Source organism: Papaver somniferum, chromosome 5, assembly GCF_003573695.1.
Source record: "Papaver somniferum cultivar HN1 chromosome 5, ASM357369v1, whole genome shotgun sequence".
Taxonomy (NCBI): Eukaryota; Viridiplantae; Streptophyta; class Magnoliopsida; order Ranunculales; family Papaveraceae; genus Papaver; species Papaver somniferum.
Window position 1 is genome coordinate 163,003,528 of NC_039362.1, and position 72,089 is coordinate 163,075,616.

At 35.5% G+C, this 72,089-nt stretch overlaps 3 protein-coding genes across 4 annotated transcripts; 2 read left to right on the plus strand and 1 right to left on the minus strand.

The window, feature by feature from the left end:
- Positions 1-3,768: 3,768 nt before the first annotated feature.
- LOC113283474 (casein kinase II subunit alpha-like) lies at positions 3,769-11,111 on the plus strand. Its single transcript, XM_026532744.1, has 10 exons — positions 3,769-4,195; positions 4,282-4,411; positions 5,362-5,556; positions 5,770-5,927; positions 6,340-6,430; positions 6,828-6,893; positions 9,822-9,904; positions 9,988-10,051; positions 10,138-10,206; positions 10,739-11,111. Exons 1-10 carry the CDS (start codon positions 3,843-3,845, stop codon positions 10,793-10,795), a joined length of 1,266 nt encoding a protein of 421 aa, XP_026388529.1. The 5' UTR covers positions 3,769-3,842; the 3' UTR covers positions 10,796-11,111.
- A 26,506-nt stretch (positions 11,112-37,617) lies between these two features.
- On the plus strand, positions 37,618-40,239 carry LOC113283475 (probable N-acetyltransferase HLS1). The gene is made up of 3 exons (XM_026532745.1): positions 37,618-38,433; positions 38,591-38,808; positions 39,130-40,239. The coding sequence occupies exons 1-3, from the start codon at positions 38,185-38,187 to the stop codon at positions 39,992-39,994; spliced, it is 1,332 nt and encodes a 443-aa protein (XP_026388530.1). The 5' UTR covers positions 37,618-38,184; the 3' UTR covers positions 39,995-40,239.
- Positions 40,240-53,116: 12,877 nt separating this feature from the next.
- LOC113283476 (BTB/POZ domain-containing protein NPY4-like) lies at positions 53,117-58,163 on the minus strand. Of its 2 annotated transcripts, none has more exons than XM_026532746.1 (5): positions 58,010-58,163; positions 56,828-57,563; positions 55,486-55,555; positions 54,132-55,313; positions 53,117-53,938 (listed from the first exon to the last, which is right to left on the minus strand). In XM_026532746.1, the coding sequence occupies exons 2-5, from the start codon at positions 56,887-56,889 to the stop codon at positions 53,360-53,362; spliced, it is 1,893 nt and encodes a 630-aa protein (XP_026388531.1). In that variant the 5' UTR covers positions 56,890-57,563; positions 58,010-58,163; the 3' UTR covers positions 53,117-53,359. The 2 variants fall into 2 exon arrangements, with proteins under 2 accessions (XP_026388531.1, XP_026388532.1); XM_026532747.1 differs by lacking the exon at positions 58,010-58,163 and adding an exon at positions 57,830-57,960.
- Between the last annotated feature and the right edge of the window lie 13,926 nt (positions 58,164-72,089).

A 72,089-nucleotide genomic window follows, 5' to 3' on the forward strand; every position in this document is an offset into this window, starting at 1 on the left:
GAAGAGGGTGGACGAGAACGATATTCATTGGAAAAAAACAAGATTTTGGTATAAACTTTATCTTTTTCCAATACATTACTTTGTATTTGGACGAAATTTTTTTCCACTAGCTAATTAATATTTAAGACTATACATGAATTAAGTAGTACATGTCTTGATAAAATTACTGGGGTTGACGCTATTTTAGTAAAAAATAATAAAAAGAAATTAAAACGGATGGATTGTGCTTTTCTTAATTCTGACCATGTATAATGTCTGACAAAAATACGAAGACCTGGATGTTGTTTTTGTGATACTAATGTAAAGTCTTTTTTTATAAGAAGTAAAAAGTAACATGTTAACATTCATTAATTCTGACTAGCTGTTCCTAAGTGTTTTTTTTTTTTCATTTTTCATAAGTATGTCTCACATCGATTGTTATTAAGAAATATTTCACATTAAGAAATTTTTTGTATCTACAGTTCAATATGTTCCTTAAGAAAATTTTTGTATCTACAATCCAATGTGTACCTTTAACGTTGATTCAATCACCTAAGATTTGAGAATATTTGTTCAAGAACCCGATAAACTCTTTACTCAAGGACATTCATCAAACAGATGAGTAATGTCATTATGCAGATCCATCAACTCAAACACTAATGTAGTGGCCTTTTTGTTGTTTCACATACCATCTTTTCACCCGAGGACAAAATATTTTTGGAGCAATTCTGTCACAAACATTTAAAGTAAAGTGAAGTCTCTTTTGGCCATTTTGGAGATGGACCGCAAAAGTATTCCTTTTTTGGTCGACTGCAAAAGTTTTACATTTTTGGTATTAGTAATACCAATTTCATTTTAATTTTAACGGATGAGGTGATTGACGATTTTCATGAAAGTGCGTACCCAGTATATAATTGTCATGTGTTTGTTACCATCTAAGGTATTTGCCTTTGTGGGTGTTTTTGGTATATGAGTTTCGGATGCAAATCAAGATGCTATGTGCAGTTTTTTGGAAAATAAATTGGATTCAACCGGTAAGAAATAAAAATTTAAACTATATTTGTAGTGGACAGTAGACTCCGTCTCTAACGTTATGATTCTTCCTCTCTCATGTCAAGCCATGAAACTTAAACCGGAAAATGGGTCATTTGTCCAAATATTTTTAAAACATGGTTCTAATGGACGAATAAAAATTAGTATGGGTGTAATGGACACAAAAAGAATTAGCAAGGATGAAACTGGATTCATCATAGCTCAAACTTAAAAAATAGCGAGGATGAAACTGGATGCATCCCGTGTAAATTAAAAATAAGAAAAAGTATTTGAAAATGGGCAGGATGAAACTGTTTACATCCTGACTATTTTTACATTTTTGTCCATTTAAACAATATTAAAATCTAATGTCTTTTTCACCAAGAAATTATTGATTTTGGTCTTTTTAACCAATTTTGTGAAACTTAAATTTTTTCACTTTTCGTCAAACTTAAGCAGAAGGAAATTAGGATGGTCAGATTACTTCACAAACTAATTTTACTGAAAGTCAACTTATTGACTAGGTTTTCGTACATTTTATTCAAATATATGATATTGTGATTAGGGTGCAAATAAGAGTGAATTACAAATGAGAATCTGTATTAGATCGCAATATAGGAATATTCTAGAGTATTACTGGGAAAACAAAACACTGGAAAAAAATAAAATATCGAATGAGTTAGTATGTTCTCATTAAGCAACAAAACCACAACTTGAAACCCAGGCCATTACGGCACGGGTCATATCCTAGTAATTTTGATTACGAAAAATAAAATTCATCAAGTATGAACAAATGTTCATCAAGCTTAGTCATATATTTCGAGAACTAATCACCAAGATAAACTTGAATCGAAATTCTTGATATGCTTACGATAGTCTAATTAGTTATGCGACATCGTCTAATAGATAGAAAGATGAATATAACTTGAGATACAAATAGTTCAGTCTTCACTTACCTTTTGTAGAAGAAGTTCTCCAAAATCTTCGGTTGATATTTTCCTTCAAACGGTAGAACGCAGTGATGACTGCCGTGATGTCCGTTTCTCAACTACATCTTTTATCATAATCCGAGACTTAACTAACTATAGACTAGAAATCAAGATATAGTTTTGCCAACTAAATTTGACAACAAGCTTGAGATAGAAACACTTGTGAGTTCGACCGAGCAATGCTCTAACAATCCCCCCCTTTGAAAACAAATATTCTCAACTCCTTGAATCCATCATGCATGGTTTCCTTGGTTTCTTCAACTCCTTGAATTCTTCGTTACTTCAAGTTGCAATGATTCTGAACGTGTTCAACTCAGCCTCGTTATTGTTGAAGATTTGTATCTATATCGATAATAACTATTGAAAACAAATATTCTCAATCCAAGTTATACAGAAACATAGTATTATTATATTCTACAAAGTTCAATTGTATCATAACTTTCAAGTAATACTACGGTGATCATATGTTTCTCCCCCTTAATCAATACTTACATCTTTTGCATAATAGGTGAAACATATAGATTATTGATTCCCCCCCCCCCCTTACATAATGATTCGTAAACCGTATGTATGTAGTGCTAAACTACTAATTATTCTCCCTCTTTTTTTCAATAAAAATTGGCAAAGGTACGAAAATCATGGGATCGTAATGAATTCAACCAAAAGATATTTCAAAATTTAAGGAAGTTAGAGATAATACATAATAACATAGTTAATATGTAACTCCTCATATCAACTTTATCTAAATGATATCACATAATAAAAAATACTTAGTGCTCATCTAGGAGATTTAAGATACAAGTATCCCATGTAAACTCCACAGCCACACACCCTACAAATATAAAACAATAAAGCACCAGTTCATTTAAAAACTGATAATCTACTCGACAAAGCTCAGACATAGTCTTTATCATCAGATGCCGAGGCATGCAAAATTGATATTGGAAATCTTTATCAGAATGCACACAATTGGGAAGAAAATAATCGTGCATTATCTTCTGGTGGTAAAATTCCCTCCCTCGATATGTATATCTTCTTGAGAATACTTCTCGAGCCTCTGGAACTCTAGGTATTTGACCCGAATGTATGAGCATTTGTGTATTCATTAGTTCTTTATCTCCTTCTTCCTCATCCCCAAGTTGTTGCATACTCCGTTGATGCATTTGTTGTTGAGATTTAAACATATTGATATGAATATCCCCCTCTTCATCAGAACTCACCATTAATGATTATAAAATTCAAATTCGAAAATACAGATAAATAAATTGATAAAATGTGTGTAGAAGTACGTGCGAGTCATTCAACGAAGTAAAAGAGCGTATATATAAAGTGCAGCAGGGGGAAATAACTGTTATAAATACGATGGTTAACAATAGAGTAATGGGCGAGGGTTATTGTGAATATCACCAATGATGATATTAATATCTCTAGCTTTATTCACAAAAACGGTCGCTAGTTACTCGACCACTTAACAATTTTGCCATAGTAGCACCTCTATTTTGCCATGCTACCTGCTATGCCAAATCAGATTTTTAGTGCATAAGAATAGGCCTAAGAAATTGCCATCTCCCATTGGATGGGCCTCACCTCCCTAAAATTAGCATTTATGGTTTTGGGTTGTAATAGAAACGGGTACTGTGTTGGCCATATCCGGGAGGTAAGCATCGTCGACTCTCCGACGTCCGACACATCTCGAGGATCCGATTGAAATCTAAATATCAGCCGTCCTCCTAGGGCGTACAGCAATCTTCTTTTTTTTTCTCAGAAAGCAAAATAAAAAGAAATGGAAAGACCAAATTCTGCTTTTTTCTTCTTCCTTTTCTTCGACTCTTCTTTTGTTTCATGGCCGTTAGGCCATTTCAATTCTTCATCTCTCACCAGCAACTAGCATTTCTTTGTGGTTCTTCTAATCATCTACTCCACCCCAATCTCATATCTATCGTAAAAACAAGATCAAAAGAATTACCGTCCTTAGGGTTTCGAAGGATTTTTTGTGGTGTGCCACTCGATCATACAGGCCCGCAAAACCAAGCGAATCTTCGCCACCCTTCATCACTACAAGAAAATCTGGCTCAGCGAATTGGTAAAGCCACTAGAGCTCCTGGAGCTGCATCCAATGCTAGGGTTCATGCTGATGCGAATGTCATTCGTCCTAAAGATTATTGGGATTACGAATCTCTTACTGTTCAATGGGGGTAATTTTAACTAATCCAATTAAAAATCTCCTTGTTTTATGGATTCTTATGTATAGTTTTTGATACTGCTGTTATTTTATTTTCAGAGAACAAGATGAATATGAGGTTGTTAGGAAGGTAGGGAGGGGGAAATATAGTGAGGTTTTTGAAGGTGTGCATTCTACAGACAATGAGCGTTGCATTATTAAGATTCTTAAGCCCGTTAAGAAGAAGAAGGTGAATATTTTCTTATAAAAATTTTATGCTTTTTTCCTGGATGTCTGAGGTTATTAGTTATTATACATAAAATCATTGCAATCATGAGCTTAATTTTTGATCTTTTGAATCCTGTTAAACTTAGTGTACCCATTAGGAAAGAACAGAACATAATCAAGAAAGTGTATGTTTGTAATGGGTGTATAAATAGCCTACAAATATGTGCGAAAAATGCATATTTTTTGTCCTGAATTGGAATTAAAAGGCACCTATGCTATATTAGCTTGCTCGAAAAATATCATCCACTATGTTTGCAATACAGTATAGTTTTATACGAACTCTCATGCAAAAGTCTTATTGTGTGGTATTTGTACGGCAAAGATGTAGTCTTTCTTTTGAATATCAAACTGCTGTTTAGGTTAATTAGACCTCAACTGGTTGCACTAATGATAGTTCACATAATGAATATTTATACAGCTGCCCAAGGCAGATTTTGTTGGTTTGTACAGAGAAGCTACACCACATTGTACATGACAACTAGGTGTTACCAGTGGCATTAGGCATATGCTCACCATCCACTTTAGTCGGCTAGATGGTTGAACAGAAAGTTGTTAGCCTTAATCTTATGGTAAACACACATAATTGTCATACTTATTGTGCATATGTTTAGCTATGCTTATTTTCAAAGCAATTTAGATGCTTAAATTGGGTAGCATAAGCCAACCTTTTTCATCCAAAACACCCATTGGATAAGTCAGACTCCCTTCTTAGTCATGTTGGTGTTTCTAGGAAATTCTTGTTATTGCTGCTTCTATTTTATATTTCTACCGAGTATTTTTGATCTTATCTATTATTTTGAACACCGTATAACCAATTTGCATTATTAGCACTTATATTATGATTATTTGTGTCATTTTTCATCTTTTAATAATGCTTTGCTTGAACTTCCTTCTTATTTTATGGACATGCAGATAAAGAGGGAGATAAAAATACTCCAAAACCTTTGTGGTGGACCAAACATTGTGAAGTTGCTAGATATCGTTAGAGATCAGCAGTCGAAGACTCCTAGTCTTGTGTTTGAATATGTGAATAACACTGATTTCAAAGTTCTTTATCCAAAATTGACGGACTTTGATACCAGATATTATATCCATGAATTGTTGAAGGCAAGTTTTTGAAGTTTCGCGCAAGTAGTTCTCCTTGAAAAGATAATGATGTTGTATCTTGTTCATACAGTTAAATGTTGGCAAGTTACCCCTTGATGTTCTTTTTGTACTATTTAAGCTTTCACTTTCAAGTAGCAGGAAGCTTCTTAAATTTCTCTTGCAAAAGGGCGAACAAAAAACATTTGCTTATCTTGGCCCTCATATCGTATGTAGGCATTAGAATTTTGTCATTCACAAGGTATAATGCACCGAGATGTGAAGCCTCACAATGTGATGATTGACCATGAGCAGCGAAAGCTTCGACTTATAGACTGGGGTCTCGCGGAGTTCTATCATCCAGGAAAAGAATATAATGTTCGTGTTGCTTCTAGGTATGCTTGATTTCTGCATTTGGTCTTTACAAACTGTTCACTACTCTTTCTTTGACATGTCAAATTTTCTCCCTCTAAGAAGCATATATACACATGACCTACTCTTATGGTAGCGTGTCACCTCGGTCTTCTGGTGGATTATAGAGATTTCTTTGACCATGTCAAATTTTCTCCCTCTGAGAAGCATTTATACACATGACCTACACTTATGGTTGCATGTCACCTCGGTCTTTGGTGGATTGTAGAGATTTCTGCACGGTTATATTGTGGCATTATTACTGAATCTTACCTAATTTTCTGCAATAATAACAATAATCATCTCATTTGAGACAATTGTTGATTCTCTTGGTTTGCATCTTGGCATGCTGCTATTTGCAGTAATTTGTTTCACTGACTTACGCTCTTTTGACAGATATTTTAAAGGCCCAGAACTTCTTGTGGATTTGCAAGATTATGATTACTCTTTAGACTTGTGGAGCCTTGGTTGTATGTTTGCTGGGATGGTGAGTACTCCTAATTTATTGTTGACATCAGTGCACATACTGTGGCACAGTATTAAATATCAACCTCGTTCCTCTTATCTTTCATTTCAAGGAGTTCCTAGACCCAGATCCTAGAATCTGTTGGTCTACTATCAACAATTGTTTACCACCCCAGAATGGAGTTCATTCTGTTTACAACCCCGGAATGGAGTTTTTTTTCTTTAATATATATTTGAATGTAAAATGTTAAGATCTTTTGGCAAAGGTGCACATATTAGCAGTATTCAACTTATTTCAATTTTGCACCCATAGACAAGTAGACATTATCTGGTGAGGGGGTACATCATTCGATTCGGTGTTAAGTTATGTGAATCCACATTTTATTATTACTCAATAATTTGGCTACTTTTCTGTGCAGATATTTCGTAAGGAGCCATTTTTCTATGGGCATGATAATTATGACCAACTTGTCAAGATTGCCAAGGTATGTGGTAACTTCAGAAGCTTACATTATATTGAAAGTACCTTTTCTTTTGATATTTCATGCACAGGTTAGATCTTTTGCTGCATATGTAGTTTGGTCAGTTATACATCAAATATGTACATTCTTAAATACTTGTCAATTCAAGCCCCCGAGGTTTGGGTACTTCTATACATCTGGGAACTAGTGAGACTGAGAGGCAAGAATTACTTTTTAGTTATTCCACGGGTTTGGCTTTCAAGGAGAGTAGAAGGATCCATGGGCTTTACAATGGTGGTATTTAGGCAGTTGTATAGTGATGGTTGGGTTTGTTATTAGGTGTAGGTGTCTTGTGTCCAGTACGCTACTATGACACGCCAACTTGAATATCTTATCACAGTAAGCACAATATTGATAACTAGTTTAACTTAGATTGTGAACTTAACAAAATACATACGCATGATTGATACATATATAAGATAGCAAACTTAGCAAAATACATACATACATACATATATGTATGTATGATTAGTACAAAAAGGCATTACATTGATGGAACTGTCCAATTATCTTCTTGGTCACATAGAGATGTAGCTATGGTTGTAGGCCTGTAGCTCAACTGTCCACTGAATCACCACATAGTGGTAGAGTGTGTAACTTGGTACATTAAGGCTAGAATTTGCTAATTCTTGTTCAGTTGGTGCTCTCGAACTAGAACTATATCTTCTGTAGCTTTCTTTTCCTACTCATAGCTTCTTTTTGAGATAAGAATGGTGTGGAAAATAAGTCTGGGATAGAATGATTTTGAGAGGAAAAGTCTGAGAAAGAATAGAGAAAATTTAGGAAAGATCAGTGGAAGTTAAGTTTCTGTACTGTATAAAATATCTTCTTTCCTAATAATAAAATATGTTTAGTAGCTGGTTGTTAACCCTTTCTTAGTCAGACTTTCCTACTTAAATGATAAGAATAATGAGCAAAATAATATACTCCCTCCGTTTCAAAAAGATAGGCTTGTTTCATATACTAACTACTCATGGAACAAGCCTATCTTTTTGAAGTGGAGGGAACATTATATTTCCTTTTCTGGTAACACAGCCGTGTCTGGCCGTATTGAGACGCATGTCCGTGTCCGTACTGACACGACTCAATTTTTTTTTTTGCCGTGTCGTTGTAGGACAGGTATTCAGGCAGTTGGTATCTTCACATAGATTACTTAGTTTTAAGTAACTATGGTCGAGATTATCTGTGTGAGCAGATCTCAATCGTAGTTACCTAGACAGAAGTAATCTGTGTGAAATATGTCAGCAATAAATGTAGTATTATATGCATCTTCTCCAACTGTTGACATGAAATAAAATTTGTGACCTTGATAAATATCACAGATTGGTGGAGAATCCCAATCTATAGAAACCTGATATGTATATATATATATATAGATGCATACATGCACGAAATACTTATCCTCTTGAAAACCAATGAATCTGTTGCTCATGGTCTTCGAGCAATTAACAACGTATCTTCAGTGATATGCACATATCCCTATCTTAGCCAACTCTCTTAGATATTCTTAGGTAGTTTCCCCACCCTTTGTGAATGACTGGGGTTTGAGATAGTCTTCCTTCTCACTCGAATTTATGAAGTCATAAGTAGAAATTGTTCGGAAACTAGTATAAATTCAAGTAGAACTTTGAAATATGGGTTCTAGTCTGTGTTACAACGGCACGGCAACATTTTTTTTTTGGGCTGTGTTCGTACTTATGGACACGGACACTCGTAATAATACAGCCGGACACGGTTGTGTTACCCAAAAATGATACAGTATATAATATATCATTTTACTCGTTATTTTAATTTTTGAAGTAGGAAAATTTGACTAAGAAAGGGTTACCAACCAGCTGTGCATATAAATATATCTTGTTATTAAGAATGAAGATATTTTACTGTGAGAAACTTTACTTTCATCGATCTTCTTCCTTCTCTATTCTTTTCTCAGATTTTTTCTCTCAAATTCATTCTAGCTTAGACTTATCCTCCACCCCATTCTTATCTTAAAACCATTCTATCTTATATATGTATGAATCATGCATAAAAGACATCACATAACAAGAAAGGTGTAGGAAACTTATATGTAATTTGTTTTGAGATTGGCTGAAATGTTGCTGTTAGTTGATGCAGAACAACTTGTCCTTAAATTGGCTGGCAGGAGTACGTTATAGGTTGCTGTGTAGTTTGTCATTAGGTGGTCGTTAGGCAGCCAAGTCGAACTAGTGCCTAAAGGACTAGGGGGGTATCATGTATGTATTTAGTTCTTCAGGCTAGCCTTTACTTGTTAACTTCCAAAAAAATAAGTTCTGGACTAGGCCCCAGGAAGAGCCTAGACATTTTTTGCTTAATCAGCTTCTGGGTAATGCTTAGTCGCTAGGTGCCCAGAAATTTTGGCTTTTTACTACATACTCGGCGAATTGAGGTATAATGGGCATTTTATAGAATAATTAGCTGATATACTGTAATCTGTCTCATCCACATTCTGTGTTTATAGTACGTATTCTAGGAAGCTTCTACATTTTGCTTTTGAGAAGGATATCCCAATATATATCACCTAACCACATAGAACAACTCAAGGCAGAGACAAGACACTATATAAATTACTAGACTGGACACTTCATTTTAAAAATATCACTAAAAAGACTATACATTACAAAATTACTGTAGCTAAGGAGAAGAAAATTGGCCCGCTCTTGCAAAAACATGTGGAACGACTCTTCAGTTAACTGTTGGTGCTTCCAGATGAAGTTTGGAACCTTAGAGATTATCCTCTTATATAATTTGTCAAACCTTGGACAAATATCAGATACGTTAAACTAGTGGGTAAACTGCATGTTCTGTTCATATATATATTATATATATATTTAAAAAATCTACTCACAGAGCTCATATGTTCTGTTCCCTCAGGTGCTTGGTACAGATGACTTAAATGCATATCTAAGCAAATACCGCCTGCAGTTGGACCCACACCTGGAAGCTATGGTTGGGAGGTTGCTAATTAACTTATTTTCTCTGCATTTTATGTTATAGCATGTCCAAGGAATATTTGTTAGAAGATCCTCTCTTTTTGCAGGCATAGCAGGAAGCCGTGGACGAAGTTTGTGAATGCTGATAACCAGCATTTAGCAGTTCCAGAGGTAGTGTGTTTACCATCTAAATACTAGCTCGAGAACTACTTGGTTTCCTTTACTAAATCTGCCTACTTTTTTCATTTCTTTTGCAGGCTATAGATTTTCTGGACAAGTTGCTGCGTTACGATCACCAGGAAAGACCCACCGCTAAAGAAGCAATGGTAATTTCACTCAGTATGGTTCTTTAATCCTTGAAAGCATGTATATGGACCTCGCTGATGCATTAGTGATTAGTCGACTAGTGGGGTGTATGGTTCCCCGGTAACAAACATAACTGGAGCTGATTTGGTGTCCATTACAGTTCCATTTCAAGTGACTAACTCCTAACCGGACCTGAGCCCTGACCCGCAACCTGACTTATCTTGTAAGATCAGGTTTCCGGTAACAAACATAACTGGAGCTGATTTGGTGTCCATTACAGTTCCATTTCAAGTGGCTAACTCCTAACCGGACCTGAGCCCTGACCCGCAACCCGACTTATCTTGTAAGATCAGGTTTCCGGTAACTTGACAAGTGAACTAAACCTAAATTAGGACGCCTCTTCCAGCCGTTAGTTCAGGATTAGGTGCTGTAGTTTTTTCTCAACACATTGAAAATATAGCAGCCATGTAGGTTGAAGAGTTGTTAGACAATTTTAGAATTATTGAATTTTCAGCTTGTGTACCATACTGTTGATGATTGTTTTACATGCAGGCCCATCCTTATTTCCATCCCGTGAGAAGTTCCGGAGGCAGTAGAACGTCTTCGTAATAGCTTCACATTCCACACCATGCTTATCTAATTCTTTCTTGGTATTCCTATTTAACTGTTGGGTTCTCTTTTTCGACCAAGAATCCGTCAAATTTATGTGTTTATTTTTTTTAATAATATTTTTTTTGCTTTTCTCTTTCCTTCTTTGTGATCTCATAAAGCCATTGATTACACTGTTTGATGGTTGGGTTCCATAAATGTTCATTTTTAGGCCGAGTTAGTTTCAAAACTGTATACACCAGGAAGTTTGTAATGGTATTTGATGCAAAGCGTCAGTTTTTTTTTTTTTTTGGAAAGTTAATTAAAAGCAAATTACGGGAACAAAGGAATGTCCAAAGTGTTGGTTTATCTCATTACAGTGGTATGAGATACTGGTATCGACCGACTAGAAATTTGAAAAACAGATTGAACAGAAAGTTGACAGTCTAAAGTGCAGATGTGATGTAATCAGGCATGATTATTCATTGTTGTTTGTGGATTCCTCTTTTGCGTGCTTCCTTTGCTGTATTTTCACAAGATAATAGAATCTTCATAGCTTCTGAAACTATAGCTTGGTTCCTGCAGAAAAATGTTACTTGCTTCATCTTGCACAAACAGGATTAGCCTTTGGCAATCACCTTCCACCCCAAAAGTTGTTTTGGTCCATATTTTTTGCGCAAGTAGTAGCGCAAACGGGATTAGCCTTTGGCAATCACCTTCCACCCAAAAGTTGCTTTGGTCCATACTTTTTGCGCAAGTAGTAGCTTCCAGGAGATCGGGGCTTCTGCTTCTTCTGCAGAGGAAGCATTGAAGGTTCCAGCTTTAGCCTGGACAGCGGTTCCTGTATCAGAACGTAAGATTAGACCCAAACCCGCAGGAGAAGAAGAGTCAATCCAGGATGCATCAAAATTTACTTTGGATTGAGTAGATAGGGGTTTAGTCCAAGCTCGGTTGCGCAGTTCGAAGTGACATTAACATTTGATGTCCTGTGATATGAAGTTTCATTTTTATTTGCATTCAGTGGGGACCAAAAATTCATGTGTCTCTGGACTGCTAAAGCTAATTGTAACGTTGTGGTAGATTTGGACTGAATATTTTCAAACATCTTTCCTTCCAAATCAGCCAGCATTTTGTAGCCATTATTTCTATGTCACAATTACTACAGTTCCTGCAATCCAATCTGAGTACATAGCAGAAAAGGACAGAGCATTATGATCTCTATGGTTCGAATGCACTAGTGGACACTCCAAAAATAAATGTTTTAAGGATTCAAATTCATGTTCACAAAAGATGCATTTCAAATCTATGTCTTTCATGTGGAGACCCAACTTTTTCCAAACAGGGAGAGCATTATGTATACATTTCCACAAAAAGACCTTAATTCTTTGTGAGATATTGAGTTTCCAGAAAGATATATTTGCTAGCCTACTTTGATCATCGATGGGTTTTTAAGTTTTTGATACATTGATTTCATAGTAAATATCCCATTTTGAGTGAGTAGTCATCTTAAGTTATCCTGTTTCGTTCTACCTTTCCTATTTGTAAATATTCAGATACTTTGAATTTTTCTAGAGTAACATTTGATATCCTATGATATGAAATTTCATTTTTATTTGCATTCAGTGAGGACCAAAAATTCATGTGTCTCTGGACTGCTAAAGCTAATTGTAACGTTGTGGTAGATTTGGACAGAAATATTTTCAAACATCTTTCCTTCCAAATCAGCCAGCATTTTGTAGCCATTATTTCTATGTCACAATTACTACAGTTCCCTGCAATCCAATCTGAATACATAGCAGAAAAGGACGGAGCATTATGATCTCTATGGTTCGAATGCACTAGTGGACACTCCAAAAATAGATGTTTTAAGGATTCACATTCATGTTCACAAAAGATGCATTTCAAATCTATGTCTTTCATGTACTGACCCAACTTTTCCCAAACAGGGAGAGCATTATGTATACATTTCCACAAAAAAGCATTAATTCTCTGTGAGATATTGAGTTTCCAGAAAGATACATTTGCTAGCCTACTTTGATCATCGATGGGTTTTTAAGTTTTTGATACATTGATTTCACAGTAAATATCCCATTTTGAGTGAGTAGTCATCTTAAGTTATCCTGTTTCGTTCTACCTTTCCTATTTGTAAATATTCGGATACTTTGAATTTTTTCAGAGTAACATTTGTTATCCTATGATATGAAATTTCATTTTTATTTGCATTCAGTGGGGACCAAAAATTCATGTGTCTCTGGACTGCTAAAGCTAATTGTAATGTTGTGGTAGATTTGGACTGAAATATTTTCAAACATCTTTCCTTCCAGATCAACCAGCATTTTGTAGCCATTATTTCTATGTCACAATTACTACAGTTCCCTGCAATCCAATCTTAATACGTAGCAGAAAAGGACAGAGCATTATGATCTCTATGGTTCGAATGCACTAGTGGACACTACAAAAATAGATGTTTTAAGGATTCACATTCATGTTCACAAAAGATGCATTTCAAATCTATGTCTTTCATGTACTGACCCAACTTTTTCCAAACAGGGAAAGCATTACGTATACATTTCCACAAAAAGGCATTAATTCTCTGTGAGATATTGAGTTTCCAGAAAGATACATTTGCTAGCCTACTTTGATCATCGATGGGTTTTTAAGTTTTTGATACATTGATTTCACAGTAAATATCCCATTTTGAGTGAGTAGTCATCTTAAGTTATCCTGTTTCGTTCTACCTTTCCTATTTGTAAATATTCGGATACTTTGAATTTTTTCAGAGTAACATTTGTTATCCTATGATATGAAATTTCACAGTAAAATTCATGTGTCTCTGGACTGCTAAAGCTAATTGTAATGTTGTGGTAGATTTGGACTGAAATATTTTCAAACATCTTTCCTTCAAAATCAGCCAGCATTTTGTAACCATTATTTCTATGTCACAATTACTACAGTTCCCTGCAATCCAATCTGAGTACATAACAGAAAAGGACAGAGCATTATGATCTCTATGGTTCGAGTGCACCAGTGGACGCTCCAAAAATAAATGTTTTAAGGATTCACATTCATGATCACAAAAGATGCGTTGTAAATCTATGTCTTTCATGTAATGACCCAACTTTTTCCAAACATGGAGATCATTAAGTATACATTTCCACAAAAAGATCTTAATTCTTTGTGAGATATTGAGTTTCCAGAAAGATATATTTTCCATCCTAGTTTGATCATCGATAGGTTTTTAAGTTTTTGATACATTGATTTCACAGTAACTATCCCACTTTGAGTGAATAGTCATCTTAAGTTATCCTGCTTCGTTCTACTTTCAGAAATGTCAGTCGGGAAGTTATTTCTAACTTCCTTTTCATTCCACTTCTTCGTATTTGAGTCGAATAACTCAGATACAAGTGTTAAAGAGTTCAGTTGATTACCACAGTAAGATAAGAGATTTTGTTCCGTACCTGGTATCCATTTGTCTGTCCATACATGAATTAACTTACCATCACCTATCTCCCAGCAGTTGAACTGATGAATTAGTGAAACATCCTGCAGAATACATCTCCATATCCAAGAAGCATTGTAATGTTTCTTGGCATGGAAAACAATTGTATCTCTAAAGTATTTATCCTTTAACACAAAGCTACATAGAGTATTCTGTTTGGTTGCTAATCTCCAAGCAAGCTTAGTAATCATTACCTTCTTCATTTTTTTTAGTTTATTTAAAACCTAATCCTCCTAGTTCTATGAGTTCACAAAGGAAGTCCCAACTAATTGGGTAGAAACTCTTAGAGTTACTTTGTTTTCCCCACCAAAAGCCTCGTTGAATGACGTCAATTTTATAAGTTCTTTTTACTGGCAAAGAGAAATTTCCATTGGGTATATAGGCAGACTGGACATAAACGATTTATTGAGTATCATCTTACTCACCCGAACCATTGTTTTAGCATTCCAACTTTTATCTCTCGTCTCCATATTTTGCACAATTTTGTCAAAAGTTTTTATTTCTGATCTATCTATGAACAAAGGTGCTCTTAGGTAAGGGTATGTGATGCTTATTTTTTTTTTAATAGCCTAATCATTATTCTCTTATGTTTATAATGATTTTTTTTGCTGAAAAATTTTTATGACTTTGAAAAGTTTATAAGTTACCCTGACGCATTACTATACTGACTAATGATATTTTAAATATTTTTACAACTTACAAGATTTGCTTTGGAAAACAACAGACAGTCGTCTGCAAAAATTAAATGAGAAATAGGCTGGCTATGTATGGAAATTTTGATTCCAGTGATATGTTTGGTTTGTTCCTTAGCAATTAAAAGCCTTGATAAAACCTCCATACATGTTAGGAAGAGATAAGGAGATAGTGGATCTCCTTGTCTCAGTTCTCTTGTATGAGTGAAAAATCACCTGGTGTACCATTGTGTAAGATTGCTATGGAAGCAGTGGAAACACATTGGTGGATCATACTACACCAGTCTTTGCTGAAACCAAAAGAAGAAAGTGTTTGTATCAAGAAATCCCAATTGACCATGTTAAAAGCCTTTGACATGCCAATTTTAACCCCTATACCCCCATTCTTGGTTTTCACTTTCTTTAGTGAGTGAATAACCTCATGCGAAACTATGATGTTGTCTTCTATTTGTCTTGAAGATAAAAAAGCCAACTAATTTGGAGATATCATTATCTGTAAGAAGACCTTAAACCTATTTGTAAGAAATTAAACTCATATTTTAACCCCTATAACCTATTACTTAGGCCCATAGGTCTAAAATCATTAGGTGTTTTTGGATTTTTTATTTTAGGGATTAAGAACACAAAGGTATCATTAGTTTGGGGTTTAGTTTTTTTTGTTTTGAAAACCACTTGTATAATTGTAACTATTTGATTTCCTAATAATTCCCAATTATGTTTGAAAAAGCTCAATGGGAAACTGTCTGGTCCCGGTGACTTGTTTGGTTTCATCGCCTTTACTACCTTCAAAACTTCCTCAGCAGTTGGAGTTGATAACAACATAACATTATCCTGATCAGATATCACTTTTGGGATTAAACCCACGAGCCCCTGATCTGGATCAATTGGAGATGACGTGAAAAGGTTTTTAAATGTAGTTTTAATTCCTCATCAATAAGGGAGTTCTTATGCAGAACATCCCCATTTTGACTAAGCAAGCAGTCTATCATATTCCTTATTCTTCTTTTCAGAGTTTTAATGTGAAAGTACTTAGTGTTCCTTTCACCTAAATTCACTGAATTATCTCTTGAAATTTGTTTGGCTATTGCCTCTTGAGTATTGTAGAGCGTTTCTAGTTTAAAAAAATTTCATTCAAAAGAAATTGTTTTCTATGGAAATGGTCAGAAACCTTCAGGTGATCAATTTCTTTTAAAAGTTTTAGTTTTTTTTTAATCACGGACTCCAAAAACGTTTTCCTCCATATGGTGAGATTTTCTCCTAGGCTTTTTAAATAATAAAGAACTACTTCAATTGGTTCTGTCAAGGAAGTATCCCCCAAGTATTATATATTAGTTGGATGCAAGATTTATCATGTAACCAAGTGTCAAATAACTTAAAGGGAATTTTTTTGTTGAAATCCAAATTGGGAGTTACATCCAACCTAATTGCGCTATGGTCAAAGCCAATGTGAGGGAGATGTGTTATTGAAGATATAAGATAAAGGTTTATCCATCAGTCATTGATGAAAGCTTTCTCCAACCTTTCTTGAATGTTTTTACAACCCTCCCTTTGATTATCCCAAGTGAAATTATTTCCTGAAAAACCTAAGTCAGCCAGACCAGCTCTTTGAAGAAGTCTAATGAAAGGGCCAACTTCCATGATATTGAAAGGCAAGCCGCCTTGCTTTTCAGAGGGATCGAGCACTTGGGTGTAGTCACCTACTACAATCCATTCCATTCAGAATATGCTAATCTAGATGAAATTTCCTTAGGAATTTCCGAGATTCTAACTTATTTGGTTTATAGGGAGAGCCAACCCAGGTCGAAACGTCAGTTACTACGGGGCATTTAGGTTCAAAAATGTTGCACCAGTGCAGGTTTTACAAAGTTTCACGTATACAATCTCTCTAATCTAGAATGATGAATCCACTAAAGTTCCATATTTTTCCATTAAATCTTTTTTTTTTCTTTCATTTCCTTACAATTAAAGTTACAGAAAGCAGATTTGTTAATAAAAGACTATTGGCGTCACAAGAACCACTACTGCTGGGTGCAGGTAACCAGAATACAAATTTTTTCTCCATAAACGTGTAAGACCCTAAATATCGCTCTCCAAAATGATGAGTTGAACATACCTAGCAGTGAAATATAACAATCATGAAATAGATTTTAAATGAATGAAAACTTACGGTTTTCCATCTAATCTTGTGATCTAAAATTGTTGGTATAAATACAATTAATAAACGGAAACTTACTACGGATTTGAAATGTGTTTCTAGATGATGGAACACAGAAGGAAAAACTTACTCCATAAGAGATTGATATGGAAGATGGAGACTCTTTGTTTTTCCTCCTTTTTTTTTTTATCTTTGTTTTGTACTGTGTTTGCTGATAAACTTTTTTTTATCCTTCCTAATTTGAGCCCTAGGCATTTTTATTTGAGGCCTGCCACTACGAGACAAAAACAGACATTTAAAATAAAATGGCTAGTTTACTCATGATTAATAAGTGTTAATTCGGGTGATTAATTGATGTTTAATCATGTTAATCTAGAAATCAGTTAATCTTGAATCATCATCAAAACATGATTTATTTATTATTATTATTATTATTTTTTAAATCTCAACCTAGAATCGGTATACGTTCATGCACTTGAAAGCCGATTCTAGGAATCAGTTTATAAGATTTAGAACATAGACCGATTGTAAAATTCAAGAGTTTTTCTGCGATTTTTTGTTGTTGCTAGAATCAATTTACATAAATGCCCACGTAAACCGATTGTAAATCTGGGTATTTCTTCGACTGTTTTGATCATAGCTTCTTCGTCCGTTGTCGGAATGATCTCATTCTTTTTGTGTTCAATACCTATTTTCATGTTGTATAATATAAAGATAAAATATTCAGGGTTTGTGCAAAAAATTCAAACATGGTTAATAAATCGGTTGATATATGCATTAACATATACTGATTATGGTTGATGTTCATCACATCAACCCAAAATCTGTTTATATCGGTGTACTATATCTACCGATTTTTGGGAACATAAACAACTATCGATTTATGTTAATGTTTATATCAACCGATTCTGGTTGAGTTTAAGAAAAATTTGAGGAGAAATTTTAGAGATTCATAGTTAAATCATTTATGAATCCCTCTTAAAAGGAACATATTAAAAGGATTTAACTTAATCACTCGAATTGTTGTCGCCGATAAATATTTTTTGAAAACCCAAAAAAATGGAGAATTGAATTGTTTTATGATTATGTTTTAGTTTTGATTATCATGGAAACTGAAAAAAAAAGGTTTTGATTAAACATTGTTAGTAGAAATGATTTATGTTTTTTATTTGGTTTAGATGATTAGAACTATTAAGTTTGTGTAAAGGGTAATTTAGTATTTTAACACACTTAAGACACCCATTATCCTTCTTTATTGGGTAAATGAAGAAATCTGTAGGCCTCAAACTAGGAAGTTTTTCTATATCTTTCTTTTAATAAAAAAAGTGCTTATAACTATTTATTTATTAAAAAAGCAGGGACATTTTTTTTATACAACTTTCAATTTTCTTTCGTTAATAGCAATCAAATATTATAGACAACATCAGTATATCAAGAAACATAGCGAGTAACTATATATTGTAATTGTTAAAGCACTGCTCGGTTGAACCCATAAGTATTGGTATGTCAAGCTTGTTGTTAATGTTAGTTGACGACCAAAAATATTTTTTGATTCATTGTTTACCAAAGTCAGTCACGAACTAAAATTAAATGTAGGTAGTTGAGTATCCAAATCATTGAATACCATTTAATATTGAAAACATAAGATCACGAAGGCATCGACGAGAACTTCATCGACAAGGTATGTGATGACTAACTATCCCATTTACTCATTGTTTCTACCATTCTATCTTATGGGATAATGTTGCATGGCTTTAGTATATAATGACATACAAAAAAAAATTGATTTTAAGATTGTATTTGACTAATCTCTAGACTCGAACTCAAGTAATGGATGTCCAAGGACTTATCGATTCGTTTTTTTAATAAACTATGTTTACGCAAGAAGTTCCTTAAAAGCGCCAAATTACCATTGAAATCTGAAACCATCTTTTCTAGCGCGAAATGTGCAATTTGAAGATTTAGTTGTTGCAAATTTACTTAGAGTTCGCGAACTAACTTTTTGAGTTCACGAATTAGGCAATTTGAAATGTTTTCTGTTGACATCTAAATTTGCATAGAGTTCGTGAACTATGTAATCTAAGGAAAGGTTCTGAGATGTATTTAAGTTCGCGAACCTTGTTTTCCTGTTCGTGAACTGTGAGGAACTCGGTAATTACTGAACTACAATTTGCTTGATGGTTCACGGACCGGTCGAACTCACAAGCGTTGCTATCTCAAGCTTGTTTGTCAAGTTTAGTTGTCAAAACTATAAGTCTTGATTTCTAGTCCACTTATAGCTAAGTCTCGGATTATGATAGAAAGTGTAGTTGAGCATTAGACTTCACAACGTTCAGCGATTGAAGACGAAAAACTACTAAGAGGAGCTTGTGGAACTTCATCAACAAAAGGTATGTGGAGACTTGAACTCATTTATCACTCAAAATTAAGTATATCTACTCTATCTCCTGTTTGAGACAAAAGTCGTATAACTATATAGACTTCGATTATACACATTTGATATTTCGAGCTGAGATTAACTCGCTTACATATTTCTCGAAACATGTGTTGGAAAGCTTTCGATTTAAACAAGTTCATCTAATATTCTTGATGAAAGTCAAAAGATAACCATGTGAAAATCGCCTTGTAACATCTTATATGATTTGTGTGAGACAATCATTTGATGTAGACTCAGAATGTTTCGTATTAATAATTCGATCACTTGAAAATTGCTTTTAAGCTAATAGTTTGTGTGAGACTGCTATTGTCGTCTTCTAAGAATGTTTCAATAATTGAAATGGGAGTTTAGAACAAATAACCATGATTGGATATATCACAGTATGCATACTTGTATGCTAACTGTTGCAAGTTATTCCAAGTCCGGGCACCATAGTATGCATATCCGTATGCGTACTGGTTGGTTAATAAAAGCCCGGGAACTTAGTATGCATACCGGTATGCGTACTGGCGCGAGGTTCAAGTTCCGGAAATTCAACTGAGTTTGGAAGGTATGCATACCCGTTCGCATACTGGCGAACCCAAACTAAGTCCGGCTACTTAGGTATGTGTACCCGTTTGCATACTTGAGTAGGTTATGTTCTAAAATCAGTTTGTTCATGAACTAATACATTTATATATTAAGCAATGCAATCTTTTGCAAACCATGGCTATAATGTTCATGAATTGATTCGAGTGAATCAAAATCGATTTTGCTTCAACTGTGTCTTGTATACTTCTATGAGAATATATACAATTGAACAACTCTAGAACTAGTTATGGTTAAGATGAATAAGGTTGATATGAAAGTGTTCATATGGCTAACCTCGGTTAACTATTGTTGAGCCAACAAGGTGTACACATTTAGGTACGGTTACTCATATCTAAATGAAGTAATTTTTCATTTGTGTGTAACAAGCTAAGTTCGGTCTAACGGTTGAAATATATTAGATCTTACTGTTTTCTATGTAGTTGCTTGTTAAATGAAGCCAGACCCAACTGTTTCTATGTAGTTGCTTGTTATGATCTTGCTGTTTTCTATCGTGATTGAGTACTATCTTCTCTATGATTTTCTCGAGATTTAATCTCCGATAGGTAAGATAAAAAGTAGTTACAAACATCTTCGTCTCATCATTTGTGATTCCAAAACATATTGTTTCTCTACCATACGATTAAGATTATTGTGAGGTGATTGATATTACTAGGCTGTTTTTCGGGAATAGAAGTCCGGTGTATCAATTGTCTCTTGTTCACCTTGATTTATCAAAAGACGGAAACAAAACTCATAAGTATATCTGTGGGAGACAGATTTATCTATTCAATAGACTTTTCTGTGTGAGACAAATTGGTTTATCAAGTCTTCGACTTTGGGTTGTAGAAACTCTTAGTTGTGGGTGAGATCATCTAAGGGAAATCAAGTGCACAAAACCCGACGTGGTTCTAGAGGCGTAAGGAACGCGAGTGTACCTTTATCAGTGTGAGATTGGTTAGGGCTCAACTACCTTCCAGTCAGAAGTTAACTTGGAGTAGCCTAGTGTCTGTAGTGGATTAATACAGTGTAGTGTTCAAATCTGGACTAGGTCCCGGTTTTTTTTTGCATTTACGGTTTCCTCGTTAACAAAATTTTGTTGTCTGTGTTATTTCTTTTCTGCATTATATTTGTTTATATAAATGAAATATCACAGGTTGTCCATAAGTTTAATCAATTGTAAAATCCAACCTTTGGTTGTTGATTAAATTGATTTACACTTGGGTATTGGTTTTTGATACCGTTCAAGTTATTTCTTATATTCAATCGGGCTTGCAAATTCCTATTTGTTTGATTGCGGATTGAATTGATAAAGAGAGATATAACTCTTGGATATACTTTTCTTAAGATTGAGTCTGACTGTCTAGTTGATTTTCTTGAAAGTATATTGGAGTTAGTCCATACAGATTGCTAAGCGAAATATTAGGTGTGGTTGTTAGACCCCCGATTTTTCACATGCCGTAGTGAGCAAGTTAATTTTTTTCCTAATTGTGTAGAAGTTAAACTTTAGAAGCACATTTCTTTAGAAAATAATTGGTTTCCATTCATATGGATTCTATCAATGGAAAAACTTTATTGCTAGAGTATTCTAACTAAGGAAACATGTTCATCAGTTATTTTGTTTCAAGTTGATCATTTAGAAATTCCCCAAGCAATGATATTCTTTATCCATGACCATAACGATTGAGAAATTTTCAAATTCCTTAAGGAGAGTTTTCAAAACTACTGAGATTCTAGACACATGGTAGGTACGCATACCTAGTACGCGTACCCTAGACATATGAGTTCTAGAACATGGGAGGCATGCATACCTAGTACGTATACCCTAAGGTTATGAGTTCGTGAATGGAGGGGAGGTACGCATACCCAGTAGGCGTACCCCAAGAGTCCGAGTTCGTGAATGACTAATGGAACACATAACCAGTAAAGATACCCCAATATCCTGAGTTCATTGACTGGCCTATACGTATGCATACCCCTATTAATACCTATCTAGTATCAGACTAAGTAGATGCTCACAAGCTATTTCACAAGTACTTTTGTCACTGCTGCAGCTTTCATAAACACTTTTAAGTTAACTTTGTTCAATAAACCACTTCGTGTTTGTGAATCATGGTTTAAGCCTTGAGTGTCAATGAATATATTATGTTTATAAGTTCATAAGGCATATTTTTCATGAACTATCATTGTACAGGGTTCCGGAATCCTAGACCAAAGTATATATCCTTCTGTGTAATTTCAAGGCGAGCTTCTCACATGCTTACATGAATTCCTATTAAGAATTTCATCCAAACTCAGAAAGTGGTTGCTTGAATCTCAAGTTATCTTAGATTGAATTCAAAGCTACCTAGAGCTTTAAAAATCTATAAATAGAGATGCTCTTGAAACTGGAATTCTTAATCCGTGACGCTTCTATGTCCTAGTTGTTTGCTAGAGTCATCCTCTATTAAACTAGGTTCCCTATGAGAAAAATAATTAGGTTCACGACTTTAAGACTTTACTTAGGAATTCGTGAAGCCAAGTCCGACTATCTTTTACCTGATAGTTCGTGTATCCAGATCTTGTTCTTATTGATCGTTGAGGTTTTCGTCAATCTCTTATCAGGAACGAGATAGATAGAAATCACGAAGTTCTATTCGTCTCAGACTTTGTGATTCCTCAAGATAGATATCTACAACTCTTCTTCATTGATTTATTTAGATTATTCTTCAGAAGTGGTTGGTAACCAAGGCTTCACAGTTAACTAGAGTATAAGTATACCGGATTCGTGAGGTTTTCTAGCTTTTTCAATTGCCAACAGATTTCAAAGCCTTGATCTAAAAGATATAAAGGGAAATCAAATAGGATTACATGCTAGAGGCAAATTGGTATCAGAAGTCTTCACTCAGGTTGAAGCAACTTTTAGGCTGTAAAAGACGCAAGTTAAGGGAATCAATTGCGTTGAACCTTGCGAGGTTCAAGAGACATAAGGATCACAACTACAGCTGAATTTCTAGGAGGGTCAATTCGGTCTCAACTACATTTTACTCTGAAGTTTGATAATAAGCTAGTGTTTATAAGGGGTTAATACAGTTTGGTGTTCAAAGTTAGACGAGGTCCTAGGGTTTTTTTGCAGGTATAGTTTTTGTCGTTAACAAAAATTCTGGTGTCTTTCCTTTTTCACATTATATTGTTTTATTTTTAGAATATGAATAAAAAAATTAGTATGTATTCAATCTAGGTAGTTTAAGTCCTTGTTAATTGTGATCAACAACAAGAATTATTCTTGTTGAATTCGAATCTTGAAATATAAATTACAACTTCTATAATTGGCAGTATTCAGATCCTCTTGATTTGGTTACGACTAGATTGATCTTGGATATTTATCTGTGAGATCATTCCAGAACTCTTCTATATAATTAGGTTAACGACTTTATAAGTCTAGACATATTGATTCTGGAATAGAAAGAGAAAAACTTTATATACATATTGTTCAAGGATTTTAATTCAGTTCTAATTGCAATTCTATTAGATTTTGTGCATATAGGTTGCCGAACGAAAAAGTTGGTTGTGTACTTGATACCCTCTTCTTTTCACTTGGTACCCTCTCTTTTCCAGATATGTCCTAAGGTCAGTTCATACTTCCACGATAAAACCTAAATCCTTTTCGATCAGGGAACAAATTTTTAAAGTCAACTACTACAATATATCATCTCTAAAATTGCTTTAACATATTTATTAAAGTAAGGATATACCCGTAAGTTCAACATACTAAATAATAAAAAGTTACCAATTAGTGCAATGTCGAAAACACGAATTCCATTGAAACTATAATCTGTAACTCCATATAATTAAGTTGACGAAATAACTATTATATACCATTCATTTTTTGATACTTTGGTTATAATATAACGACTAGGTTACCAATACTAAAGTAATTGTAATAAACTTAACTTCGCATGTTATGTTTTTAATGAAATTAGACTTGTAAGAACAAAGATAGAACTGGAACAAGTTAAGTCTTTAGTTACTAACCTCGAACTGAAAGATGACGTCTTCATTGTCTTCAATACGTTTTCAGGTCTTCATGAGTAACTAGAACAAGTATCAAAATTTCTATGTTGCTAATCGAACATACCAAAGTTGACTTTAGTAATCTACTCAAGCGACTCAAGTTTTGGAACTAAACTTGATAACCGAACTTGACATACCAACGCTTGGTGGGTCCAACCGAGCACTTCTCTAACACATGACAAAATATAGCTTAAAGTATATTGTTATATTTTCTTATTCTAAAAATTTCCATGGGTTCCAAAAGTGATTTTAGCCTATAATATTAATCAGCTAATTTCTTAGGTGTTTATCTAATTTCAAAAAGGAATAAGAAGCGGCCCATGACCCCACATGCCCTCAATTCGATCTTTTCTTGGTAAAACATCATAATATCTTCTACTTTCATTATTATGTAGGAAATTTATGTCCAAGTAGGACGATATGATAAAATTATGGAAATTTACATATGGATTCAAAGACACTTTAAAATAATAATTTGACTCTTTCGAATTCAGTTCGTGAGTATAACAGAGTTATTGATTTCATGATATGATGAAGTCTTCTAATAATGTTATCGAATGAAAAGTTTTCTACTGTCTTAATTATATTAACAATATACTAAAAGATTTATTGTGATACCAAGAGAGAAGAAATTAAGATAAGAGAAAGTAGCGGAGAAACTTCTAATTAACCCTCTATTTTTAAAAACATAAAATATAAATAGAAACTTATAAGTTCAATAGTTGAATGACTTCCAGTGTTCCCAAATTTTAATTTGACTCTTTTGAATTCATTATGTGAGGACAAGTAAGTTATTGACTTCATCCTACATATAACAACGTTGTCGAATCCAAAATCTGTACTTTCTTGATTCGACTGACGTGCACTAAAAGTTTCTGGTGATACCAATATATAAGAAATTTACCCCGAGGAAGCAGCAGAAAAACTTCGAATCCTCTCCTTATTTTCAAAAATATAAAACAACAAAAATTACTTGAAATGGCGAGGGTGCCAAATATACCACAATCTTTTCGATATCAACCTATTTATCTGATACCTTGCATGTTCTAATATAGAAAAAGAGTGTCAAGAAGATAGAAAACCACAAGGTATAAACTTGGTATATAGTACAAGTCCGAAATCGAACCTTAACTATAGGGATCAACCTAAGTTTTTGGTTTAACATACAAGTGCAATTACTTTAATTATAACTTAACAATTATAATGCGGAGAGTAAAGTAAAAGCATACAACAATATTTTGTTAACAAGGAAACCATAAATGCAGAAAACCTCCGGACCTAGTCCAGTTTTGAGTACTTTCATAATTAAACCGCTATGTAAAGAACACTACCAACTTCGTATAGGTGAGACTAAGTAAAGTACCCATAGTTACCTAGTTTTCTCACAATCCCTGCGCCTATAACTAATCTGGCCAATGCACGTGAATCTTAATATAGAGTCCATTATTTTAAGTTGCTTCAGCCGTTTGTTAAGATTTCATGTACTCAACTCATTTTGTTCGTCTTCCAAACTGTAAAGGATTATTCTGTTTGGTAACCACTCTTCTTATCTCAAGAAGTTAATCAAATATATTCTAGTTGAGTTCACAAAGGCTCTTCCGTTTAAACTAATAAACTCTTTTGTCAGGTAAGATCTACCAATATTAGATCAACAAGTTAATCAAATCTAGGTATAAAAACTATCTGATTCGTATACTAAAGAATTCCACCAAATAATAGTTTGTCGATATAATACGATTAACAATAACAAGTCTATCAAAGATAAAACAGATCTATTCGAATCCCAATCGATCAAGTTTGTGCATGAACAAAATCACAAAGATGCGAAACCAATAAGAAATCTTATTGTCTTCAAATCTTCTTTTGTACCTGCGCAACTAAACTTGATTCCAACTTATGATCAATCACGCACAAAACAGAGTCTGTTAATAAAGGATAATCACAATTCAATGTCAGATCTACAAACAGATCTGAACTACCGGTAAAATCTTGATAGTTTGAGTGACCTTATGTTAGAATAGTAATCTCTGAAGAATAATCAAACCAGGTACAATCAAGAGTTAACAACTGCTGGTCAATCAAATCAATAATCGAAAACTAAAATAACAATGCAATTCTAGTTTCCCAATAAAGGTACTAGTATTCTTGATCCAAATGAAGTCTTTAAACTAGCGGAAGGAAAAGATTTCACCTAATTAGGTTACTCTCCTCTCCAAGAAAATATTACGAATAATACTATTAGTCAGCTACATCAGTGACTACAAAGATGAAGTGCCTGCCCCAGGATAAGTTTGTAATAAGAACAAACTTCACTATTTATAGACCAAGGTAGTTTGGATACCAATGCATTTCCATAACCGAAAATATTCTCAAGATGTACAATAAAACACCTAAATTCGATTTTGTCTAATATCCAACTATGTAACCGAAATTCCTCTTGGACAACCGAATATTAACTAACACTTAACTAATATATCTTTCCAGAGATATGTTTTGCTTGCTGGTAAAACAAAGCATATACATTCGAAAATCTCAAAAAGATTCTCAAACATTTCGGTTTTGGGATCTCACCTTGGTATCAAGCAATATCTTTGAACAATGAATAGATTAGATTTTAGCTCATGTACAAATTACTCATTATGTCGACATTTCGAACTTTCCTATTTTGCAAAAAAAATCACGCAAACCAGTGTACTTGACTAGAGAAGTCGGTTTTGCATATTGGGATCGGTTCAACCATGAATCCTAGTATAGGTAGCGATTGGTTTTTTATAGACTCAAAACATAAGTAATGATCGGTTCTACCTTGATTCCCTTTATAGGTTAGGATTGGTCCAACCTTAGATCTTCAATGAAAACCGGACCATCAATCCTATTGATTTCTTTTAACTACGAAACAAGTTCGTAAGTCTAGTTCCTTAAACTCATGTAGTTAATTATAGTTTTCCAGGTATGAAATAAATCCTAAGTTATTTATACAATCTAGTAACAAGTCACAAAGATTATGTCGATGTCGCAATTACAAAGTTCAAAAGATAAGCATTATAACTTCGTAGTAGTATACCAATATAAAACATTCATAACTATTGGTATAATCCTTGACATTTTGAGCATAACAAGATGATCAAGTCTGTAATACTAAAGTTTCATGTATATAACTTCGCATTTCATGTTTTCAATCAAAACGACTTGAAATTAACGATGTATAATTGGAAACAAGTCAAGTCTTGTATTAGTAACCTTGAGTAGAAGGATGATGTCTTTGCTGATGTCGATACATCTTCAGGTCTTCAGAGTAATACTTGTATGCTCAAAATTCCTAGACTTCCTAGTCTAACCTAACGAAGTTGACTCTAGTAGTTCTATTCAAGCGACTCTTGAGTTTTGATACTAAAATATGACAACCAACCTTGACATACCAACGTTTGGCGGGTTCAACCGAGAAATGCTCTAACATTACTTATAAGTTGAGTGGCTGAGTCACTCAAACGATTGCTGATGTTCCCGAGTCTTAATTTGATTCTTCCAACATCAGTCTGTGGATATAAGTGAGCTATTGATTTCATATTATGAGGAAGTCCTGTAACAACGTTATCGGATCAACAGTTTGTACTATGATTCGAATTAGAGTACACTAAAAGGTTTATGATGATACTACGAAAGAAGAAAATGAGATAAGAGAAAATGGCGGAAAAAAACTAATGCTACCTACATTTCCAACAACAGAAAACAAAAATTAAAACTTGTATGTAGAATGGTTGAACACTCAAACGACTTCTGGTGTACCCAAGTGGAACGAAGAAAACACGGTGCAACAAAAATATGATAAATATCATCCTAAGGATCAAAAATTACATAAGTCGATTTTATACCTCCGGCAGGTGTTATTGGTGTCAACTCAACGATGGATGCTGGAGTTTAAAAATTTAAACAAAATTAGGATTTCAATATAATGTCAGGCTTTTAAAACGACGTTATTGAACTTAAGGCGCAAAATTACGTAGATGATTCCCCTGATTAAGAATTACATGGCTTTCAGACACTAATAATTTGTATATACTATTCCTTTTTATCGATAAAGAATTTGGCGCTTACGAGTTTCGAACACAGGTCACTGGTTGGTTTTTTCCCGAGTTGGATATATTATTTATGTTCGAGTAACATTAGTTCATGTTTAGCTTATGTTTGCACATCCAGGTAAACACTATGTTCAATCTTCGAAAGTGTCCAATATTTATAGGCTAATATTCCAAATGTATTTGTCCTAACCGCCAGTCTTAATAAATAAAAATAAAATAATCAATGGATAAAAAATTTAGTAACGAAGAGTTCGAATTCAAATTACTGGTATCATCCACAACTTTACGATAATAATATAATAACATATTCAATTTTATAAACCATATATTGTTGCGCCAAAGCCTGTGGAAGCGTTAGGTTTGCACTACTACGAGGTATCTCAATATCGCCAAGAACACAATCACACACACAAGAAGAACAAGTATTTAACGAGGTTGAATCCTCGTGAAGGAATAAGCAATTTTATATATCACCGTACAGGTTGGAATATACAAAGCCTTAGACGAGAAGAAGAGAACTCTTACTTAGTTCTGATGTGTTTTCTCTAGTTCTCTCTATGGCTATTTATACGTATCAATAAGGATGGACACATTCCTTAATAAGGATTACTTTTTTACAAGTATAGGGTTTCCTAACCTAACTCTAAGAGACAAACCTCTTAAGTTGATATACTTAGGACACTAGTAATTGGTTTCCCAAACCAACTAGATTTCCTAATCTAGTCCTTGACCATCCTACCAGGAAATCTAGTCCTTGACCATCCTACCAACATATATTACACGAAATACTGATTATACTCCCTTCGTCCCTCTATACAAAGGCGGAGTTTTCAGTTTTTATAATCCCATTAGATAGGCGAGACTCCAATTTCAAGATGATTTTTTTTCTTCTAATATATGTCATTCTTCCTTGTAATATAGATAATCATGTTAAGAATGAGACAAATTAAGGGTTAAATAAAAACAAAATAAAAAAAGATATCCAGGAAATCAAAATAGCTTTTAATCTAAAAGATTTCCTAAATTCTTCCTTTACATAGGAACGAAGGAGATATGTTTTTCTTTTCTTAATAAAATTTAAACGATAGCGTACTTGGAACTAATATTTTGGGGATATATTCGTATTACAAAGCTCTACATACTCACAAAAACTAAACGCATTTCAAAACGTACGACTTCACCATCTACTAAGTTAAAAATTAACCGTCGAAAATCAATCAATTTTCAACTGTTAAAATTAACTTTAGTAGATGACGAGGTTTGATATTTTGGAATAGAGCTTATTATTTGAGCATATACAGGTTTCTTAATAAGCAGATCATATTAGAGTGTGAGGGAATATTAAGTGTGACGAAATCCTCTCTCCTTATATCTACTCTTTTTGGAGACACAGCGACTGTATAGAGTTTTATATTTGATGTGTTCTTAAAACTCAAAATAACTTAAAATGTAATTTTTATTCGATCAAAAAGGTTAAGAAAAGTTAAAACCGAAACTTAGGTCTCGATATAGAGGTAGAAATGGGAACTTCCGAGCATGGTCCTCTAACCAAAGCATGTAATTGGCCACGTGGGACTTCTGGTTCCCCAAACCGTTCCAAAACAATATGCTTACTGTAATAATTCGGTAGCCCATCTTAAACCAACAATAATTGGTGTGTAGTAGTAACTGATAATAGGATCGCAAACCCCAACATCAAATTGTAGAGGAAAGATTAAAGGTTTGTTAGCGGTGCCATGCATAGTGTTGAAAAGTGAAGGTTTGTTCATCGACTTAAGAATCAGGGACGTCCGCAATCTTTTAGTTCAAATAGTAGATATTAACACAGAGTAATTTTGGCATAATTCGAAATGAATCTAGTCTTTTTCTGATGCCAAATTTAGTTTCAAACAAAATGTGCATGCTACTTATATATAAAGATTAAACAATGACATGAACCTAGCTTAGCTAGGTTATTAATGCAGAGAATGAGAGTCAACTTGTGCTACTACTGAAACTCGTTATTTAGTACTTAGTCTCTCCCTAAGCTGACAATTTCCTGTTATTAACTGTTAATTAGTATTAACATGTTTACCGATGATAAATGTCGGATTATTCTCGCCAGACCACGTGACATCCAAATTTCTTATGAATTTCCTAATCTTTGGAAGTATTGTATCATCCCCTTTAAAATGTTCATACTCCGTGTGGATTAAATCCTAGACAAAAAAATACTAAGTGTTGAAATTAGAGGGTAAGGAGATTGCGAACAAGGGGACATAATCGTTTCTATTATCACACCGAGGTTATTGTCTTTGTTTTTGTTTCTCATTGTTTGTTTTGCTACGTGTCGAATGTCGCTAGATCTGGTTTTCGTTTTTACGAGTAGATTATCTTAATCATGATACCAGTGATATCCAACTAATAATACGTTAATCGATTTAGGTTTCTTTAAAACAACATGGTGTGTGTGTGGTCCTGTCTTTCTGATTTCCAGTTCAGTGACTTCATTTCGAGCATTTTAATATAAGTATTGTACGAAGAACCTTAGTGTTAATTGGCTGCTTCGGAATGGTGGGAGCTGAATATTAGGGTTCTTGAGCTATCATCACGATATTATTCTTTCTCTATAGAGAATAACGAGATTTCTTGCTGCGCAAGGAAAATGGATTCTTGATTGAATCCAAGGACCACATAAGAACCAGCTGTCAGCAATTTATTAGTTGTGGTAGTTGACATTTGGCAAATCAAATGTCAGCAATTTCTCTTTCGGTGGTTTCGTACTATACAATCAAATTTAGTCCGCCAAATTAAAAAAGAGAGAAAAGAAAAAAACGAAATGAATCTCCATTTTTCTCCCTCCTTTGTACATTTTCTTCTTTTCGTGGTTTATTTAATACAAGTTCTCTCTTATTGATCTGTATAATATTTTCTTTACTGGTAGCTGGTAGGGGAAAAGAAACCCTATAAACACCTTCTAAATGAAACGATCAGGCATTTGGCATTGCAGAATGCGGATACAAAAAATGCAAGCAGGTAGTGCCTTTGCTTTTGCAATTAGGCATTTGGCATTGCGGACACAAGATCTGCTATCAGATCGGAAAGGATCTCTATAACTTTATCTAGAATGGGCGGTTCTTTGTCTACAACAAATCACAAACTTTCGATCAACATGAATTAAACAATTCCTAGGGCTCATAAACTGCATACATCCACCGGGCATGGAGGTGATTAGAATCTAGCCCCTAATTTGTTTCATTCATTGAAAACTACTCCATGATCACTTTTCTAACTTGTAGTAAATATTATTGGCTTTGTTTTGAACTTTTGGTTGTTTTCTTAATGAACTACTTACTAGCTAGGGTCAAAGTCTCAAAGAGTTAGGTATTTCCTGTAAAAGTTAGCAGTCGAAATCACTTACTAATTTCGTGTAAGTTTAACGCTAACCAAGACACATTATTTATAATGCTCATTGCTCATCTACCAAACGGAATACATGATTTAAGTTTAATTAAAATGAAAAAACAAAACAAAAAACAAAAGTTAGTTTGGAAAATTGGAAGTACTTAAATCTTTGAAAACAAAACGGAAAGACTTGAAAAACCTTAATGACATTGTCAAACTAATATCAGAACAAGAAATAATTTGGATTCTTAATGAGTTATGATTTTTGTAAAGGGATATTCTTCTCCTGTCTAAGCTATTTAAATTCACACCAAATCAATATAATATGGATTATAGAAGATGATGATGAAATCAACGACTTGGAACCAATTTTTAAAAATCCGATGTGGTCGTTTTCCCAAGTAAGAAAGAGACAATAAACATCAACGACCCACATACACTCACCTCGCTTACTTTATAACCAAACTTTGTCCGTAACGTGTCCACTTCCCACTTAATCTTTGCTTTCTCCCTAAAACACTTTCGACTAATCTTGTTCACACTAATAAACACTAAATATCAAATAATTTTAAGAGCAAAGTCCTAGTTTGGCTGAATCGAGATCGTTAATCATCTTCACTAATCACATTACATAACTTAAACAGTGGTTCTAGATTGACCCCCAAAAAAACCGAAAAAAAATCCCGTGAGGGGATCAGACAAACGAGGATAATGCCCTCCAGCATTGGAATTATAAGGGAAGGAACGGGTTCCGTGGCTGTGAGTTACGGTAGAAATTTCGGGATTTTCTCACGGTATATAAAGCATTTTCGTAACTTAAAAGGAAAATTCGGGTTTCACGCCTTGAATTGATTCGGTCATGTAAGGAATCATGACGGGTTCTCTGACGATCCGATACGGTTTGGATACTTGGATTCTATGTCTAAGTCTACTATATATAGGGGTTTTGGTTGTCGTTTTTGTGGGTTTGGCCTTTTAAAAAAAAAAACAAATTGTTATCTTCGTCGTATTTGTTTTCATAGTTTTAGCTTTCCGGAGGCGTTCGTCGGGTGTTATATGTCGGCTTTCTCTATTTTTTTGTGTTAAAATAAATAATTATCCCCCACTATATCTCATATGTTGTTTGCAGATGATTGTTTCATCCTTTGTAAGGTTATTATTTTTGAAGTCAAAAATATTTCATGGTTATTACATATGTTTTGTGATGCTTCTGACCAGTGTGTAAATTTCGAGAAGTCAGGAATTTATTTTAATAAAAAAATGCAGGGTAAGCATTGTAAAATCTTAGCTAAGATCTTGAAAGTTAAACACATTCCAAAGAATGAAAAATACTTAGGTTCTCTTTATGTTCGGGGCTCTAAACTTCGAACCATTATTAGAAAAAGCCTATAACTTTTAAGTGGGTGGAGATCCAAGATACTTGCGCAACCGGGAAGAACTTTTCTCATTAACTATAGTCATTCAGTTTACCTTTAATTTGTCATGCCGAATAAATTTTTGGACAAGGTTGATAAAACTCAGCAGGATTTTTGGTGGACCAAAAAAGATCCCAAAAAAGCAGTTTACTCCAACGCCTGAGAATCTATATGTTTAGCAAAATCTCAAGGCGGTTTAGGTTGCAATAGTGAAGTCAGAATTTTCGAACATAGATGATTACTGGATGTAAGTATAGTTATCTGAGAACGTTCTAACCCTCCAAGGCTAGTGAAAGAAACTACTAAAGATAATTTCTCTTGGGATTTTCATAAATTACATAATTATTTTAAGCAAAAAATGGTCAATAAGATTAGCTCAGCTTATATTAAAAATGATGGTAAGATATTTTCCACTGACAAGGAACTAAAAAGGGTTGCTCACCCGCAAATCTGCCTATTCTCTTATATCAGTTGCTGTCAGTAGACATAGCACTTGTTGTTGGAAGATGTTATGGAGATTCAAATATCTCATTATTTGTTTGGAAAATTTTGTTGATGGTTTATCTTTGAATGCAAAAATAACATGTTTTTCAAGAGAGTCCAGTATGCAATATGTGCTATGTAATTCAGGAGCAGCTGAATCCAGTAGTCATTTATTTATAAATTTCCATTTGGTTAGAGATGTTTGGTTCACTTTAAATATCCCATTATAATGGGAATTTTCTTGAATGAGGTTATGAATGTGGGTTAAGGATGATTTGAAATATTGGGTACAAATACCAGTATCTCAACATGGTGCATACGAAAATATAGAAATTTTGTCATGTCTGAAAATATAAAATCAGATCACTTATCCCTGCGAATCAAGTGAAGAGACAACCCACACAATGAAATATCTCATTTCCAAATACTATTGCACAATAGAGAGTTAATCCAGTTACTCTCAAAATTCAAAATTTGAATTCAATCACTCATACTGGAAATATTTATTATCAAGTTGATGCGTCCTTTAAGAAAAAAAAAATAGGGAAATTTGGGATTGGGGTTGTACAATTTAGAAATGAAGTAATTAATGATACACATTTGATTCAGGTTGGACCACATGACCAGATGCAGCAGAACCACCAACAATTCAATTAACGGTGACTTAAGCAAGAGATTTACATGAGAAAAAATCATAGCTTTTTTGTGACTACAACAATGGGGTGTTTTTCATCAATAATATGCCTAACTTTTGTTTTTGACTAGCTACTAATATTTTGATAGACATTCGGAAAATTTTTGTGTTTTTTGAGTCTATCAAAATGTCTTTTGTTAATAAAAATGTAAATAGGTGTGCAGGTAATTAGTGACAAAATATGCTAGAAAGTATAAAGATAGATGTACACATATACATCGCTATTCGAGGAGTAATAAAAAGCAGATTATAGACTGCTTGAAAATAAAAGTATAATATCTCATTTATCAAAAAAAAAGTATCAGTGAAATTTTCGAGTTGCTACATTAGGAGTTGAAGTATAGGCTAATTTACATATAAAGATTATCCCGAGTAAGGTTTTAATTTGGTAATTCACATGACATGACAAGAACATTTTCGCAAGAATGAGCCCATGCTATTTCTAAACTAGTTCAGGTGGTGGTTAGATATAACTGATTTACCAAGCACAAAGCCTTTTAGTCCCAAAAAAATTAGGGTAGGATAGACGTGAAAGCCAAGATATTAACCAAGAGAACGACTCGCCTCACTTTTCTCAGCATGGCTATCGCAAATAAGGTAACTCCTCAACGTTATATCTTTTATTTTTCATCTCATGAGAGATGATGATATGGATGAATTTTACATCAGCTCGCTAAGCCAGTCACTGCCTTCTCCTTTTATCCTGGCTGGGGACAGGCTGTGCAGGAAAAAGATACACATACGAAGTTGATCCTTGGAGCTTTTTGCGCCAGGGGTTCACTTTTTTCGGCATAGGGTAAGGGTGTTAGCCATCTCCCCATCTAGCATGAGTTTAGGTGTTCGCAGGTTAAGGCCATCTCACAAAGGGGTACTCACGCCAATACATATTGTCCCAACAAGCAACAACGTCTCAAGTAGAACCAACAATTCAAGCCCTAAAATCAGCAATTCAAGCCAATCACGGCAAGAGAAGCACGAGCACCAGTGAAAAATTATTCCAAATGGATACATTATACGTGCAACTAATAGAACTCACCATGGTATAATATATGAACTGGAGAATATCTTACATATGAAAGGACATATTATTTCTGGATATACATAAATATAGTAATGGTTGAAACTTCACATCATAATTCTTCGTAACATCATAGAATGTTGTATCTTAATATAATATAAGGTTTATAATAATAACTATTGAAATAGAATGATATAAACGAAATTATGATTTTTGGTATATATGATGTTTTTAGAATCCTTCAAAACGGTCGAACCATATAACCAATTAACAAGTCACATTTTCGGTGTTATTCGACACTGATTAAATTATTGACTTGGTAAATTTTCTTTGAGGTTGTTCTAATTTTTGTACCTATGGGCTAGATTTGGCTTCTATATTAGACAAAAAGAGTTGTCTATTCCTCTTTTCTATTTCCCTTTCCAGATATATTTTGAATGCCAACTAATAGCGAGATAGTTTCGCTGAATGGTTACGCGTAAAAAAGATCACCTTTTCGACGTTTAGTTCAGCGCCGAGTGGAATATTCTACGATATCTGCGCTGTTCCAATCAGTGGAAGGTAAAAAAAAATATTTATTCAGCATAGCCTTGCTGTTTGGTTCTGCAACTAGTACGGTAGAATAGAATTGCCATAACACTTAGAAAGTTATTCTAGCTGACGTGAACTTCCAAGCTAGACGTTAGATTGGAAAGCCACAAAACTAAGCATAAGAGTAAAATTGTCATTCCCTGATATCGAATCCCTACCATGAATTTGCCGGTGAAAGAATGATATTGACTCCCACCACATAACATTTGAAGTTGATCACGAAAAACGAATCTGGAGGATAAAGATAACTCAACCCGTTAGTTAGGTATATTCGTCTATAATTAATTTTAGATTAACAGCTAGCTATCAATACGCCGCTTACGAAAACTTTTCCAGTAAATGAGGGCGTAAGCCGCCTTTGCAGGTCAACAACTCGAAAGTACAGATCAGTAAGCTATCAGAGTACCAGCTGGTTGGATTGACAGATGGATCTGTCAGGAAGAAGTTTCAGTCAAAAAGGTCAGAGTGTTATCCATACGGAATATCTCGTATGTTGCGTGCATACACCCCATTAAGTGTGCATGCAAAATATGTTTAAACTACACAGTCTAGTTATGTACTAGTGTGCACAGTCAATATACCATGCATGCCGTACCCAAAAAATGACCATATATTTTTCATCGGTCAAAATCGAATAATTTGGTATGGGGATGATCCGTCCAGTTTGTTTTTAAACACTGTTTCACAAACAATTAAGGCTCGTTCGACTAGTCTGGTCACTGGTGCAAAAAATTGTAGTCTAGCTTTGGTATAAGTAAAAGGTAAGAACGAACAATTTAGAAGCACTACAACTACCAAATTGTTCAATTTGAGAAGAACTGAACTAAAATATCCACCATTTTTTGTTTTGGATATCCATTTCATTAGCAACACCTAGACTAAAAATACCTTTTTCTATAGATTTCTATATCACCGAACTGATAGAAAAAAGCTTTAAATTTAAGAATGGAAAGCTACCGAAGCAGACCCATTTGATCTTTTAATAGTAAAACCCTAATTTCAGATATAGTTAATACACATGAATAGTGAGTACTGGCCACTGGGGGTGGGTGTAGCAACTAGCAACTACGATGGTGATTGATGATGATCGGATGATAATTAACTGTTGATGGGCATGACATGGATAGATGAACAGGATGTGGATGGATGTAGATATCCTATTTGAGAAATGGGACCCAGTATGCAATGATTATTGAAGTGGGTCAATGAAAATGAATAAAATCAAAACGGCTAAAAAACTTAAAACAGAAAAGAAGATGATCGTGAAGAGACTGCGCGCAGTTATAGCCGCCATTTTTCTTTTTCTTTACCTCTTTCTTTTCGTGATCATTAATACGAGTACGATTAAAACATTTAATCTTATTATTAATTTCTTAGAGAGAGAGATAAAGTGACGAATGATGGTTTTAAAGTAATAGCCGTAAAGAAAATAGTGAGAAATATCAATCATCTTCTTAAAGATGATAATAAACTAGAGTGTCGTAATTTGAATGATTAGTTATAACAAATAAATATATTATTAGTCATGGAAGTGATTAGTAGTAGTAGTGGATTGAGTTAGTGGAGTGTGTTTTCTAATGATTTTAATTTCTTCTTTAGCTTACGATTGTTGGTTTACCTATAATTAATTAATTAAGCATTATGCAACTTCTCTGAAACAAACATAAAAAAGAAAGAAAAAAGATAAAGGACACTTCATTTGCTAGCTATAGTGTGGGAGATATCTATAAATCTAAGCACATTCTTAAGACGTTCTTAAGAAGAGAATTACAGTCATACAATTATTAGAGTCATCTAGATTTTATCAGATTTTAAAGGGTGTTTATATATATTTTGTTAAGTGTTTTGTCAAAATTTTCTGCTATAGTTTAATCTCGCCTGTAGACTATAGACTCTATAGACTGTGATCTCTCTTTCTTTCTAGACTCCAAGCTTTCTCTCTCTTTCTCTATTAAGTCTACTACTCTTCTAAAACTAATCTAATCTCTATAGGGGGTTTGAGTAGGTGTTGCTTTCTCTACACGTGATTCAAATTAAGTGTTTAAACTTCAAACTAAGTTTCTCTTGGAATGGCTGCACCATCATCATCTTAATTCATCAGTTTAATCCACCCCACCCCACAGCTCAATAACCCCACCCTTCATCTCTCCTGGATAATCTTCTATTTAAGTTCAAGACTCTCACTCACACTTTTCACAGTCCACATGGATCAACTTAACAAACTATAAGGAGGAGTCAAAGAGATACAAAGAGCGAGAGAAAATTTATACACTTAGAAATTCAGTTTTAAGTTCATTAGTTTCTGTCGGCTGCAGCTAGTGTAGGTTATATTACATCTAATTGATGGGTGAAATGATAAAAATCTTAGGTTGGGATGATTTGATGATGATGAAGAAGATGGTGAGAGATGTTAGTAAACAAGAAAGAGTTATAATTATTAGAGAGTATGATGAAGAAAAAGATAAGTTAAATGTACAAGAAATGGAAAGAAAATGTGAAGTTGGTCCTACCAACGGTGAAACTTCTCTCTACACAGATGATTTAGGTGACCCTATTTCTCGTATTCGCCATTCTCCTAATTTCCTCATGCTGGTAAGGATAACTATAACCCTTTCTTTAAGTTCCATCATTTTCTTTTTAATCTTTTTGTCCCTGTTTTTTTTTTCTCAATGCGGGAGTGGGTTCTTCTTGAGTACATGTATTTTGCTGTTAACTAGTTTCTTTCTTTCTTTCTTTTTTACTATATCAGGTAGCTGAAATGGAGACTGAGAATGATCAAAAAGAGATAGTGGGTCTAATTAGAGGCTGCATCAAAACTGTTACATGCGGTAAAAAACTCTCTAGGAATGGTAAAAATGGTAACGGAAATGATATCATCATCAACAGCAATATTCAAGGCAATAAGTTCATTCCTGTTTATACTAAACTCGCATATATCTTGGGATTGCGCGTTTCTTCTTCTCACAGGTACTACTTTTTGTTCCAATCTTAAACCCTTCTTTCAATAAAACTCACATTTCTTATAAACAATCCTCTTTTACTTACACATCGTTTACACGTGCGGACGCAAACAAAGATAATCTAAACCAGGGTTAGTTTTTGATCAGCATCTGAATCAGGAATATCCTTCGGTTGACATGTTTTTAATACTGAAAAAAACAATGATTTCTTGATCATCATAATATGGGCCATAGAATCTGATGTAACGAGTGTAAGAAGAAGTGTACTACTCATAGCTGTTGCCTGTTTATTTATCAAGCGTTTTCTTTTTTTTTTTCCGGGTTTCAGGCGAATGGGTATCGGGTTGAAGCTGGTCACCCGACTAGAGAACTGGTTCGCTGAAAACGGGGCAGAATATTCTTACATGGCCACCGAGAAAGACAATGAAGCTTCAGTTAAGCTCTTTACAGAACGATGTGGGTATTCAAAGTTTCGGGTACCATCCGTATTAGTCCAACCCGTATTTGCTCATCGTATCCGGATCTTAAAAAGAATCCAAATCTTTCGTTTACCAACATCTGAAGCCGAGAAGCTATACCGTGCTCGGTTCTCCACAACTGAGTTTTTTCCTCGTGACATAGATTCAATTCTCAACAATACACTTAACCTAGGAACATACTTGGCCGTTCCACACGGTACGTTTCCGTCTTCATCATGGCCTGGAACTGATAAATTCTTACGTAACCCACCGAAATCATGGTCTATATTGAGCATATGGAATACGAAAGAAGTATTCATGTTAGAAGTTCGGGGAGCATCGCGAACAAGACGTGCTTTAGCAAAGACGACAAGAATTATGGACAAGGCTTTGCCCTGGTTGGGTATACCATCCGTGCCACAATTGTTTAGGCCGTTTGGATCTCACTTTTTGTATGGTTTAGGCGGAGAAGGGCCTTCATCAGTGAACTTGATGAAAGGATTATGCGGGTTCGCACATAACTTGGCCAAAGAAAGTGGGTGTAGCGTAGTAGCAACAGAAGTATCAAGTTGTGACCCATTGAGATTAGGGATTCCAAACTGGAAGAGGTTGTCATTAGAAGAAGATCTTTGGTGTATCAAGAGATTGGGTGAAGATTATAGTGACGGGTCTATTGGAGATTGGACAAAATCACCACCTGGAATTTCTATATTTGTTGATCCTCGACAAGTTTAGTGACTTAAAAAGCATAGAGGACAAGAAAAGTTGAACGAAAAAGAGTTTCTTTTTCCTTTTCTTTTCCTTTTGGAGAGTTTTAGTTTGTCTCTTTTGAAACTCTCTTCTTTTTTCTTTTTTGTTATTAGTGTTATAGTGAAGCTTCTAGTGCTGATTTCAGTGTAACCGTTGTAATGATGATATATATGGATAGATATAAAGCACAAGTAACAGTGGAGGAATTAGGAATTTAGCATCCTTCTTAATATTATGCGGTGCCCATTTTGGCTTACTGTGTTGTTTTTATCTTCAAAGAAATGCAATTTCACACTTAAGCAACTGGCATGGGCACTCAAATGAGCAAGCCATTGATATGCAGCTGCACCAATTGACACAATCAGCTTAAACGAACGCTTCATCGTTCATCCTCTCAAAGGCACTGCATACGCTGAAAGGCTGTGTATCCCATCATGTCTAGGCTAGTCAAAGTGTAGTATCGTTTGTATGAAATCAAAATTTTGACCTAGGTTTTGAGGTTAAAAGATCGAAATCCTATAACACCAAACTACTGAAACAGGAGAGAACTTGAGGAAAGAGCGTGTCTGCAACATCATCCTGACGTGCGTGTTTTAGTTCTTCCCTGAATGTGTCAAACAATTTCTTTCCTGAGAACCCAAAGCCCTAATCCCTTTCACTCAATCATTACTTGTGTTTTCATTACTAGCATTCTCTGCATTTACAAGTTCATATGCAACATTTGTAACCTCATAATCTCAAAAAACATCACCAAGAAAAATTTTCCGACTAGAACCAAGTTGTTTCATTCCATCTTCTCGTAACTAAACAAAATCAGCACTGCTGAAGTTCATTACAACCCCATCAATACCAAGTTGAACAACTTACATACCCATTCAAATCGTTACACATTCAAAGTTCAAAATAACCAAAATAACCAATCCAAACATTACAACTTTGAATTAACAAAAAGACACACCAAACTGAATTCTTCATACTTGTGTACTGCTTGTCACTACCAATTGCACTAAATTCACAACCATTCTTACAAGCTTCAGAAACCTAGAACCTACCAGGAAAATACCTTTGATACTTCTTCATATTCACAGTGACCGCATTCTCAAAGGAAAGCAAACAACACCCGAAAGAAAGAAAAACCACTTTACAAACTACTACCACCACCTGCAGGAAGATTAAGAGGAATATGAGAGATTATTGGAATTACCATTGTGCAAAAAACTTGTTGACCATCTTCAAGATCTGCTCAAATTCTGAAGATTCGGCTAATTCCAATACCCATGAAGAGATGACTAATAGCCATCTTCGTCAGAGTCCCAATCCTCCTCTTCTCGGAACCACTCATCAGCACTTTCAGAAGATGTAGGAGATGTGTTATCAGATGATGGAGTACTCTCAACATCATCATCATCACTTCCATATTGATATTCATCGGATTCATCTTCCAGGGTCTCTTCACTGTCAATGCTACTCTCCCCTTCTCGCATGGTTCTGGCATAAATTTTGGGATTGGATAGTTCGAAATAAAATCTGCTTCTTAACCTCCTTCCATGATACTCATCCATCATTGCCTTATCCGCTGCAACATCTGAATCCAGATCACTGGTATTCACCTCCTCCACTTCATATTCCATATCATCTCCTGAAGCTTCAGAATCCTCATATGTTGCACTCCCATACCTTTTGCACTCCGAATGCTTCTCCTCCCACTCTTCCCCCTTCCTTTGATCATAAGACAGGAATTTTGGCTTCCATGCAGCAAATTTGCATTCATATTTCTCCTCCTCCATCCGACGCCTCTGTTCTTCCTCTTCTCATTGACGGGCTAATTCTCGACTGCGATGATCTATCTACGCTTGAATGTGATCTATCAAACTCTGAAGATCACTGGTACCCATTGTTGAAACAAGATTCTTCGCTTGTTCAAAAGTGTTTGAAGAATGGGGATTTTCAGGATTATTGGCAGCACCATTGTTTTGAACATTTTCATTACCTTGATCATCCATCTCTTAAACCTATTATATTTTTCCTAACTCTTTCCTCTTCTGATATAAACAACAAATTTTTTTGCTCTGAATATACTAATTCTTCCCACAAAACCCCTTTTAAAGAACCCATAATGCATATTCATTGCCATTTATGACACTTGGTTAAGCGTCATGTCGCTTTGTTTACCACGCCTATTCAAGGCCATGCGTATGGTTTAATCCCTACAGACCATAATTACCTTATAAAACCCTATTTTCAACATCTAATTCCATCCTGTATCACTAATTCTTATGGAACTGCTATTAAGGGAGTATCTGGTTGGTCATCTAACATTGATATGCATATTTGGGGTCTAATTAAGACTTTATGTTTTATGCAGATTAGAAGAATGTAGTATCAGTTGAGAGGCACCATTGCGGTCTGGGGCATGTCTGCCAGATGGGTTACTAGTCCTAAAACCAATTCTATGCCATCTATTGAACCACAACAAACCCTTCAGATCCATCAACTTCAACCTAAATTCCACCCCCCATTCCCATCTTTACTATCCATTTTACTTCCCCACTTCCATTATTACCTTTGGAAGTTTGTACTACCATACCTATGTCCATCTAATAAAAGACAAACCCATTAATTATCCACCTACCACATACTACATTGGACCTCACCACCCTTCTCTACCCCAGGAAATCCAACAATGTATTATTGGGTTTGTCATCACTTGGATTTCTTATCATCGAACTCACGTGAACATCTCAAATCTGTTGGCGTCCAAAAATCAGGGATATGAAAGTGACATCCCTTATGATAAACCTCCACTCCAACATAGTCTTTGCAGTGCACCAACAACTACCTTACACCAATTTTCTTCTGAAACCTTACCAGATAATGGTCAACAGTCTTCTCATTACCTTTTTAAGGTTCAAATACATAAACAAATAAACACCTTATGCCTTTCCTTTACTCATGTTATCTGTGATCAATATCAGTACAGTAGCAACAAGAGATTCTTTTCTCTACAACTGTATTTTATAATTGTTACTTAGAACACTGATCTCAATCAAACTATATTCATATATATCCATATCTCTTACCTGATGGAAACCCCAAACTCAACAAAAAACACTCAAAACTTGGACCAAGATATTCAAACCCTTTCTGCTCAAATGGTTGAGAATTAACTTTACCATCTACACTTGCTAAACCAGTTTTCATTGACAAAAAAGTTGTTCTAGCTGAAGCTGATAGTAACTGGAAATGGTGTATGGCGGGATATGTATGCTGTGAAACTTTGATTCCAACTTCTTCAATCCGTTTTTACATATGCAATAATTGGCCTTTAGCTCAACATCCTACTATCACCACCTTTAATGGTCAGCGAAACATAGTTCTTATTCATTACCTATCAGAAGAGGACTTCAACAGAATCAATTCCCAGAAACCTTGGTTCGTTTGTGGCTACCTAATGATGTTAAAAGTGGTACCGGTTCAAGGATGGCCTGCTAACCATCAACTCTTGTTTGATGAAGAAATTTTCTGGTTCATTTTGTGCAACATCCCAAACGAATGCACAGAGTTTGAGGATCTTTAGAAACTTACTCTCAGTATGGGGGAGCTCTCAAAATCCTTTTCGGAAACACCCTATAATGAAGAATGTTAAAGTGTGCATCAGAATCCCAGTATAGAAATCTTTACCAACAGGTATCCCTCTCTTTACAAGTGGTAGAACTCAACCATTCCTGATTGAATGTAGACACATCATAGTTCCAAGATATTTCTGCACCTCTTGTCGCATCCTTGATCATAAAGATCAAAATTTTCCTGCTTGGAAATTAAAGCAGAAAAAAATCAAAGAACTTGATGCTTCTAGCAGCAAGTATGTTCTCCCAGCTTTCTCAAGGCTAATGATGCCTCCTACAACGGTAACTAAGCAAATAGACACTTCCTCTGCTGCCATTACAAATACCATCATGCAACAAACTGAGACGGTACCAGAAACACAAATTGAATCTCCTACTCTTGAAATGGGCAACAAAGTAAAACCAAAGGATACTGATCAGAGAATGGAAAATACTTTTCAGAAGGGCTTATCAAACACTTTTCAGATAGGTCCTTTTGTAAACAGATCCACTACTCTGAAGATCTTTGATGTTGGTCCTGTTCAGCAACATTCGACTCAACTGTAGAATGGCTTACCAATCATTCTCAAACAGGTTACCACTCAAAATGTTACTGTTGAAGCTCCCATTTATGGTTCCGAGCCAACCCCTAGTTGTCCGATTCGTACTACCAACTCATCAAGAAGGTTCAAGACTGCTTCTGTCCCAAATACCAACCCAATCATCGCTAGAGGAGCCTTTAACCTAACTGAACATGATGCTCTAGCAAATCTCAAAAGAAAAATGAACCCCGGGGATGATTTGAGAAAACGTACAAGAGATAATTCTATTTTGGCAAGCATAGTGGTTATCCCTGAAGAACATGTCACTACTGAACCTGATTATGATCAATTGTGTCCTCCAATTACCAAATTGGGGGATTTACCAGCCATTGACCTATCTACCTGTTCTCTTAATACCCAACCAGTGTTTAATTCCTTTGGGAGCTATAATGTACCTGCCGACAGTTCCCCAAACAACAATGGTGTCCACAATAATTCTCTTCTCAATGCTGCTACTTCTAGTATCGATTCCTCCCAAAATGCTTCTCAAAGTGGTGATGATACCAGTGCTTCTCTTGGTGGTGGATCTGACTCTACCACTCAGGTAAATCAACCTCAACCAACCCGTTTAATTGACACTGCAAAAAATACTACAAACCCTTTCCCTGTTAATAACATCAACCTGATTGCTTGGAACATTAGAGGTTTTGGAAAGAAATCTGCTAATACGGAACTTAGTCTATTGTATAGGAATGTCAACCCAGAAATTATTTTTCTCTCTGAAACAGAAATGAACAAAGATATGGCAGCCAGAAAAATTAAAAATATGGGTTACCCATGTACCTTTAACATCCCTAGTGTTGGTAGAAGTGGTGGTCTTGCTCTTGCTTGGAAGAAGAAAGTTCATCTCAACATTGTTTCATCCAGTATGAGGGGTATCTATGTTACATCTACTGACATCATTCACTCTAAGACCTTTCATATTCATTTCATGTATGGTGAACATAATAGTAGTTTTAGACAAGCCTTTTGGTAACAACAATGTCAGCAACCTAATGCTCCCTTAGATGAACCTGTTTTCTTCATAGGAAACTTTAATGCCCTCTTAGGTACTGAAGATAAAATGGTGGCCTAGAAGTTGATGATCCTGATTTTGAAAACCTTATAAATTTCTGTTCTGTATTTAACTTACATGATCCTGGTTTCTCTGGACCTAAGTTTACTTGGTCCAATATGCAACAAGGTCCTGATTTAATTCTTGAAAGATTAGATAGATGTTTAATAAACCAAACTGCTGAAGATCTTTGTCCTAAACTTTGTGCCAACAACCTCCCTAAGGACTCTTCTGATCATTGCCGCATATAGGTTTAATTATGAGGACGTTTGTATGCCTAGACCTTTTCATTTTATGGCTATGTGGATTGAGGATCCTACTTGCAGAGATATTATTGCTAACTCTTGGTCTGTCAATGTGGTAGGCTCCCCTGCCTATAAGCTCAAAGCTAAACTGTTGAGTACTAAGAAAGGTTTAAGATATTGGAATAAGTCCTCTTTTGGTAATATTCAAACCAATATATCTACCATTAGAAAAGACTTAGCTGATCTCCAACTCTCTAACCCAACTGATACCAATAATACTGCTAGACTCAAATCTAGACTTGAGTACCTTTATAATTTAGAAGAGTTATATTGGAAAGATAAATCTAGGGAGGTCTGGCTCATGGAAGGTGACAGAAATTCACCCTATTTCCATAGAGTAACTCTCATTAGGAGAAAAAGAAATGCCATCAGTTGGATTAAGAACTCCTTGAATACTATTCTAACTGATAGAGATAATACTGGAAATTCTTTCATAGACTATTGCAAAGGCCTTTATTCTTCCCACCCTCAACAGTTTCAGGATGAAATCCTTGCTGACCTTCCTATTAAATTTTCTTCTAAGGATAATGCATTGTTAAATATGCCTCTTACTCCAGAGGAAATTAAGAATGTTGTTTTCCAAATAGGGGAAAAAAAAGGCTTCTGGACCAGATGGTTTTACTGGTCTTTTTTTATCAAAAACATTGGGATATTTTGGGAGATGCTGTCATTGATATGACACAAACCTTCTTCAGAACATGGCATATATCTAAGATATTTAACCATACCAATATTTCCCTCATTTCTAAAGTCCCTCTTGCTGAATTGGTTACTCAATACAGACCAATAGGGCTCTGTAATTTTATCTATTAAATTCTCTCAAAGACTCTGGCTAATAGACTCAAACCTTTTATGAACAATATAACTTCCCAAAATCAAAGTGCCTTTATTCCTAAGGGAAGTATTTATGATAATATTTAGCTTGCCAATGAGACCATATATGCTGTCAACCATAATGATAAAGTTGAAGGCATAGCTGCTATCAAACTTGATATGTCTAAAGCTTATGATAAGCTTGAATGAGATTTTCTAGAAAAGGTTTTAACTAAAATGGGTATGTCTAACCACTAGGTCAAACTCATAAACCAGTGTGTGTCTACTGTCTCCTACTCTGTCCTTCTTAATGGGAGCCCAACTGGTTTTTCCCAGCCTGAAATAGGTCTTAGATAGGGAGACCCCCTATCTCCTTATCTTTATATCATTTTCTCTGATGCTCTATCCTCCTACATTGATAGTCTTCAAAAAAAGGGTATTGTAGAAGGCATCAAAGTTTGTAAAGATGCCCATGAAATGACTCATCTTTTGTTTGCTGATGATTCTCTCTTATTTTCTAAAGCTACTACTCAGAATTTTCAAGCCATTAAAGACTATCTTCAAAAGTACTGTCTAGCCTCTGGACAAGAAATAAATTTTGAAAATATGACATTTGTTTAGCAGGAAGAATCCTGAACATAGGAAAGCTCTTTTAGCCAATATACTAGAAATTTCCAGCAGAGATTTAGGAGAAAAATATCTTGGCACTCCTACTGTGTTTCAAGCTTCTAAAATCCAAACTCACATGGGTATTCTCCAAGCTATTGATGCCAGAATATCTATCTGGCTTCATAAGCTCCTATCCCAAGCTGTTAGGACTACTATTATTAAGCACATTGGCCAGGGGCTATCCACCTTTTTGAAATGGTATCTTTTCTTATTCCTAAGCATCTTTATAAACAAATGGACTCTCACCTCTGCAAATTCTTGTGGGGGGAAACCTTAGACCCAAAAGATAAAAAAGCTGCATCTGATTGGTTGAGACATTTTATGCTCCCCTAAAACTGAAGGTGGTTTTGGTTTTAGGAAAGCTGAATTAAATAATCTGGATATGCTGGCTAGAAATGCCTGGAGAATCCTGGAAAATCTTAATTGCTTATTGGCCACTGTTCTTAAGGCTAGATACTTCCCAAGAACTGATTTCTTGAATGCCAAGTGTACTGGTAAGTGTTCTTGGACTTGGAAGTGTCTTCATGCCATAAAGGAACTAATCAAGCCTTTCATCTCTTGGATTGTTTGGGATGGTCAATTTATTGACCCATGGTGTGATAAATGAATACCTACTTTGGGTTCTGCTACACCCAACCCTCTAGTTCCTCTTGATCCTAGTATTAAAGTGTCTTATTTTATTGATCCTCAATCTAGAAGTTGGGATGTGTCTAGACTTAACACCCACTTTGATAATGCTTATGTCCAGAACATTATCTCTATTCCCTTAAGCCAGCTTTGCACTCCTGATAGGAGGGCTTGGGATCTTTCAAAGAATGGAAAATTTTCTTCTAAATCTGCCTACTTGGGTCTCAGAGGCCATAAGCCTTCCCCTTGTAAAAATCTTTGGAAGCGTATTTGGAAAGTTTGAGTTCCTTACAGAATTCAAGTTTTTTTATGGAGAGCAGCCAGAAATGCTTTGCCCTTCAGAACTATCCTTCATACTAGAATGCCTATGCATAGTGTGGATTGTCCTAGGTGTTCTGATCCTCATGAAACTATTATGTATGATCTGATCACTTGTCCCTTTGCTAGCAGAGTCTGGTTCATCTCTGATTTCAACATAAACACTCAATTTTTTCAAAATAAGTCTTTAATTGATTGGCTTCTTTTCTGGTTAATTGATCCTCAATCTAAACTCCCGGAGGATGATCAATGTCTTTTTGTGGCTATTTTATGGTCTCTTTGGACTAGTAGAAACAGTTTCATCTTCCAAAACATTAAGGAAAACCATATTACTGTCCTTGCTAGAGCCAGAGCTATGCTCCTCACTAGGAAGACTAGTTTTCCTGTCTATACTACTATCTCTGTCAGTATTTGTGATAAATGGATGCCTCCCTCTATTGGTTGGATTAAATGCAATACTGATGGTGCCTTTGATATTATCTTTGGAGCAAATGGTGCAGGGTATGTGATGCAAGATTTCTCAAAAAAAGCAACCTTTTGTGCGTCCTTAGTCTTTGAAGTTTTTTCTACTGAAGAAGCTGAAGCAAGAGCTATCTGGGCAGTACTGAAGAAAGCTTTGGAGCAACAGTTCACTCACATCATCATAGAGAGTGATGCGAAATCCCTTATCGACCAATTTTCAGCAGGAAATTTTGAAGGGAATTCACATACTGATGCTATATTTAAGGACATCCAGCTCTTCTCGTCTAAATTAGTTGCATGTATATTTAGTTTTCAACCTCATTATTGTAACTCTGTAGCTCACGAGCTTGCTCAGTGGGCAAAAAACAACAATTCTATGATGTACTGGTCTACCCCTCCTGTTTGGCTCTTACCAACAGTCGAGGAGGACCATTAGCCTTTTTGAAGGCTTTCGTCTAAAAAAAAATAATAAAAAATCAAAATCCTAACAAACATCTGCAATTATAGATTGTCATGAAGCATGTGTTCTGGACTAGATGTTCATCAGCAAAACTACACTTTGACTAGACTATATTGATATATCTGAGACTGGTCCATATAGTAGAAGTCTAGAAGGGGAAGCCTCTGTGGTGGGTTGTCCTTAAGATTCAAAAATAGGTTAGTTGTTCTTCACATTCACAATAGCGTTGAAGGCTATGATTTTGCTACCCACATTTCTTCAAACCTGTAGAAGAAACCAAAACAAGAGAACTTTGACTTGACTGTGTAAGATTTTGTACCTTTTCTCCATGTACCTAAACCGCATGTGAGCGGAAATAAATTTTGGAAGTTATTACGTGTGCAGTGAAATTTTTTCCGATGAATGAATCAATGAACATCTCTTTTGACTTGACCGAGTAGGAGTCCAGAAGCACCTGTAAGCGAGTAGCGCATTGGTTTAGTAAGGAATGATTTTACGTGTGCGATGACAATGAACCAGAGAACATCTCTGTTGACTTCACCGGGTAGGATCACGTCATTTTCCTAAATACTTAAGTCGCCCATGAGAAAAATAAATGGAGAACAATCATATTAGCATGCCTAAGCTGTGACATCGATCTTCTTCTTGTTGGAAAAGTTGTAGTAAAAAATTGGTTTGGTAAGTTAAGCTCTTACTTATGTCATCTTCAACGCCAATAATACCAGTGAAAACAACAATATGCAAATGAAAATTCATAAACTATAAAAAGAAAGCCACCACCAAACAAAGCAACTCTGGTCTGGTACTAGTCACCTGAAAGAACAGGGGGCCTAGATTGGGCACAATATTGGGGACAAGAGGGTCATCAACATTTCAACATATAAACATGAACAAACATTCACCCTCACCTTTTGAACTATGATTTTAGGCATACCAAAAACTTTCAAGGCATACAAAATAGTTTTCTCATCCTAGGTGACCTTATAAGGGGTGTCTATTGAGTAGTTCAATTACCTATATACCCTTGAACCTAAAATCAAAAAATAAACTATCCTAAACATCTCTTCTTCTTCCTCCAGCTAAACCACCTTCCTTTTCTCTCGGATTATTTTTTTTCATCACTGTAATTAATTATCGATTCGTGAAATTTCGATCATCGGTTAAATTGAACTATATAATAGATCGTACAAAGAAAAAAGCAAACGTCAGGTGTTCTAAATCCTCTTCCAATCCATGAATTAAAGAAGAAGAATCAATTGAAGATGAAGGTATAAAAACTATAATTGAACCAGAAATTGAATCGGAAATTCAACCATTTGAAGCTCCAAATACTGAAATGAGGATAAGAAGGTATTCCCTACAAACCCAATCTTTTATTTGTTGTTTTTCATGGATTTAATGGGTTAAATTGCTAAAAACTTAGGGTTTTTGACGATTACAGTAGCGGGTTCGGCTGATAATTGAGCTGAGTTTTGAGCCGAACTGTTCTTGAAATTTTACCCTGAAAGTGTCTATGAACAGTTCGGCTAATCCGTAAATTTCAATTTTTAGCCGAACCCCAAAATGTGTATTGAATACTTCCCAGAACAGTGTCAGGTTCGGCTAATACCTTGCAAACCTTCCCGGCCGAACCTGAGAAGTGAAATTTACCCCAGGTAGTTATCAGGTTCGGCTGACTCGATTAGATCACTTTGAAGCCGAACCTCTCTCCGTAAACACTTCGAAAATATTGATTTGCAGGCTCTAGGTTCGGCTAGCTCGTGTTGTTGAGTTATCATCCGAACCTTCTCTTTGCACACTCAAGTTTTTCGATCTTGTTTTGGCCATAACTTTTTCGTCCGATGTCGGAATGACCTCATTCTTTTTGCGTTGTGTTTTTATTTTCATTCTCTTGAAGTTGAAGATAAGATCTAATTGATTTTAATGAGTTTAATATGGACCTTGGTATCCAATATTCTTATCCAACGTTGAAGATAAGATCTAATTCATTATCCAATATTGATCTTCTTTGTTCATGGACTTATTCTTGAGGTTGAAAACGATCTTGAAAGGGAAATTTCTTTTCTTCTTCTTCGTCCTATTCTTTCTCCCGGTCTTCCCAACGTATACAGTACCCTTTTTAACCTTGCTAGCGCCGGTTCCACTACACTCACAAATCATTTCAAACCGATCCCATCGGCTTTGTTGTCCTTTAACTAGTACACAATTTATCTTCATAGCGTGTTCCTCAAGCCAATCCAGAACTTCTGGTTTAGTTTTCCATATCTACGTTCATTCCAAAACAAGTAATTTGTAAGAAAAACTTTGGAATATTCCGACAACATTAAGGTAAACAAAAGGTTCTTACATACCAAATCATTTTGGAAGTGATCCTTTGGTATCCTCGTGAATTATGTCTACTGGATGAGGTTGATTTTCCATGGGTCCAAGCACGATCTACAAAGAATATCACAAGGTTAAACACTAGAAAGGGAATATAATAACAAGGTTCGGCGCGTTCGATAATCACATTATGTGCCGAACTATAAACATTTACAGGTTTCGGCTTATACGATATCCTCAATATGTGTCGAACCACGAACAAATATTTTAACCCAAAAATTAACAAATTCATATTCGGCTCAGACGATAATCATATTATGTGCCAAACCTTGAACATAAGAGGTTTCGGCTGATACGATATTCTCCATATGTGCCAAACTAGTAACAATATTTCAACCCAGAAATTAAAAAATTATGTTCGGCACATACAATTTTGGATATATAAGCCGAATTAGTAATGATTCTATTCCGGGCTATTCAGGATGTTGTTCGGCTTACTATGAAACTTTCATATAAGCCGAACTAGTGTCTAGAAAAAGGGTTGGAATTGGAAATTATAGGTTCGGTGCATGCAGTAAACAGATTCAGTAAGCCGAACCGTTCATCAATTGGTAGATTCGGCTCATAGATGTGAGCCGAACCTCAACCTGTTTTGCCGAACCATGATTCAAAAAACCTAACTTTTGATAATTGAGAGCTATAGTAGTGAGATTAAGTATAGGATATAAGTGTACCTGTGTATTAGAAGCATTGGGTTCCTCATCAATGTCTTCATCATCATGATTTGGCTCATAAAAATCATCATCTTGAGTTTGTGTTTGAGTTTGAGCTTGAGTTTGAGTGGGTGTAAAATCATTCTCATAATCTAAGAAATCAGCCATTTCTGGATCATTGTTGTAGTTGATATGTATTTTCCTAGGTTTTTTAGATGAATGATGACCCTCCTCATCCTCCATTGAATCAAGAATTAGAATTTTCTCACTTTCTCCTTCTCTTTCTCTCCTTCTTAACCAAACCAAAACTTTGATTTTTTTTCCCTCAAATTTTTCATCTAAACAACTCTTATAAATCTGAAAATTATTTTAAGCACAAAACAAAATATTTAATCACTAATCAAGATTATTAACACTAATACGTAAAGGGCAGATTTGCCATTAAAAATTTTTTGGATTAAGGGGTTATCTGATTTTGCTATTTCACAATATTTTTTGTCTTCATTCAGTATGCCTTGGAAGATTTTGGTATGCCCAATATTATGGTTCCACCTTTTAGCGGAAATGCACTTTGTGGGCTTTTTTTTTAATAATTTTTTTCTTTTTTGTCTGTGGCTGAAGTTGGCTTTTCCTGTCTCTTATGATGCATTTGGAGTTTGGACATCATCACAAGTTGCCAAGTTACATAAATAAAGCCTCTTCTTTTTTGTTTTCCGGCCTTTACTTTTCGCTTAATCTGGAGAGCAGTTGTGGTTTTAGAATCATATTATTGTGGATGTATGAATTATGTCTCATATACATACTTTTTGCCCGTTAATGCTCATTTCTTAATTGCAAACAGAGAGAAAGTTTTGGTCCTTGGACGAGGTCGGTATAAAGCAAAGCACATAAAACCAACACACAAGAAATAACGTGATTCTGTGTGCTACACCAACATCCACGGAAGGATTTTAGTTTATTTCATACTCCATGAGTTCGAACAGTTACAATTATAAGATCTCATGACCATTTATTTTATGTGACAAGCCAACAAAGATTCTCGATCTCCTTGCATGAATTCCCACATGGTGAGTGCTCATGAAAACACCCCACACCTAGAAAAGTAAAATATAATTTTGCAAAACAAAGGAATGACAAGGAACACAGAATCACTTCACTTTTAGTTAGAGAACTTAACTTGATTGCTAGATAAATTTACTTGAAAACCATACACATTTTGCCGTTTCTTTCCTAAGAGCAAGTAATAGTAGTAGTACTCCACATTAGAAATTTCTTCCATTACATTTTTTTAACTGGAAGAAATTGTCAGTAATTCTAAAAGTCCTAATATGTCAAGGAGATTGAGAGGCAAAATGGGAGAAAGAAGCTCATCAATCACACACACTTCTCTTATCTCTTAACTAAGAAACTGAATACCTTCTGTTCCTTGAAGGTGTTGATTTTACTTCTTCTTTGTTGGTAGACCCAGGGCTCCCAGATGTGTCATCAGTACTACTATCGTCTTGCCCACCTTTGCTGGACCATAACTTTGCAAATACTTTCTTCGTCGCAAGTGTTCCCTGTACCTTAGCAGTAGCAGCCGTTTCATGACTATTTCTACTTTTCTCATCAGTTTTCAGACTTCTTCTACTTCCCAATTTAAGGGAAGCTAGCTCCCCTTTCAGAACCTTGAGCTCCTCAACTGTTGGAACTGAATCCCAATCTTCTTCTGTGTTGGTTGTTGCAGTTCTAGAGCTTCCGTGTGAACCCCCATTTTCTCTCGGAAGTAAAGACCGCAAATTCCCAGGGAGATCTGGTTTTACTGCAGTATTAGGAGCTTTTGAAGCTCTAATCTGTTCAAAGAAAAGGACCTGTACAACTACTCGCAATGGAAGCCGTTCATTTTGTACAGCATGCATAGATGCATCTACGGAGAGCTTCTTGCAGTTCATCAGTCTACAGATTTTTTTCCTCTCGCTCTTGCTTAACGCAGGGTGCTCCTGGAGGATTGATTTAAGCATTATTAGCAATAGTTACGGAATAACAAGTTGTCATACAAAATATAATGACGGCAAAAATAACATAAAGACCCAGATTTCTGTTATCATTATATTGATTGATATAAATCAATGACGGCCGAGAATGTATATGATTTACTTGAGATGAAATAACATAACAAAGTTGGAAACTTACTTTGAGATATGTGTCTATAGCACGGTAAAGTCGGTCATGAACTGGCCTTGGAAACCTTGAAACAGATTCTGCCAGTGCAACAAATTTTGACAAAGGAAGATTTCGGTCCTTTGAGATTTCAGTAAGGTACCCATCAACTAGTTTTGCTACAGCTTGTTTCGATGTATCTGAGATAAATGTTGGGCTTCTGATTTCTTGCAATTCTTCTTCAGACATTGGTTTATCACTGGTTATTCCTTGTTCTTGCATCACAAACTCCTCCACTATACTCTGTATCACATCAACATCGTATAGAATTATTTCTCCAGCTGGAGCTGGAATAAGAAGGTCAGCTACTATAGCCTCCTCCAACTGTCGGCCGATCCTTCTAACCAACCGTTTCTTCCCGATTTCTCCACAATCAAGCAGGATAGCAGCTTTTAGCAGTTTCAATAAAAAAGTACATGGGACACTGCCACTTTCTATAGGCAACAATAATACAATGGTGTCCACCAATGATTTGTATTTCAGAAGATCATTAGCCTGGACCAAACCCTTGCTGAAACTTGGTAACTTCTTCAGTGCGTAAGACTTTAGGGCTTCACCTATTATATCATTGGACACTCTACCTTTGGTTTTTATTGCTAGTATTGCACGTTTGAAGAAATCTATCTCGAGCTCACACAAATCCTCCACCCACCAATCTTTTGGGACTGCCTGTTGTTTCTTTACATCGTTCCACTGTGGTTCAATCCCATTTTCTGATGGAAGTTTTTTACGGTTGTAAGTGTAAGTCCACTCCACTTTAGAAAGGTCAATTGAAGCATTAGAAGCTATGGAATCAATGCAGCGGCTGACCACCTTTAAATCCTCGGGCCATGGTAGGAGAGATCTTGTAGTTTGAAGAACGATTATTGAATCTTTCCAGCTTCGCAGAATGCTGGCATTTAGAAAGACATCAATCTTGTAAACTAAGTTTCCTTTCTCAACAGATTCGTGCATCTCTAGATACTCTGCGGCACAACGAGCTGCAACCACATTGTAAGCATTTAAGGTAACTTTCATTCCATAACAGAACTTTGCACATAACTCAAAGGAAGCAGATCCACCGGGAATATCTCTGATGTGGATTTCAGCATTGTTCTCCTCATTAGCAACTGATGCCAGCTTTTGTAATCGAGCACTCTTGGACAACAGAGGGAACTACAGAACAAAGACATCATAATCACCGTGTGTTAGAATTATCATGAAAATTCCTCTAAGTTGAGGACACACCAACACATGCAACTACGGAATTTGGTTTAGCTGACCCACTTATTATATTGTGGTCGAAAAGACTTTAACTGATCAAAATTGACTGAAGGTTCACATATACCTTGTGTAGATAAAACTTCACATCGCCTACAATAATAATGATGTCAGTTGCTAGTTCAGCAGCAACGTATCTGCAAACATCAAAAGTTCCTTAAACCATGTTTCAATTAACCATATGAATTCAATGCACACATGTATAAGTATTAAACCAATATATATATATGGTGAAATTAATCAAGGGTAAGTGACACAACATCGAAAAGGTAGGGAGTCAAAACTACAGAGTTCTACTATCATCTTCACGAAAAAGAAAAGAGACAAAAGAAAGTTTCTGAGAGCAAATTATGGAAGGTGATCTACCCAATCATGCTTTACTAGGGTATGCAAAGAACAGCCTGGCTCCATATAACTGAACAACTAATCCAGATCCTAGATAACAAAAGTCAAGATAAAAGATTCATAACAAAACACGGAAACAAATAGGTTTTCCCGCCTAGTCATTCCACCACAAAACAAGGTCAGGGTTAATTGGTGTGAAGTGTTCAATTCTCCATTAGACAATACAGTGCGTTGGAACCATGTGTATATATGGTTCATCGAATGAAGATAAAAATGAAACACCGAGTAAGATAATTATGTTACTATTTTACCACCTAGCAACCTAAAACTGAAGTACTGTTCACAAAAGAGCATGACAACACAAAAATATAGCCTTTAGGATAGTGTGTTGCAACCTAAAGAACCTGATCTAGAAGATGAAAAGTGAGAAATCGGCAACAAACCCCCTTTTTGATATGAAAGAAGAAAAATAAGCTCAATTGTTTTCTACTCAGGCAAATACGAGAGAAGAAGGATACTCTTATCTAACAATTTATTTTATCCTGATTAAGAAAAACTAACAAGGCAACCTCTACTCTTTGACACGACACCAATAGCAAAAGACTCATATCGAGATCTTTGGCAAGATGGACCAAACACCTAACATATAAATCAAAATCAGATCAGGGAAAACTACCTAGATAGCAATGGAAAGGAAAGCGAACATGTTATAACTCTCACATGATCTGATGAAAGAACATAAGATATAACTTAACATTCAGTTTTGAGAGGCTGCGTAAATACTAAACCTTAATTTGTTTGATAAACCAATATGAAGCATTCAGTATTATGGAGATTGATAAATCAACTTGTTTGATGAGGAAAAACTGAACCATCATTGAATCAAGCTTTGCCCAATTAAGCAACCAGATATCAGTTATTAGACAAACAATAAGCATTACAGACTTGAGACAAATGCAATCCAGATTATAAAACAGTGGGAGGCAAGACATCATCACCAGAATCCTATCACAGATTCTAAATCATATTTTTACAATGTAAACAAGCTCAAAAAAAGCATATACCTGACATCATTTCCATTCGTCTGAAACGAATCAGGCTTGGATCCAAGTTTCATAAACTTCATCTTGACAAGATAAAGATCTGGCTTCTATACTTTCACTTATCCAATTCCTCTATTTGTAAGTAACAAAACAATCCTTTCCTCACTTATCAATGTAACAACTGAAAGCCAACGGCACAACCCCAACTAGAAACCGACTTCAACCAACTAAACCAACAGAAACCCAAAGTAGTTAAAAAGAAACTGAAAACAAAAGAATCCAACCCAAGCTGTGTTTAGTGTTTGTTTTGTGAATGTGACCAAACTTTCTGAACTTAAAGAGAAGAAGGATGGATCAAGTGAAAGGATATATAGTATATTGTTGGGACCGAATCTTTTGAACCAATCGATGCAGGAGATTAATAATTTAATTGGTAAAGGAAAGAAATATCACTAAAATGGTGAGTGGGTCTGCAAGAGAAATAAAAATTGAAGGACTTCTCTTGAATGATAAGATACCAAAAGAAGAGATTGTTTCCTGGGTCGACTGCAATTGCTCATGGACCTCGGGCGTCCATGGTCAGCCCTAGACACATTAACAAGCACTAAACTAATGCATTTCCAGAGACACACCCACCACAAGATACTGACACAATATTGTTTATCTAATCCTTTTTGATCTGCAAGAACAAGTTTCAAGTTCCTAACAACCCTAAATTCCTTTCCTACCAATTTGTTTAATCATCTTCTGTTTTCACCTGCACCATGGGAGAAAAAAATTACATCTCATTAGTGATGATAATAAGAGATTCATGAAATAGTACAGTAAAAACAAAAACATGAATGAATTATTATTATCTCTTGAAAAGAAGAGATGGGATCAAAGAAATACAAACCCTAAACAAAACAAAAAGCCCCTTATGGGGAAGAGAAAATAAATACATTAAAATCAAAATTGGAGAACACAGAATCAACCTAAAAATTGAAACTTTAATGAACAATACAATCTCCAAAAAACACTGACCATATCATCATCTTTTAAAACACTTAAACAAATACCAAATGGAGTTCTTCCCACCCACACTTTGTAATGATATATCACACCAAAATCCAACCTAGAAATATAAGCTTCATAACAATGACCAACCTAAAAACCATGAACTAAAAATGATTAAACGAAAATAAAAGTTTTTCAGACACCAACCTAGTAAAAAAAGAGAGCTTCCGTTCTTCTCACACAGAGCTAAAACAGTGGGTGCATTTCTTGTAGTTGAAAATGAATTAAAAATGGAACAAACTCGGAGCCAGAAAAAAAATTCTAGGGGTGCTAAAATAATCTGTAAGAATGTAGGGACTTTTAATGGGCTAAAATATTATTATTGGTGGACTAAATATAAGAAAATAGGTAAAATAAAGGGTTTGTATGTTGTTTTTGAGAATTTAGTCAACCCTTGGCTCTACCCCCTGAACTTAAACGTCATTGCCAATAATAACACACAAAGACCCGTACCCTTTCATTGATTCATGAGCAGTGTACCCGGCAGCAGCAGCATTATATTGCTCTCTGACAAAACCCACCTTCCCCTCCCTATCTCTGAGAAACCATCAATCAAAACAAACAAAAAACAAAAACCAACACTACCTCTACCCAATAAAGAATTTAGCTGTCATTTTTTTCATTTTTTTTTGGATTCTACTTTATGATTTTAGCTGTTTCTCACTAACCCATACATAATATTGGCATATTCAACCGGAACCCAACAAAGACATATAAAAGCCCAAAAAAGCAAAGGAAAATCTCAGAATGTTTATTACTCCACCACAGCACAGTCTCGTTAGAATCACTGCTACTACTACCCACCAACAGCAACAAATCTATAGGTCCACCACTATCTTCCTCCAATCCACGTTTCCCCCCCCTTTACTTTTTTATTCATCGACAAAAGTTCTCTAGACAAAAGGCATCCAAATTTCCATCTTTTTTATTTATTAAAAATCTTTGTTTTTTTGATATTAAAAAGTTTTATCTTCTTCGTTAAAGAGGAGAGTTATTAATATCTACACAGTTGGAGCAGCGCAACATCAGGCGGCCCATTACACTATTTTAGGTCCATTAACTCTTTCTCTCACCAAATCTCTGTACCGTTATGCACGCCAACCTGACATTGTAAATTTACTTGCTCCCTATACCATAGACCTAAATTCCGAATATACCCTTCGATTATCACATTTATTACGAAAGGGTCCTGTTCTCTCTTGGAGTACTTCTAGAACATATATTATCACTTTAGATAGAATCCGATGTTCATAAAGTCATGCATCTTTAATCTTTGATCAAATGTGATTATTCAGATCAAAGTTGATGCCGGCCCCACACAGTAGTATTAGAAGTAGTAGTGGGTCCCATTGTAATGTTGAACTAAGCTCTGATTTCTAAACATTTGATTTCAACCATGCATGCTGCTAATAATTATTCTTCTCTTGCTTTTTAACCTTAAAAAGCAACAAAACGGATTGTTATGTTTAGTCAGTCAGTAACTCCTACTTAGTTTTATTCGGATTCTTCACTAGTTAGGAGGAAGTGTACTGTTTAAGCTCCAGCCAAGTCTTTTTCTTTTAGCATCAACATTATCAATAACGTGTTTCGAAATCTCCAAACTAAAGTAGTAGACTTGTAGTCTTCACTGTTCAGTGAGTTCAAAAGGTCATAACTGAACGGAAGTTCGTTGACGAGATTTACATATAAAGCCTTCCGGCCCTCTGGCAATGATCTCGGGCCCAGTTTTGAGTCTCCTCCAGAAACTGGTATGATCCGTATTCGAAAGAAATGTGGTGTTTAATCATTTCGGCACCAAATTAGATAATTCATGCAAATCACGAATATTTTCATAATGTTATGATCATGCATTTTTACTTTTACTTCTTACTGGATTACTTCTACTCAAATGAATCTTGGTTGGTCAACTCGATCGACCAGTCTCATAATTGGCTATAATCGTAGGAGTAATAACTAAGAGTCAACAATAACGGTTGAACAACGGAAATAATTGCTTTCTGGTCAACTGGATAATGTTATTTTTTTTCCCTCATTTGCGATCAAGGATTAAGAGATCTCCTGAATCCTGATTCGTGATCAATTCTTTAGACATAAGATTCTTTGTTTCTTGGGACGTAGTTGCTGATCTTTTTCCAGAAAAAAAAAATCAACCAATAAAAGGTGGGCGAGGGGAGTGAAACTTGTCAAAATCTTACCATCCCGAATAAACAATTTATCGTAAGATATAGTTTGGCTAGAACTGCGGTGTGATTTGTTGTTTTTCAATGGAAACCTTGTGTGCTTGCTTAAACAAAGATTATCCAATAATCACGTATATGTCTGTCCCCACGTAAGATCAAGCGTGCCTCATCGGGACTTGGATAATTACAAAATAAAAAGGCCCGCTTGGTACCACGTAGGGAAAATTTGCAAGCCAGGTATTTGTGCGACTGCAATAATTTGCAGTTACAAAAGCTCCCTTTAGGTCAAACAACAGGATATAGTCCGCGGATCCGCACCAAAATTTGAATTGTGGATGTTTCCTGCAGATATTCTAGTTGTAAATATTTTTGTAAAATTTTTAGTGACGGACATTTGTTACGAAAAAGTTAATTATGGATGTTTTTCTACACAACTTAGTATTAATGTGTTTGTTCATCTTTAAATTTTAATAAATTGTTTTTTAAACTCATTTTCTTTTATTTGACTGATTGTGCATTTATTTTGCACATATTTACTTGTATATATATATATGTTGCACGAACGATGGAATGGAAAGAGAATTTTCCTTTTAGCTCTTATAGTGATGTACATGTTATAGTAATAATTACGGAAGGTTAATTAACACTGTGGATAACAGTTGCACACTAGAAAAACAGACGATAGTTGAGCACTAAAAAAGAAGTTGTGGATAATAGGTGCATTCTGAAAAATTATGTGGATAATATCTGCAAAGTAAAAAAATATGAAGAAAAATTAAAAAATCAATAAAAGCTCTAGAAAAACGAAAATTTAATATTCATATTTACGCTTGTTGTGTATGTCTTTCAGAGTTAACTAACACTCTGGATAACAGTTGCACACTAGAAAATCACTGTAAATAATATTTACGTACTAAAATTTTTTTGTGGATAATAGGTGCACTATAAAATTACGTGGATAATATCTGCACACTAAAAAATATAAAGAAAATGTAAAAAATTAATAATAATTCTAGAAAAACGAAAAATTAATATTCGTATTTACGCTCGTTGTGTATATCTTTCAAAAATCATTCTAAATATATAAAATTTGTCAAACTACTATGCGTGATTTGTGAAATATCTTTATGTAAGTTGCTTGACAATTATACCCCTAAATAATATAGTTTATATCTAATTTTATTATATTTATAAACATAAGGGTATTTCTGCCATTAAAATATTTTATTTAATAACATCATCAGACATCTTTATTGGTCAAGAGGTTGTTACCGACTCTATAAAACCTAAACTAATGATGCTCTATTAGCCCCTCTAACTGATGAGGAGATAAAAACTACAACCTTTCAAATGGGGGAAAAAAGCACATGGCATCGATGGATTCACAAGTTTGTTCTATCAGACGTACTAGGATGTGGTGGGAGAAAATGTCATCCAAATGGTAAAACAGTTCTTTGAGACCGGTCACTTACTAACTCATTGAACCACACTAGCAATTGCTTTAATTCCTAAAAATCCAATGGTTGAATCTGTGGATCAATTCAGACCTATTGGGTTATGTAATTTTGCCTACAAAGTGATCTCAAAAACTTTGGCTAATAGGATGAAACTTTTGACGGACAGAGTGGTCTCTCCCAATCAAAGACACAAAAGACAAATTGCAGACAATGTGGTTCTAGCCCGTGAGTTAATTCATTATCTAACACTCAAACCATCTTGCTCTCTTAAACTCTGTAGAAAAAAAGGTTAATGGTGGCTAACACAATTTTTTTCCCAAGCTGGCAGGTCCACCTCGGTAAACATATATGGAAATCTATGTCTTTATATCAAATGACCATCTTTCTAATACCAAAAATCATGTGTCAAAAGATATATACTCACCTTAACATATATTGGTGGGGGAAGATCCAAAATCTCTTAAAATAATGCTTCATCTTATTGCTTGGGAAAATATCTGCAAACCAATAGAGGAAGGGGGATTGGGGTTCAGGAAAAGTGAAATCAATAATATGGAAATGATGGCTCGGAGTGTGTGGAGTTTGGTTGAAAATCCAACGTCATTCCTTGCTCGAGTTTGAAAAGCAAAATACTATTCAAATGAGGATGTTTTCAATTCTAAATGCCCCACAAACTGCCTCCTGGGAATGGAATTGTCTCCATCGTACGATAAATTCAATAAAACCGTTTATTTCATGGGTGGTGGGAGAAGAAAACTTCAATAACCCATGGTGTAACAACTGGACTCCTGACAAAGTGACCGCCACGCCAAAGGAAAATTCAATCTCTGAAAAGAAAACCTTACAATCAAAGATCTGATTAACCAGGATACCCGAATTTGGGACATAACAAAATTAAGTGTTTTGTTTCACCAACCTACAAAAGTGTTGGTTGAAAAAATTCCTCTCAGTTTAAAAACTTTTACAGATAGAAGAATCTTGATACCATCAAGGGATGGTCAATAAAATATACCTATTCGTCGTTAAGTGTCAATGGTGATGCTATTAACTAAGACCTATGGAAGGATGTGTGGAAACAAAAAAATGCCAGCTAGAATTAAGATATTTGTTTGGAAGGCTTTAAAAGGTCCCTTACCTGTGATGGAGATCCTCCATAGTCGAATCCACATTTATGATTATGCTTGCCCTAGATGCAAATTGAGATTAGAGTCTATAATGAATTATTTAGTTACTTGTAAATTAAAAATCTCAATAGAGTGTGGTTGTTGATATATGTTCAAAACCAACAATCCTAAAACCATACCTCTGCACAATGAATTGGATATTACCTGCAACTTCGTTCTTTTAAGGATCCATCAGGAAGAGCAAAAAACTTTCCCATAATTGCTTGGTTCTTGTGGTTTAGTTGGACTAACAGAAATGACTTAGTTCATAATTGAAAGTCTGAAGAACCGACTGTGATCTTGGTTATGGCAAAAGAAATGTTTCCAAATCCTTATAAACCCTATGATTGCAACTGTATCTCTGCAATTTATGGATCTGAATCAACCTTCCAATTGGATTGCTCCTCCTGCAGGGTGGATTAAGTTCAATAGTGATAGGGCTTGGAACCCTAATCCGCAGATTGAGGGAAAGGGTTTTCTTATTGTAATTTTGTATATGCAGAATCAACTCACCCTGTGTGTTTCTCAGCAGAAGAAGCAGAAATGAGATAAATTAGAGATGCTTTAACAGTAGCTTTGGAAAAAAAGGATAAGAAGATCTTAATCGAGAGTCATGCAGCGACCATCATCGAACAAATCAAGATGAAGATTTTTCAAGGAGATCAGAGAACTCACTCTCTATTTCAAGGCATAAACCTAATTCTGAGGTTTCAGTCAATCAAGTTTGGTTTTGTTAACCGGGATGCAAATAGTGCAGCCCATGAGCTTGCCCAATGGGCTAAGAAAAATAAGAGCCATATGGCGTGGTCTGTTCTACCAGATTGGCTCATGCGCGCTCTATGTGATAATCATAGAGGAAATAGGATGAACACTGTATAATTTTCTTTTAAAGTTTGCTTATAATTTTTTTTTGACCCTCCTTGTTTGTTAGGGATAATTTCAATAAAGTGGATTACAGAATTTTTAAATGGATTTCAAACCAGAACCATCATAGCAAGAGAAGGTAAGAAAATGTTCAAATACTTAATTCTCACGTTAATCAATAAGTAAGTGAAATAGTTGTACCTAACCAACCATAATTTTGATCCCTGAAGAAAATCAAAGTCTTAATCTTCTGAAGTACTGAGCCTTTGTCTTTGTCTTTTCCCCTTTTTATTCCTTTTTTGTTGCATTGCATCCAGTCCACAAGACACAAATGGTATAATAGGCAAATTATCTTTCTTTTGTTCTTGCAAATGTTGATTGACCTGCCGATGTCACTGTAATAAATGGTAAAAAAGTCATTGGGTGATGATACTAGTGATCTGGGTTCGAAAGGCGATTATCAGTACCACACTCTTTACTGATTAAAAAGAAATATTGGTTGACCTGCTCTATCCGTTGCACAACTGTTGGTTTGGGCAATTACGCGGATCGGCCAATCACGCGACAGATGGAAGTCAAGCAGGAAACTCATCTACCAAAATATGGGACCAGACAATCCCATTTTTTATTACTCAAATCTTATTTTCCGACTCAGTGGGTACCACATACCCACGATAAGTTGTAAACTAATTTCTTTTAATGAATTTCATGTTTCAAAAAAAATATGTTGGTTTGGGTATCTGATTCCCTGTGAAACTAGAAACAAAATAATCCCATACTTGTAACGAGAAATTACATGATTAACATCTTTTTCTTGATTATTGCATATGTAGTCAGATTTTTGATTACCAGGATTGCATCTTGCATAGCCAACCAAGCAAAAACTTGAACCTTAGGAGCTACAAATTTCACCAATACGCACTTGTAAGGAATGTGGTAGATAATGTGTTATTTATTAGTTATCAATAAGATATTTATATTGCAGATGGAAGATACTTATAGATAATGGAAGATACCAGCGATATGGGTTCTGTAGTGATATTGATATCTATGGAAATTGGAAACGTTTCAAACATCAAAAAAGAGAGTTTTCATAACTGTTGAAATCTAGACTTAAGGTAGGTACATACCCAGTTCACGGACCATGAATATCTGAAGTTCCGAAATATAGGAAGGTACTCATACCCAGTGCGCATACCATGGTGTTCTAAATTAATGAATGAAACGAGGAAGGCATACCCAGTACATGTACCTCGAGTGCCTGAGTTTGTTAGTAGCCTCAAGGTATGCATACCTTGTAAACAAACCTTGGCCATCTAAGTTCAGAACTAGTTCATAGGTACGTGTACCCTAGCATACCTACCTAGTACGAATTATCAGATGCTCATGAACTATTTTCATAAATACGTTTAGCATTGCGATAACTCTCGTGAGCACCTCTAAGACATTATTTATCACTCAAACATCTTGTGTATGTGTATCATGATTCAAGTCTTCAGTGTTTCTAATGAACACGATTATGCTTATTAGTTCTTAAGGCATACTTGCCATGAACTATCATTATACACGATTTCAGTACTCTAAATCATAGTGTATATTCTTTTATGTAATTTCAAGATAAACTTCTCACATGCTTACATCTAAACAGAGAAAGTGTTTGCTTGAATCTCAAGTTATCTTAACTTGACGTTTAAGCAACTCTAGACTGTTAAAGAGACTCAAACAACCGGGAAATTCAATCCCTGACACTTCTGCATCCTAGTTGTTTGCTAGAGTCGTCCTCTATGAGCCTAGGTTTTCTATGAGAAACATACTTAGGTTTACGACTTAAATACTTCACTTCAGAATTTGTGAAGCCAGGTCCGACTATATTTACCTTGATAGTTTGTGTATCCTGATCTTGTTCTTTATGTTATCGAGGTTTTAGTAATCTCTTTCAGGAACGAGATTGATAGAAATCACAAAGTTCTCTTTGCCTCACACTTTGTGATTCTGCAAGATAAGTATCTAAAACTCTGCTTTATTGATCGGTTTAAGATTTTTCTTGAGAGGTGGTTAATAATACAGGCTTCTCAACTAACTGAGTGTAAGTATTTCGGATTTGTAAGGTTTGCTAGCTTTGTCTATTGCAAACAGATTTCCAAGCCTTGATCTATCGATCTAAAGAGAAACCAAATAGGCCGATCTATCAGAGGAAGATTGGTATCAAAAGTCTTCACTTAGGCTGAAGCAACTCTTAGTCTGTAAAGGACGTAAGCTAAGGAAATCAATTACGTAGAGCGTTACAAGGTTCAGGAGATGTAAGGAGCCAAGCGATTGCATATTAGTTTTGAGCCGTGAACACTTGCATTGGCAAGTTCTCCCAGCATATCATCCTTGGATTTTATTCCACTCGCATTTTAGGTGAACTTTTGCATTGGCAAATTTTCCCAGCATATCATCCATGGATTTTATTCTATTAATCACTCGTTTATAAATCCTTTTTATTTATTAAAATCTCGAAATAAGTAGATATGTTATTGTAGTAGTTCTTCTCGTCTTCCCCAGATGATAAACACTACTAGCCGTTACATCTGAAAGACGAGTATTAGCCACGACTCCTTATTCATTTGATGACTCATGCAATCACATGCTATAAACTTCCGTCTCTTCTCCCAAACCAAATTGTCTGTAATCTGTTCTCCACTCTTCTCTGTTTAGAATATTTTGGTTTGACAAATATAAAACCACATCCTTAACTATGTTTAATGTCTACTCCATCTGTCTATTGCATTAATGTCCAGGTCCAGTCAATTTTCCAACTAAACAACTGGTGCTGATCGTATCATCCATATTTTTGATCGGACATGAAAGTTTGTCTTTCCAGGGAATCGAATGTAAAAGAGGTACAAGAGTTCCAAGCTCGACATCTAAGTAGACAAATCACCATTGACAAGACCAACTTGGCCACTATCAACAATACCCACATGGTTAATTTGTCAACTTGTGTGCGAGTCATGTTAGAGATTTCAGCAAGCATACAAGAATCATGCATAACAATAACATGTAGCGTACTTGCGCTGTGTCAATGAAAACCTACAAGATTTGGAAGGTCCTACCTATCTTGCGCCCTTCTCTATCTCCCAATGGATCACAACATGTCATAGCGTAAAATGATTTTTCACCAAATCTTTCAAATATCTTACAGCATAATTTATCGATCTTCATTTAGTTAACTCACATTAATGAGAAATATATGTAAAGGAACCAAAGTGAACAAATCATTAGTCAAACAAAATCAAATCTAGTTAAAAAAAAGGAAAACACCTGTAATCTGATTGTGCAATAACCACGCATACTACTTAGAGATTGCAAAGCTTAATTGTCCTTAATTATTTTAAGAGACAATCTCTTAAGTATCTTTGTACTTACCTGATTTGCAAGATTGAATAATTAGTACCACTCCATGATAGAAAGAATCACATTTCACAACTCATTCAAAATCTGAATAATACTACTAATATTTAAAAGAAACCAAGATTAGCTAGTTAAACTAGTTTGTTGATAAACACAGTGCACATGGCCACCAACATCACATTTTTAACTTAATACGATACCAAGATCTAACAGTTGATGATGATAATGGTAATTTAGACCCTGATTTACCAGCCCACGTATCTTCTTTTTTATCATAAAACGAAGGCGTGTCATGATGGTTTTATAATTATGAGATTCCTACTGTCAAGTGCAAAATGAGCGCATAACGTTTTCATATTGTTATAGGGCCAGACTGACAAAAAATACTATCGAATATCTGATTTGGTGATTACTTTTGACCAAGGCCTCATCCTTGCTAGTGGCGAATCACACTTCTGCAGTACGAATGAAGAGTTTGTGTTGCATGTGAATTTGGACGAAAGTTGGAAATTAGATAGAATCTTAGTCTGACATTTATACTGATGATACTTATTGGCCTCGATTGTGGATGATTCTCTGTTGGTATATCTGGAAAGCGAGGCTAGGTACTTGCAATGTTTTCAAAATGTTAGGATTTCAGATGCAGTGTAGATAGTTGAAGGGAGGGTAGGTCCATTACTGTTTTGCATTGGCTGAAGACAGAGACCTGCAACTTAGAAGTGAAGGATGCGAAGCTTGTAAAGCAAGTGAAGACTAGGTGGCGGGTTCCAGCAGTTAGCTCAGGCAATAGAATCTGACGAACTTTAGGAAAAAAATCGTACTTTTTGTTGTAATTTCTTCAAGCAAAACACAGTGCCACGACTTAAGTTGCTGGGAACAGACGAAATAGATTGGTGGAATCAAAACTAGATGAGTAAAAGAGCATATGATTTTTCAAGACTCCATAAATCAGTGTAGAAAATTGTGGCCAAAAAGGGGTGAATATACTTAAACTTGGAAATCTTTTGGAAATGAAGAAAATTATTAAATCAGTTGGCATAAAAAGAGCGTCATTCAAGTACTAATGATTCTCCATTGAATATGTTCATGAACCATGCATGAATCTCATATTCTGTGGTTCATATGTGACTTTTTTTTATCGAACCCCAAAAGTTTGTGGTCCATTCCAAAGTGTTGCAGTCAGGGTTTTTCTTTTTCTTTTTAGTTCCTTGTTCTTCTTTTTAATTTCATTTTTTGCTTTGCTTTTGAGACTAGTCATCTCTTCTTTCTTTTGCTTTTCGCAGAGAAACTGATGAGTACCAATACAAAGTAATCATGATGATGACGAATCTTGTTATAATATCCACCAAAGGAGAGACTGGATATCCACGAAACCACCATTCCAGATGGATGGAGGAGGGTTTATGTTAGATGGTCTCATTTTGGCCTCAGTAAAGGCAATGTGCGTCTCAATAAGGTTACAGGCCCTAATATGATCAAAAACATTCTAGTGCATCCGAAATGATACAGAAACCATTCCAGAACTAGTTTCACATTGACCAGTTTTGTTTTGTAAGCAAAAACAACAAGAAAATGAATCGCTCTAATTGCCAGCCTCCGGGAAGGGGATAAACTCATCTGCATATTATAGCACCTGAAATTGTTTATCTCATTCTATTTGGTTTTATTAACTTGACTACAGGGCCTGCGCAATGTTACATTGTTCCTGGCAAATGGGTTCTCTGGGGTTTTTATACGCGCTAGATCAGCCCTGTAAAGAACAATGCAGCTTTGGCTTTCTAGAGTTGGGACCGATCAGAGCTCGAATCTACTCATTTGACTTATCCTCTTCTTCAAAGTTGATGCTCTCTTAAACCTGAGCCCACTAACCCGCCATATGCTATAAATTGAAGGTTGAGCTGCACCATATACTATTTGGGGGATAACTGACGTTAGTTTGTGGTCCGACAGGGATTTTGATGGTAAATAAGTTGAAGATTGCCATAATTAATAAATCTCACAGTGAGTTTCTTCTTTTGTTAGAAGCTTCAAGAACTTGAAAGATACAGAAAATGCTGCACTATGTACCTTGCTTAGAACTTCCTTATACAGGGAATGACCCGATGGTTCGATCACTGCTCCTCCTATTCAAACACAAAATAACCTCAATCATATTGATTGCTCAAAACTATCCTTGTAAAACTCTGATGGTGTTAGCTTCACTAACTTAATACTGAAACAAGCATTTAAGGCATAAGGTTTAGTCTGAGAGCAGCCACAGTGCAAAGTGGCTTCTAATGACCCTTCAAAGAATTTACCGAAGCACAATAAAAAAGAAGGGATAAGGCATGCATTCCAAGATTCACTTGATGTGCATTGTGTGGTAGTGTTTCTTGTAGGAAGTCTAATAGACGCACAAAGTAATGGACAAGTAGATGCAACCTTGCATCCCAACTTGTAGAGGTGGCGGCAGCGCTTTTTCAAATACACAAATGCGACATCACTTCCTTCATCGTCCTACAATGAAGGTACTACCACGTTCTTTAAAACAAAATCTAAACTAAATTCAACAACCTTGGTCTTGAATCATACTGGAGGAAGTTACTCAATTTTTGATTGAATCACCGGAAGTTGCTCTCCTGCCTGAAGCAGCATAACACCCTGTAACAGTTTCAACCCAGTACTATTCCGGCGCAAAGAAACATTAGAATGTGTCTCGAGTCAGATGGCTTTAATCTTAAACCACCCGAGGAAATCAACTATATCTGATAATCACATTTATGGTCCTGACACGGATTTCTATATGATTCGAAGGTTAATCAGTCAATTCTTGTTGCCGTAAGCATTACACGTTCAAGCACATGTTGGTAATGTGAGGTTTTACTTTTATTTCAGTACTGCTGCAAGTACCAACTTGATTCTCAATTAACGAACGACATTAAGAAGGTTGAGACACCTCTGATTGAAGCAGGCAGGAAGATTAATTGAAATACTTGTATCAGGTGCAACTCTTGGAAAAGCCAGAAAGGAAGCCCCGCTTTGGATATTTCATATATGTACATGGTTTAGGTTCTTTTTTATCCAACTAGACAAAGTTTGGATAACACTTGTAACTAGTAAGATTATTAAGGAACCATATTTTAGGGCATACAAATTTTATTTGCCTAACTAGGGTGTGTTTATAAGGGATGTCCAATGGGTATGCAATGACCTATATACTCTTAAATGGTTTATATTATTAAATTGTCCTCATCCTCAATTTAAAATTTTAAAATAAAAATCAGTTTTAAACTTAAACATTTTATTTTCTTTTCTACCTGATTTCTTTCGCGAAACCATCGACAAAAGATTTGATCGTGAAAATTTGATCGTCGATTGGTGAAAATTTGATCGTCGATTGGTGAAAATTTGATCGTTGATCAAACACAACTACAAAAATAACTCGCACAAAAAAAAAGACCTGCAGTAGGTAATCATTCTAAATATATATTCTTCTAATCCGCCAATTTAAGGACACGAAGAAGTTGAAGAATCGGACGCAGAAATTTAACGGAATGAAGAACCAACTCCTAAAATGATAATTAAAATGTATTTTCTATAAACCTCTCTTATTTTATTGTTTTTGATTGATAGAATATGATTAATTCAGAAAAGACTGGAGCTTTTTTTGGTTACAGAACGAAGTTCGGCTGATTAGCGAGATGAATTATGAGCCGAACTGTTCATTGCTCTTCGTTCTAAAAGTGGTTATGAACAGTTCGGCTGATAATTTATTCTAAATAATATCCGAACTTCCCAGGTGGTTAATACAGTGTCAGGTTCGGCTAATACCTTCCCAACCTTTCCTTGTCGAACCTAAGAAGTGAAATCTACCTCAGGTGGTTGTCAAGTTCGGCTAACCCGATTAGATCACTTTCAAGCCGAACATATCTCTGTAAACACTTAGAAAATATTGATTTGTAGGTGTTTGAGGGTGAAAACTATTTCTGCTGATTTTGGTAATTTCGGGTGTGTGGGTGAGAAACGAGTTTAAACCCTAAACAATGTACTGCAAGGGAGGACTTTAGATTCGAGAGATCAATCTGTACAAATCCGGCCTAAACCAAGAAATGGTCGTTCCAGACTTGCTTCGGTCACAAAGTGAAGGAGAAAGGTTGGTCTTGGGGAGGGAAGCGAAGAGAGTGTTGAGACCAGAATAGTTGATTCTGGAAGAGTAGTTGTTTCACGACTTGTATCAGAAAGTGGGAAGCTAACAGATGGAAAACTAGCAAATTTTTTCTGAGTGTTGTATCCTCCAGACCTGAACTTGTTGTTCGGTGGAAATAAGTAAGACCTATTTATACAAGTCGAAGTGAAACGTACTCTGGTCTCGTAGGAAATGGAAAACGGATGAGTAAATGGGAGGAGGTGGTAACCGGTAACGCCTGGATTTGATGTTCCATAAAAGAAAGTGTTTCACCATAACTCCCTGTATTTACTAACCGCCTCATCCTTATGAAACTGTCTTATAACGGGCGTAGTATAAGCCGCACGCTGTAAACTGCCAAACCAATACCCAATGAGCATCCCCCAGTGTGTGACATGTGTTGATGTCTCGAGTGTTTTCGTGGAAAACATGTAGCATGTTGTTGTTCGGCAAGTTGAGCTTGGGAGACTTGTCGGCTCGGTGATGACCTTCGACGGTCGAGATATTGCATCTTGAGAGGAAGGGTAGCCGTTGATTATTGCAACCCTTCGTTTGGTAGCTAGTGGCATGAAAGCATGGTCGGTACGGCTTTAATATGGCCGAGTTTAGGCGCGGCCAAATGTTAGGGTTTTAGATTTGTTGGGGCGCGACCAAACTAGGGCTTGGTGTCGGGCCAAAGGTTTCCATGCGTTATCTGGTAATCTTGGACGGCTAAGATCTGCATTTTAGATTAAAAAGTGGCCGCTGATCTTCGCAAGCCTTTGTTTTGGTGGACGCATAGGGAAGGCCATCATGGTATGGCGCGACAAGGTGGTTGCCATGCCATTGGCACATGTGGCATGGCTGGCATGCCTTGACGCGGTTTCGGTGTGGCCAAAACAAAGGTTTTGGCGTTGGACCAAAGGTTACCATGCGTTGGTTGACGACCTTGGACGGCTAAGATTTGCATCTTAGATGGAAGGATAGTCGTTGATCGTCGCCAGCCTTAGTTTTTGTCGCATA

Excerpts from the sequence above, each read along its gene's own strand:
- LOC113283476 (XM_026532746.1), bottom strand. The coding sequence starts at position 56,889 with ATGAAGTTTATGAAACTTGGATCCAAGCCTGATTCGTTTCAGACGAAT. Across the intron at positions 55,556-56,827 it reads ACGAATGGAAATGATGTCAG|ATACGTTGCTGCTGAACTAG; the intron begins GTATATGCTTTT and ends TGATGTTTGCAG. Across the intron at positions 53,939-54,131 it reads CTATAGACACATATCTCAAA|GAGCACCCTGCGTTAAGCAA; the intron begins GTAAGTTTCCAA and ends TCAATCCTCCAG.
- LOC113283474 (XM_026532744.1), top strand. The coding sequence starts at position 3,843 with ATGGCCGTTAGGCCATTTCAATTCTTCATCTCTCACCAGCAACTAGCA. Across the intron at positions 6,431-6,827 it reads GTTGTATGTTTGCTGGGATG|ATATTTCGTAAGGAGCCATT; the intron begins GTGAGTACTCCT and ends TTTTCTGTGCAG. Across the intron at positions 6,894-9,821 it reads AACTTGTCAAGATTGCCAAG|GTGCTTGGTACAGATGACTT; the intron begins GTATGTGGTAAC and ends CTGTTCCCTCAG.
- LOC113283475 (XM_026532745.1), top strand. The coding sequence starts at position 38,185 with ATGGGTGAAATGATAAAAATCTTAGGTTGGGATGATTTGATGATGATG. Across the intron at positions 38,434-38,590 it reads CTCCTAATTTCCTCATGCTG|GTAGCTGAAATGGAGACTGA; the intron begins GTAAGGATAACT and ends TTACTATATCAG. Across the intron at positions 38,809-39,129 it reads CGCGTTTCTTCTTCTCACAG|GCGAATGGGTATCGGGTTGA; the intron begins GTACTACTTTTT and ends TCCGGGTTTCAG.